Source organism: Puccinia triticina, chromosome 13A, assembly GCF_026914185.1.
Source record: "Puccinia triticina chromosome 13A, complete sequence".
Lineage (NCBI taxonomy): Eukaryota > Fungi > Basidiomycota > Pucciniomycetes > Pucciniales > Pucciniaceae > Puccinia > Puccinia triticina.
In genome coordinates, this window is record NC_070570.1 from 3287425 (window position 1) to 3357618 (window position 70194).

Genomic DNA, 70194 nt, shown 5'->3' on the forward strand with positions numbered 1-70194 from the left:
GTGCGTTGCGTCAAGATGGTAGGCAGGGGTTTGCCTTGGTGGTGGTTTTTGTAATCAACAACAGAGGAATTATGTGGCTGGTGGTTGTGCATGTTGAGAGCTGGAAAGGTAGGATCGTGGGCAGGAAACAGTGGCGGTACCGAGGCGGAGACGGTTGGCAAGGGTACAAGTCAAGCCACGGGGGTAGGAGTGACTGAGGCGGAGTTGCAGAGTAGGTTGGTCGGGTTGATTGCCACAAGGTATAAAGGTGGGGGGGGTTGGGACGTTCTATTGATCCGCAGGGGATTTGGTTTTGTTCCGCCCCCTCCCTGGGAGCCACCTAGCTGCTTGGTTAGGCCCTCCCTGGCTAGTTTACCAACCGGCCCTCTTTTGCTTGTTGCTCCGGCACAGCTGGAGGGTCATCCATAGGGCCTTTGGGTCTTTGGGGATTTTTCAACGTCTGATACCTTGTGTAATAGATTTGATTATTTTTTGACAATTGCATAGGCCAAAACTTACATCTAAATGTCCAGGATTGTGTTGATTTAAGATAGTTGGATGAAACAGAAAAGGATGGATGGCTGAATTGAAAAAATGCTGCTTACTGCTTATTTTATCAATCAAGAGGCTGTGCCCTACATACCTACAAAAAGTCCTGTTTTCCTGTATTGATCCAGCCTTAGGCCCCAATTACAAACACAATTTTGAGATTATTTTGAGATTATTTTAAAAAAAAATTGGAAATCAAAACCAACTTCATTTTGAGTTCTTTTCATTGCAAAATAATCCCAAAACTCTTTAAACACACCCGGGAAGGGTGTTTGAGATTCCAGAATCTCAAAATTTTGAGCAGGCAGTATGCCTGTATGGTTGCCAGGCCACTGGTGCCTCAGACCCCGCCCCCCCCCCCCATTTAATGGCTGTATTGGGTTGGCGGAGTTTGCCGGGCAGGGTTTGGCTGGCACATGAAAAAAACTGCTGCTGCAGTACCAATATACCAGATTGTGTTCCACAATCGCACTCACTGACAAAAATACTGATGGCCTACCCTTACAAACACCTCCAGGAAGCCCGGGAACACCAGGGGCAGTATGATCCTGGCCTTTGCGGCGGGACAACTGGACAAAACGCTTTTGAATATGGCTACAATCTTGCCGCAGATAATTCAAACGTCCATGGAGCCAGCTGTGAAGTACATGTCACCCCATTTTGTCATGCCTATGAGTAAGAAATTGAATACAATGAGATTTTGCAAAGCCAAGGTATACTCACTCTGTTCAATCAGTCAGCCGCCGGCTGCGTGGGTTGGCTGAATGGGCCCTTGGAGGGTTCAGACCACCCCATTGATTCTTGCCCCTTGAATTTACTTGTGAACCGGCAAGCACCACAAAATTGATGCTTGCATAGGTCTTGCAGGCAAGAGTCCGTTGGATGGATTTGCAAACAGCCCCCAAGCTACCAGACACACTCCAATTGCCCCCCCCCCCCCCCTCCCCCGCAGTCTTCTGGCCGGGCCAACACTTCTTGCACGGAAGAAGACCTAGGCATCAGTACCTTGAATGCCTTTGCAAGGGGCTCTTGACTGGTTACGCGGGGGTTTGCCCGTGCTCAGGGGGCACCCAGAAATTGAGCCCAAGGGGGAAGCAAGTTGGTCTCTTTGTCTACTCGCAAGCAGGACCAACCTTGGGCTGAAATAGAGGCAAGCAATGCCCTTGCGGCTGAAAAAAAAAGGGAACGGGCAAGGAAGACAGCTGAAAGGCTTGAAGCTCAACACCTCAAGACCATCCAAAAGGGCCTCGCACGGCAGTTAAGGAAACTAGGTGTCCACTGCTCACTCCTTGGGTGTTATGGACTGAGGATACATTGTTGGAGCTCTTGCCTTGGTACAATGACATCAAAGAAAAGTTTGACGAGATCAAGCGGGTTACTCCAAGATTCACAGTCTGGCTTGCATACTACAACCAAGCGACTCTGTGTCTGCAAGAGTACCTCTTGTTATCAGGCTGAGTAAAGGACAGTTTGACCCAACGTTGTGGAGTTCTGGCGCGTACTCAGGGTCAAGACACTAAAAAAAAAAAAAAAAGCCTCAAGACCATCAAGGCCTTCAATCTCGACAACGCGGCGCACACGACACTCTCAAGACTTTTTTTAGGCTCCTGCTCTCATTTCTCCCCTCTTCCCTTTCTTTTCCTTTCTTTCCCTTTCTCTTCTTTCTTTCTTTTCTTTTGTTTGTTTGGTTTTGTTTTGATTCCCCCATTGATTTTTCTTTTTTATATATGTCTTTTCTTTTCTGTTTCTTCTTGGCGCGCGTTGGAGAGGATGAGACGGAGGAGGGTTGGTTTTTGTTTTTTGATGTTGTTTGCTTGTCTATTTGGTTTTGGTGTGGAGGTTGTTTCTCTTTGGTTGTTCTTTTTGTTTCATCTTCTCATCTTAGTTGTAGAGGCGCGGCGGGCACAAGGGCTTGTTGAGCGGCATGTCGCGGGCCTGACTCCAAGTTCAGCCAAACTTGGAGGAGGGATCCGCATGGTATCCACCTCCAAACCACAAGGAATATCATCAGTTTTGAGTTTTGAAGTTTATTGATCCCGGGTTGTGTCGATCCATTCCCCACATCCTTCAGAGTTTTTGAGTACCCGAGCTTTCTGAGTTCTTTTCTTCTGATCACCGGCCGACATTCCAACGAGAACTCCGGCTTCCCTCTGATTTTTCCACGTTTCCTGAGCTTTTACACCCAACCAAACCGCCAAGGGGTATTCCACCCCCCCTCTTCCCTCTCAAAAAATCCCCCCCCACCGCTATCACTTCTGTTCAACCATTCCCAATACTTTTTGCAGGACCACCAACAAGGGCAGCACTCAAGCACCTTCCCCTCACCCGACTGCCTCAGCTCAGCCCTGACAGGAGTCCATAACGTTACCATGTGATGATGTCTATCTGGAGAGTGGGAATACAATGTCTCCAATATCTATATTTGTCATGGTTGGCTCACTGAAATTCTCTGATTTCCTGTCTGTAGACCGTGTACAATGCAATTTTGCATTTGGGGAGTTGTGGAATCTATGTAGTCTTGACTCTTCACAGCTTTCCTGAGCTAGTAAGCCTTCAAAAGTGTTGAAGTCTTATGAATGTTGACTTATTCTTATGCTGATCATAACTGGTTCCTTCAGTTATGGAATTACATATCAGCAATGCACGGGAACAATGCTGCCACTGTGGCTTATGAGCACGAAAAGATGAACAACAGCATGGAGGCATTGGTTGCTGACATTGGCCCGGAGGCAGGCGGTGAGGCAGGCGGCAACACCCCAATTGCCAACACGGATGACGTGCAGGCGGCTCGGGATTGTCAAGGCACGGTGGGCTTGACTGCTGCTGAAGATGAACTTGATCCTCAAACAGGCCACAAGGACAACTCATCCTGGCATTTTGATGCGGCCAAGCCAAGTACTCAGCCATCCACAGCCCACCCACGCTCACCTATAGGGAATAATGCGGGGAGTCAGCCCACATTGCAACCAGCTACAGTGTCAGCCTTAGAGTCAACACAGCTGACCTAAAGCCTGCCTTTTTCTACTTTTTACATATGAATTACTTCATATCTTTTTCATCTTATAAGATATCCTTGTTTTGACTTCATATTCTGTTTCTTCATGCAATTTTAACCCTAGTTACAACTTACCAATTCTCTGTAACTCTACTCCTTCCCTGAGTTCTTGAGTTGTGGTGCGCATGCGCAGTTGTGACGTGTCAGCGCTACCAGGCGCGCCAAACCACATGTACATATGTAATTACATAAGCAAACTGTGAAAATTTTTGAAGTCAGGATCCCCCTTGCCTGAGGAGGATCTACAGACTTCAGCAGACCAGAACCACACCTCCAGACAACCCAGGATCACCAGAACAAGGCCACTACACTCCCAGTATTACCCACAGGAATATTGACAGTTAGTACCCTTTTCATTGACCCTTGCTTATCTCAGAGGAGTTCCTCTCTGTCTCTTTGACTGCTTTCTCTCCTCTCTTGTTTGCTTCTCTCCTCTTTGATCACATGTACATATACCTCTAGACATCTACTCTTAAGGATCAAACCTCTGCATATCCTTCTTTTTCTGTGGTTTTTGTCAGTAACAAACCACATAGGTTTCCCTTTAAAGAACCTTGACTATCCACAGAGAAGTCTAAAAAATTGTGGCTGATTAGACTTGTCTAATTCAGGTACCTTCCACGTTTCCATTGTGAGAAGAGGCTGTTGCAATCTCAGGCACAGCTTGGCAGCACTCCCTTAAGGAGTAGCATTGCTAGTGGATGTTAGTTCCCACCTACAGGTCAAAAGAACCTTGATTATCATAACTCAGATCATCTCTTTCTTTCTATCTCTCTCTCTCTTACTGTTTGTTATTTCTTTATCCCAAGAAATCCAAGCAGTGCCCGCCCATTTTTCTTGTGTCCTGTTGTCACATAAGAGACACAGGCTCACATACAGCCAGCCCACACCCGCCTCTGCCGCCCGCCCTGCAGCCTCCTAAACCAGTAGAACTACCCACCCACCAACGCGGCCGCACAGTGTGGCAGCCATTGCATCAGTTTTTTTCAGTCATTTCTCAGTTTTGGTCATGGCGGATCCAGGATCAAGACCTCATCAAGACTCCCTCAAGAATCCTCAAGATCAATCAGCGTATCACGTGCGCAAGGCTCAAGGCATTTCACGATCCCTTCCCCCCTTCCCTTCTCATTGTCCTCTTCCTTCTTTTTATTGTTTTGTTTTGTTTGTCTTCTCTCTTTTCTTATATGCGCGCTTTTGGATGGAGATGTATGTGGTGGGTTGGTGTGTTGTTGTGTGTTTTCTTTGGTTGTGTTCTTTTCTCTTTTCCTTCTTGTTGTTGTGCGCGCAGAGGTGCTCAGGTGGATGATGACCTTTCCATACATGTCACAGTTCCCAAAGTCTGAGTTCAGCTCAAACTCAGATGATGGGGTGGCATGAACTTTGTCTGAACCACTTTTTTCTTTTGGCTTTTCAGATCATCCATCCAGAATCTTAATCTTGTTGATCCCTCTCTGAGTCCATGTGTCTTCTGAGTTCAAACTCTCAGCACCTCAAGTCCCATTTCCCCAAATCCCTTCTTTAGATCACATCTTCCGGCCCTCTTTGCCAGACTCCTTTCCTCTTCAAATCCTCAACAACAAACTACTGCCGACGGGAATCTACACCTTGTTGTCTCTCAACAAATCCCCCCTCCATCTTTGGCTATCTTGATTCCCCTACATCTCTTTTCCGGACCACCGCAAAGGCAGCACACAGCGCACTCTCCCTTCCAATAACTGCCAACGGCCCAGCACCATTGGAGTTCCACAATGGAGGTGGCCAAGCCTGATGATAACATGGCCATTGGTGTGCTCACAATGATGGCAAAGGCCCAGGAAACCACCGGCTTTTGGATGATGGAGGAGCGCCAACGTCAGACAGAGGCTCAAGCTTGTGGAAGTCCCTCTTCTGCGAAGGGACGGGCAGCCCTGGTTGTGGAGCGAACCCTCTGAAGGAGGCACTTGAGTCTAAAACCAACTTACAACCACGTCATGGTTGGCCAGTTTTGGTGTAGCCAACTTTTGGACGGCTGAACCTCCTGTACATCCATCTCCCTGGAGGTAAAAAGTTGAGTCAGAGATAGAGGAGGATGGTGCAACCTCCTCATCTACATTTCAAAAGAAAGTATTGAAAATTGGAGCAGCAGGAATTTTTTCAAGATTTTGAAAATCTGAAAATCTGACTCTTCAGGATTGAACTGAAGTTGATTCTTGGCTTCTCAACCAGGATCCCTCCTTCACAAAATTCCTCAAAACAATTCTGTTTACTATCCTGATATGGCCATCTTTTCCTCTATTGGTTTACATAAGGAATGGTTTGGTTTGAAGAAAAAAAAAGGCTTTGTGCACTCCAAATATTTACTACATGCACTCCAAAAAAGGAGTAAAATTGTGTCTACTCCAATAAATGTTGAGGTGAACAAAGGTTTACTCCAAAAGTGTGCTAAATTGGAGTGTTCAAAAGTTCACTCCAATATATATTTGGAGTGAACCTTTTTTCACTCCAAAAGTGTGCCAAATTGGAGTGTTCAGAAGTTCACTTCAATATTTATTGGAGTGAAAACTTGTGCACTCCAAAAAAATGGAGTGTAAAATTAGGCACTCAAAATGTGGAGTGGAGTTCAACCCACTCCATCTTTTTGGAGTGTGGACCACTGGGAACTCCAAAAAAGTGTGGCCAGTGATTCCCATGAAAAAAGAGCAGATAAATAGGCTTTGACTCACTGGAATCTTTGGGCCCTAGTCTTAGGGGAGGAAGGAGAGTGTGGTGGGAGTTTGTCTGCAGGGGGGAGGCAGATTCTCCAAGTGTCAAAGCACAACTTCTTTGATCTGTAGGAGTTGCTTGGAGTGCATGCATGTATTTAAAATATGTATGCACTCCAGTATTTATTGGAGTGTACAGTAGTACACTCCAATCTTGAACCAGACCAAGTTTCAAGATTGGAGTGCACAAGTTTCCCTCCAATAAATATTGGAGTGAACTTCTGAACACTCCAATTTAGCCCACTTGTGGAGTGAACAAAGGTTCACTCCAAATATACATTGGAGTGAACTTCTGAACACTCCAATTTAGCCCACTTTTGGAGTGAACCTTTGTTCACTCCAACATTTATTGGTGTAGACACAAGTTCACTCCTTTTTTGGAGTGCATGTAGTAAATATGTAGTAAATATTTGGAGTGCATAAAGCCTGCCCCAACTAAAATTGGCTTGTAAAAAATCCTACACATACAATTTTTGAAAAATTCAAAATCCTTCTTGATGTGGATGAAGACCTCCATCTTGGGCACACCCTGCCCAAAATTATTATCCACTGGGTGGTTGTGTAAGTTTTACAGGATTTTTACAAAAAAAAAGGACCTCAGAAGCCCAACCGTGACATGCGAGCATGTGCATTTTTGACTCAAGCCTCTCCCGCACTTTGTGTGTTTGACAGAGAGGCTGTACACGCTCAACAGAGGCTCTTTGACAGCAGCAACACAACCGGGATGACAAATGCCAGGCGGCAGCAAAGAAAACAGAGGAGAAAGAGACTGCACGGGCGCTGGCCTTGAAGGAAGCCAAAGCCACTTGGGCCATCCCAAGTTGGAGAAGGAGAGCGCAGAGCGACGGGCGCGGTTGCAAGTTGAAGATTGTTGCGCATGTGAAGCAGAGAGGAAAGTCCAACGTGAAGAAGCAATAACGCAGAAGAGGCCTGGAGATATGACGCCGCTCAGGTGCACCTGGCTGCCGAGCGGGCCACCCCAGAGAAATCACGTCAAATATTCAAGACTACGATGTTCACAATGCTTGCCAACCTCATTAAAAATTCTTAGTTACTGTTTGTCTCTCAGTGCAACAGGTCTTGATTACTATATCCCACATTTAAGTTGACCAGATTCTATAACAGTTCACGTTATCCGTCTCACAGGAGAAAAGCAATCTATTTTTGTCTGACATGAGAAAAGCAATATGTTTTTGTCTGACCTGAGAAAAGCAATCCATTTTGGTGGCAGTTATCAACTGTTCTACTTAATAGTCTGACAAAATAAAAACATTTTATTTTGTTTTTCAGGAGTTATCAATATCTCCCACCAACAAGGAATTAGGATTTCTCTAATCCACTGTGATCACGGGTTCTTATTGAGCCAAAATGAGATGAAGCCTGTCCCAGTGCGAGCATATGCGCCTGGTGTGTGCTGCAAGGTGGAGAAAATGAAGTGTTGAGCTTATGCAGGCTCCATATAACTATTTGCTTAGCTTCACATCTTGCTTACCTTGTACGCACACCCGGCAGCCAAGGGGATCAATACCCCATGGGAATGCAGCAGCTTGTCTGTGGAACTCCGCGGCTTTGCTGTGGGAACGCTTGAGGAAAAATATCCACAGGCATATCTCTGCATAGGTAAACCAAGCGTCAGCAAATCATAAGATGATGGATTAGACCTCATTCTTCATACCTGATACCTTGTGATTGTGAATGTCATTGAGGGCCAAATCATCCATGAATTTGCAGGAGATGGCCCACTTGGATGCCTGGGAAACAGGATGTGCCAACCTCCATAATTACAAGGGTGTAACAGCTGCGCTACGCGCTTTTTTCTGTATCTCCAAAAATAGATGGCAAGATTTCATAAGTACAGAAATATTTTTGGATATTCTGAATTCTCCCACATCCATGAATCAAAAACGCTTTTTTCAATTTTCTTTATTGAAGTGGTACTCCTTTGAAACTATGAAGCAGTGTCATTTGGGCGCTTTTTCAGCGCAGCTGTTTTGAGCTTTCAAATTCACCTGCTTCATGGACTTAAAGCCACATAATCCCAGTTCCAAGAGTACAAAGATGCGCTTTGGATTCCTGGGAGCAGGAGAATTCTGAATATCCAAAATAATCTGTGTACTTCTGAAATCTTGCCATCTATTTTCAGAGATACAGAAAAAAGCGCTTAGCGCAGCTGTTACACCCTTGATAATTATTGAAAAGCCAATTGATGAGCACGGTCATGCTTGAAGGCCCACCTTGATGCCCATTGGAGATCCAGGGGATTCCTTGGATCGGAGGCATTTGTTTGATTTGTGATAGGTGAAGTTGTTGATGATACCTTGGGAGCAATGGGTGGTGCGGATTCTTGTTGGTTGGGGATGGCTATCAGGGAGCTGGGGAACAGGCCAAGCTTGACCCGGGCCAGAAATGTGAGATAAGGCATTCCATAAGACCCCAGCCTGTTTCAGATGGCCACGTGAATTGGGTGGCTGGCTGGCCATCAAGATCCACTTTTTTGCAGCACAAAAATATCCATGCCACCCACATCAACAACGCCGGAGCCGTTATGCAACCATACATTCCACCCAGAAGACAATCCACACCTTGGGAACCGTATAAACAACCCAGCAGATGAACCCAACATCCAGGATGCAAACAAGGAGGAGACTGTTGCCCTTGTTGAGTTTTCGACCGGAGAACCCAAAAAGGGGGCGGAGATGCGGCAAGAATATGCTGGACAGTGAGAGGAGGATTTTCTCACTGGATTGGCTCAAGGGCAAAAAAGAGGGAGAGAACCAATGAGTTTGATTCACATGTAGCTAGTACGGTATAAGTAGACTGAGTACATGTGGTCAAACTGTGGGTGAGATGAAAGAAGGTTATGAATAAAAACAGCACCATAATGAATAAAAACACACGCAGGAAGACAAGTTACACTCTGAGAGTTGATAAGCCGATAATGTCAGGGTTCATGACTACAAGATGCTGGTCAGACATACATAAATGAGATGTAAACATGCTATAATGTTGAGTATCATCAAGAGGGAGAAATTGTTATATGTATGGGATTTTGGAGTGAGTAGGAAACAGAAGACAGAGTTTCAACACCCCCCGCTACTCAGGCCAAAAGAACCAAGAAACTGACATCAAGAAGAGAGATAGATAAGAAGGAAGGGATTGCATATTATAGGATGAATGCGCTGATGATTGATGGCTTGATTGCGCGGAGAGAGAGAGAGTCAAGAACAATCAGAGAGCATCAATCCGAGGGAAAGAAAATGACATGATCAAGGAAGTGAGGTCGGTCAAGGAGCACCGAGCCAGTAAGAACAAGATCATTGATTGATGTTTGTTTGTCTTCAGAGATAGAGTTCTTGAGGACAATCTTCATCAATGGGTCAAAGCTTGCCTGATGAGTGGACGTAGTGAGTGTAATGAGCACCGTGAACGTCAAGAGTCCTCGGGGCCTTGTTGGGGTATTTGACCCAGCAGTTGGTAGGTCGATGACCGGTGTAAGACTCAAAAGTGGTTGTGAAACCCTTTTGCTGAATGGAGAAGCGGATGAAGGAGGTGCAAGCTCTGCCCTTCTATACTACCAGCTACAAGACCCACCTAGGTAAGCTTGGCAAGTTTTAATAAGTGATAGGAGTGGTTAGCTCAAGATAAGTTTCTCGTGACACAGTATAAAAAAGGTTGTTATTCAGTATGTAAGAGTTGTTATATGTAAGTAAGAGGGTTGAGTGGGTACGTAAGTGTTTTGGTTGATGGGTGAGTATAAAACTTGATGAGTAATAAACTAAGCCACTACAAATGGGGGGGGAAGAGAGCTCCTTATATAGACAAATGTGAGGGATTTTGGCTCCAGGGAAGCCCCTGAGTGGGGTATTTTAGCTGGCCTGGACTGTACAACATGAGGGAGTTAAAAGGGAGTGGCTGTGTACAATTTATGCAAGGGGTGCATACATGAGGAGGGGCTGTGCCAGATGATGTCATAATTTATGCAAGGGGTGCATAAGCTGTGCAGGAAATGATCAGGTGATGTAATAGGACCAAAAAAAAGTGGAGTTAGAAGGAACTAGAATGTGGGGAACAATTCAGTTGAAGGGGCACAGCCTGCAGGGGCAGTGCTGCATGATGTCATGTACATAACAAACTAACCCAAACCAAATATATGTAGTGGGGATAGAATGGTGCGGGGAATGTGACTTGAGGCGCCTGACAGGTGGTTGACTGGGTGCTACAGGTTGTCCAAGGGGTCTAACTTCCAGTGTAGTGGGGCTCCAGTGATGCTTCCAGTGAAGACTAGGGGTTAATTTAGCCTTGGAGTCCGTTTATGGTGTCAAATGGATGGTACCTTGAGGCCTTCTGTATGTACACAAGAAAAACTTTTGATTCTTCACATTTTTTTGTACCACACCGGACTTCTTGCAGTGAACACAGACAGGCAAAACCGTAGGAGTTGGCTTGGATGGTTGGTGAGACAGTTGAGCTTTGCTGAGCATGGTTGTTTGAGAGATTGATGGCTTCGACTTGTCAAGCTGATTTTGAGCAGCATGATCCTCAAGCTTTTTGAGAACTTGATCAAATGGAAGGGTCTCATAGTTCATCAATATTTTGTCTTGAAGGATTCAAAGTCTTGAGGGAGTTTGTCAAGCATCAAGATTGTTCTGACTTGATTGTTGAGCTGAAGACAAGAGTATGTTGAGTTAAAACACGGCAACAATATTGAGAAGAGAGTTGTTCTTTTTCAGTCATAAAGAATAGATCAACAACAACGGTTAGCAAGTCTTTCGACTGTTAATCGTGTTGATTTTTTGACCGGAGAACCCAAAAAGGGGGCGGAGATGCGGCAAGAATATGCTGGACAGTGAGAGGAGGATTTTCTCACTGGATTGGCTCAAGGGCGAAAAAGAGGGAGAGAACCAATGAGTTTGATTCACATGTAGCTAGTACAGTATAAGTAGACTGAGTACATGTGGTCAAACTGTGGGTGAGATGAAAGAAGGTTATGAATAAAAAACAGCACCATAATGAATAAAAACACACGCAGGAAGACAAGTTACACTCTGAGAGTTGACAAGCCGATAATGTCAGGGTTCATGACTACAAGATGTTGGTCAGACATACATAACTGAGATGTAAACAGGCTATAATGTCGAGTATCATCAAGAGGGAGAAAGGTTTATATGTATGGGATTTTGGAGTGAGTAGGAAACAGAAGACAGTTTCAACAGCCCTGCATGCCCAAATCCATGCTACCATCCTGAGGGATTCTGAGGATGCCACTGGGCATCCTGGGAATCACGGCACAAATGGGGTAGATCAGGTAGGACCCACCGCTTATATCCCTTGTACCTGCCTTTGGCCAACCCTTGATGTTGTTCTTATGTCCGCTCAAGACAACCTTTGACCATGCCTCAGCTTTGCCCAGGATTCCAAGTGAAGCGGACATCATCAAATCCCAAACCTCTGAGCACACAACTAGAGATGTCACTGGGTACCCGGCACCCGTGGGCGGGTACCCGCCTTCAGTGACGGGTGCCAGGTGCAGGTGCAGGTATCCTGAATCCTGGGCTTTTAAGGCGGGTACCCGGGTACCCGCCCCAAATTTACAGAGGGGACTGCAGCCCAATCACCAATCTGTTGGTCAAGAGGGCTGTCCAGTCCTTGAGGGGACTGCAGCTCAATTACCGGTCGGTCCGGTTATTGAGGGGACACAGCCCTCTCAATGACAGGTCTGTCTGGTCATCAAGGGAACTGCAGCCCTCTTGGTGACCGGTCTGTTCGGTCATCAAGGGGACTGCAGCCCTCTCGGTGACCGGTCTGTCCGGTCATCAAGGGGACTGCAGCCCTCTTGGTGACTGGTCTGTCCGGTAATCAAGGGGACTGCAGCCCTCTTGATGACTGGTCTGTCCGGTCATCAAGGAGACTTCATCCCTCTTGATGACCAGTCTGTCCGGTCATCAAGGGGACAGAGCCCTCTTGATAACCGGTCTGTCCGGTCATCAAGGGGACAAAGCCCTCTTGATGACTGGTCTGTCCGGTCATTGAGAGGGATGGCTGCAGGTACCCGTGGTTACCTGCCTTTTTGCACACAGTTACCCGTCAACGGGTGCAGGGTGCCAGTGCGGGTGTCCAGAATTCTGGAATTTTGAGGCAGGTACCAGGGTACCTGTTGGGGTGCAAAGTGAAATCTCTACGCACAACAGTCAAATACTCCTCCAATACAATGGTTGGCATCCACAAGTACAAATCACTGGGAACCTGGCATTCCTCCTATTTGTTAGAAGTATACATGAGCCCAGCTGAGCTCCAGACCCGCGCTGAGGCATGCCAGGATTGTCTGGCCTGCAATGCCTTAATTGCCACAGAATCCCAGCAAACCCGGCAGCAGCACGTGCAGAGATTTGCTGAGGCATTTAGGGCACGTCTTGACCACAAAGTAGGCATTCTCTGGGAAGCCGCTCAGCAAACCTGCCGTGATACATGATTTTTTACTGTTTAATCAGACGCTGTTGTAGACGGAAAAGTGAAAAATCAAAAGCTTTTTCTCATACATATATTTACTCTCCCTAGGCCTCAAGATACCACAAAATGGACCTCAGCAATGGATTCTAAGGCCAATTTTACCCCTAGTCACCACTGGAAGTGTCACTGGAATCCTGCTGGATTGGAAGTTACACCCTCTTGGACTCTCATGGACACGGCCAGCCCCAGTCATCAACCTGTCACAACCCTCAAGTCACCTTTCCCAGGTATACACATACTCAACCCCAGCCAAACACATACTCTTTTCTATCCCTCTTATCTCCACTGCATATGTAGGGGACCAACCCCATTCCTTCTGTATTTGACATGTTTGTGTCTCATTTATGCACCTCCTGCAGCTGCATGCAGTCTTCTGACCCCATTTCTGCACTCCTTGCATTAGTCTGACACCACTCATGCACCCCTTGCATGAGATACACCTGTATTTGACATTTCCCCGCTTTGTTTATGCACTCCTTGCATTAGTATGACATCATCTCTCATTTCTCACCCCACTTTTTGCCTGTATCTATTATCTTCTGACACCACTTGTACGCAGCCCACCAGCTAAAATCACACATCCAGGGTTCCCCTTGTAGCTAAAATCCATCACATTTGTCTATATAAGGAGCTCTCTCCCCCCAGTTGTTTTTCCCTCAGTTCAGTACCCACCAGTTATACAGATATCACCCATTAGCCATTATCATCATCCTTACACTTTTATAACATACCATATCATCCCTCTTATCTGCAATAACCACTGAGCTCACTCTCATATCTCTTGGTTGACATATCACATACCTGTCACAAGTTACCCGGTTCCTGGTTCAACTTCTAACTGAGACATACACCCTTCTCAGCCTAGGTACTCTTCTCAAATCTATATATGACCCTCTCAACAACCTGTGTTCAATCCCCACCGGAAAAATCAAGTCAACGCTCAATCTTTCCACTCCTCATAAACTCTTTCATTTTTCACATACCTGTCATCAAACAACCTCATCTGGAACTAGACCAGACCTATCACTTGATTAAAACCTGCCAAGCTTAGCTTGGTGAGTCTTGTTATCTGATAGTATAGAAGGGCAGAGTTTTCACCTCCATCATCCCCTTCCCCATTCAGCAAAAGGGTTTCACAACCACTTTTGAGTTTCACAACGCAACACAAGTCTTATATGATTACTCCTGCAAAATGCAATAATCCTATGAGAGAAATTAACTACATAATGTGAGACAAAGTCAATCCCTGATGGAGGCCATGGATTCAAGATTGAGGTGCCCCTTGACACTGCAAAAAAAAATGCCTTCACCCCAGTGATTTTTGCTTTTTTTTTAAAGGTGAAACACAAAATTTCACAGGCAGTACAAGATGGTCTATTTACAAAATCATAAGTCCATTTGAGATGTACAGCAGATCCCAAAAAGCTTGCTTTGACGGGGGGTCGAAATCAACATTTTTATTTTTTTACGCCTCCCTGCGGTGTATTGAACCCAGCATAGCTCCGGCCATCGCGGGATGAAGTTCTAACTTCTGTGATTTTGTGATTGGCTGGGAGCTGGACTATTGGAATCCTCTCCCATTTTAGGGGTTGGGGGCCTCACCAGAACCAGGTACCGCTGAGGCTGGCTCACCAGCGAGCAGGTCGGAGTTGCTCCAGTGGCGCCCCGGCAGCCATTTCGCATCCTGTACAGCCACGTGTACATGAGGATGCAAGGCTGAAGATTCCGGTGGCGTAAAAAAATTAATCTCGCGAATGGGAGCGGTCCCAGAAAGCAAGCTTTTTGGGATCTGCTGCATTTAAATGTATCCGACCTGTTAGTTTCGATTCATGCTCCTGGAGGTAGGATACATGCATCTTGGACTTCGACCGACCGAAAATTATTGACAATAACGGATTCATGTATTTATGTACTCAATTCAAATTCAATGGCAAAGGAGTCAGAGAAACATTTCTACTCGACACATATTTACATACCAAGCCAATCCTTGATGAATTCATTTGCTTGATAAGCTGCATATCAAAGTTCAGAACTTCAGGAGTAAAGTAACTTGCATGTCAATGTGGAAGCTGTCGACTCATGGTTACGGCAGGCGCTGGCGGGCTCTCTCCTTATAACGCTTGATACATTTCGAGTGGGCAGACAGAAACACTCTTGACAATCCTTGCTGTCCTAGACTACGTATGTATGTATTTCCCGCTCTTCCTCAAGTTCAGCAAAATGATTAACCTGCTGACGTTCAGAGTCCAGAAAAGCCGGCACACTTTGCTTCACAACGTGAATTTTCACATCCACTGGTACACAATTTTCTCATTCTTCCACAGACAGAACCAGGCATAGTTGATTAACTGATTCGGGTGCGTCATGCGGCTGTGTCTTCCACCAAGTCCTGTAGAACAGCCACTTTAGTCATCTAATCGGCGGTACATATAAAGTGTAATTGAATACCACCGACGGCAGCCTTCACAGGTGAGTTTCACATCAGTTCCGATCCCATGCTTTATCTAACCTGTGTCCTATTCTTCCACAGAACGCAGAGATAATTGGCTCTTGCTGGTGCGTCCTTTCGCTGTTTGTTTCTGCCACCAAGTCAGGTAGAAGAGCAGCTCCCTTAGACAAGACATCTCAGTGGGGGTAGATAGGAAGATTACTTGAATAATATTCCACCAACGGCAGCTTCCACCGGTGAGTTTCCCACTTTTCATCTTATGCAACATGTTTAAAGGTGGAATCTAGCGGCAGCTGATTGATAATTTGCTTTGGGTTGTAACTTGTATCCGTGGTAGAAGAGCAGCTCCCTCAGACATCTTGGCGGCCACCGGTGAGTTTCTCATTTTTCATCTTATGTACACAGGCGGAATCCAGTGGCGGGTTATTGATAATATGCTTTGGGTTGTATCCGTGGTAGACAAGCAGCTTCCTTAATAGACATCTCATTGGCGGTAGATACATACATAGAAAAATTACTTTGATTGATAATCCACCAACGGCAGCTTCCACCGGTGAGTTTCCCATTTTTCATCTTATGTAACACAGGCGGAACCCATCGGCGGGCGGCTTATTGATAATTTGCTTTGAGTTGCATCCGAGTAATAGAAATTGGAATTGATTCGCGATGCCACCCAAGACAAAAACAGGTGTTGCCCACGCGAAAACGATCACACGTGCGGGGATACAAGGGAGACCGTCGCAAGGGCAGGCTCCAAAACAACAACGGAAGATTCCAGAAGAAGTCGCCATGTCAACTTTGACGACGCCTCCTCCGAGTAAGTCAAATCAACAGACGTCGCCTGAGAATGATGACGAGATGGATCATGAAGGCCAGGGAGATACATCCATTGAGTCGGAGTCGCTCGAAGGCCTGTATACCCTGTGCTCGACTCTACCCGATACGTATCGTTTTCTTTTGGCGCGAGAGATCAATTTTCAGGAGCGACGATGCACTAAGAAGGCCCTCACAACCGTGATTAACCATTTTTATCCGGATTGGAAACCTGCGAATCGGAACTGTTCTAAGCGCTACATGATCAACCAATTTGTCGCCAAAGTGAAGCCAGAAATCGACCGATACTTAGATGAAATTGAAGAAAATGATGAAGCCGAGGCTGAAAAAGATGAAGAGTTGCCTGATGACAATGACGATCACGAAGGCGCGGTGGTTGATCTGTCTGGGATAAATCCGAATAATTCTAGTATTACTGTCGACGTAATCCTTGAGATCATCGCCGAATTCAAGCCCAAGATCAAGCTTCCTGACACCATGTCAAAACATGCTGCCATCGTTGCTTATCACCAACACATAATGCCTCCACCTGTTGGGGGCTTTCCTCCTCCTTTCACTCGCCCACCTCACATAGTGCCTGCGCCCTACCACAAATACCTGACACGCGATGAGCTTCGATACACACTTCAACACTTTTGCCCACAAATCTTTCTACCCGGGGCTCCATCGAAAACCATTCTATTGAGTATCTACGAGCGATATGTGCAGCAACTTGTACCTCAAACAGTAGCGTTTGAAGGAGTCCATTTCTATGTTTGCTTGTCCGAGGATGGAGGGAACGATGAGGTCATGGTCGAGGAGGAAGTAGATGACGGTGCTGAGGAATTTTGAAATGCCTTCTAAATTATTGGTATAAGTATCGGAGGAATGTATCGAAGCCAATTTTGTGGTGGAATAATTGACTTTTAGGGATCTCTCAAGTCTTATCTGTTGTGCTGCTATTTCACCGTTTTTCAAATTATCTTTCCATAGCTGTAGAGCTGATTAGCTGCTAAATTCGGCGCTTGTTTTATAATGGTCACCTCATACTTTGTAAATAGAAACCCAGAGAGCCGGAAATCCATCTTTTTGCCGGAAACACCTCACCTTGCCATGAAGGGGTATGTGGTTACAGAAGCTGCATGGCTATTTTGCCCGCGAGCGCGTGGTGAAGGGTACGCAGACCACAGAACCTCATTGCGACTTGTTACATTGTCAGCACACATCTTCTCAGTCAGCGGATCAATTTGAACCATGCCCAAGGTCGTGAAGGTCAAGCCTCGAACAGTCTGTACCTGTATCAGTAATCTCTGCGGATCGAGAACGTATTTGGATGAGAGAGAAAATGTCTGGCTCAAGGGCCAACTGGTTGATCCTCGCACTGCAAAACGCCACCAACTAGCTGACAAGGAGGCCGGCCATCTACCCGCAACTCCTGCCAATGACCACCTCGATCCTGAAAATGCCGATGTGCCCCTCAATCCTGAAACTGATCCAGCAGAGCCGCCTTCAGGCCCTGTACTCGAAGATTGTACGCCATGCATGACTTTCACTTTTCTTCTTTGGTTTCATCCTGATATGGAAATAATAGCAGTTCTTCTCTTTTGCGGCAGCTGGTCTAATTGCATCCGACGAAACTCGTACTGGAGACTCATGGGCCTCTGTAGTAGAAGCATTGTCAAATTCGTTAGGAGCAACTCGCTTGGCCTCCCTTGCTGAAGATAGCAACAAGGAACGTGCAAAAGTGTATGACGATTGTGAGTCTAATTGCTTCTTTGTGCTTTTCGAGTAAGTATTCCCGCGAAGTATAAATAATTAATCCTCTTGATCCTAGCCCAATGTAGGGTGATATCAAAGTTTCAAGCAACCCCGCCGGTTTTCACCTATGCTATCCTTGTCACAGCTATATTGACTATCATCCATCCATCATCCAATCTCACGAGCGGATGGCTCTTACAACGGCAAGTGGACTTGATAGAACTGACACTCCGCCAAGGTCCAACTGGCAGTTCCACATCGAAAACCTTGGATACAACCGACATTGATGCCTTGGCCAAATTCCCGAAAAGCATTCAAAGTGTTTTTAAATGGCTTTGTATTGATCCGGTTGTGGTCCATTTCAACTGTTGCTCAAGATGCTTTGCGACGTATCCTGCGGAACTAGCGCCGGATCTTTGTCAACATCAACATGAAGTTTTAAATGACTCAAGTGAATCCGACGAGACAAACAGTGATACTGAAATGGCGCCTGAGAACGGTTCGGGCGTTTGCGGAGAGCCTCTTTTCCGCATGCGAAATGGTAGTAAGGCCCCAGTCCGCCATATTGGCTTTCAACTACTCACCGCCTGGCTGGCGCGGTTTTTCTCTCGCAAAGGCATAGAGGACCTACTAGACCTTTCAATACCTGAAAAAAATTCAAGTATTTCGGTGTCCGACATTCACGGATCAAAAATTTGGAAAGAGTTTCAAGGTCCCGATGGAAGTCCATTTACAGCCCGCTCCGGAAACATTGTCTTTGGGCTGTTTATTGATGGGATTAACCCCTATGGTAATAAGGTATCCGGCAAGCATGCCTCAATCACGTTTGTCGTTTTGGTATGCCTCAGCCTTCCGTTCTCCGTCCGATTCTTGCCGCAAAACATCTACCTGGTCGGTATAGCTCCAGGACCAAAAGAACCTAGTCTCACCCAAACGAATTGGATTCTCAACCCTGTTGTTCAGCAGCTCCGGGAGCTTTGGTCACCGGGCATTTATCTTTCTAGTACGGCACGCCACCCCAAAGGACGTCATATATTTGCTGCTCTGATCCCGGTTTTTGCTGATCTGCCCGCATTGCGACGTGCCATAGGATTCGCCGGCCATAGTTCTAACCTCAACATGTGCTCTCTCTGCGAACTAAGCAAAGACAACATTAAGAATCTTGTTGCTTCCACCTGGATCGCTAGATCATCGGAAACTTATCTCATGTGGGCCCACGCCTCCCGCGACGCAGCAACATTCAAAGAACGGAAGGAAATATTTGAGGAGCACGGAATACGGTACTCAGTGCTCACCGAACTCCCTTATTGGAAACCCGTCGAATTCCATTGCGTTGATGCAATGCATAACCTGCTCTTGGGTTTAATTAAATGGCACTGTGTACGTTTTTGGGCCATGAGCTCTAAAATCTCAAATCCGGTGGATCACTACGACCGCCCTATCCCAGCCAACGAGGTGAGCAAAATCACCAAGGAAAAGATCCGGCACGAGAAGATGGAGAAGGAGAAGGCCAAGCGCGGGCAGAAATCTCGCAAGGAAACGGAGTCAGCAGCTGTGCCTGCTACCCAGGAACCGGTGAATCCTGATATTCCCACTGCTGTCAACAGCTTTAATGTGGATCAAAATGAACCTACGAATCCTGCGATTGCAGGTGTACCTTTCAGAGACCTCCCTTACGGCTCGCAAACTTCGCCTGACGACTTCAATTTTGCTGTTCCTGATGACTGGGACGGAATTTGGGAAGAGCCAGCCACCGAATGTATTTTTGATTCACATATGTTAAATCAGATCAACGAAATCCTGCCTCGCCTCAACCTTCCCTCCTGGATCGATGGTGCTGTCCCCGTCCTGGGGAAAGCGTCCTATGGTAAATTGAAAGCCGATGAATGGCGAACCGTCTTTCTTATCCAACTGCCTCTTATATTAGCAAAAATTTGGAACGGTCACGATCGTGTTCACGTCTCCTTATTGCGGAATTTCGGGCATTTGGTCTCCGCGGTGAATACTGCTTTAAAGCGATCCATGACTGAAGAGCGTATTGCATTATACAATCAACACATCACCCAATACCTCAAGAGCGCGCTTATTCTTTTCCCCGATAGTCCTTTGGCCCCCAACCATCATCTATCTATGCATCTAGGCGACTGTTTGGCAAGATTTGGGCCTGTTCGTGCGTGGTGGTCTTTCCCAATGGAAAGATTGATGGGTCAAATTCTCACTTCCACTCATAACAATCATATTGGTAATTAACACATTTACATTGCGATCAGAACTGATTTTTGAAACTCTACTAATTTTTCTTCCTTTTACTGAACAGGCGAATTAGAAATAACGTTCCTGGAACATTTCTGCCGCTTAGGGAACTTGCGTGCACTACTAGAATACCCAGAAGATCTCCCAGAAAGTTTGCGCCCTTTCATTCCCAAGCTTAAACAACTTTATGACCCCCCGGTAGTAGCGCCTCGAAAAACTCAGAATGTTGCCCTTTCAGATTCCCTGACCAACAATGAAGCTGAAAAACTAGTCAACCTGCTTAATGCAAAGGAAGGGCCCGAACGATGGGCGTTGCCAAGTTTATGGGTTCGAATGGGCAGTGCAGAGCAAAGTCGCACGACTCCCTTGCCATCTCGATGCCATAGTCACAAGCATTTCTACCACCAAGGAGTGACTTTTTCAACTTGGATTGCTAACGGAAAGAATAGTGTAGTTTTGTTGAAATCGGAGTTGCCAATTCAACTACGCTTCGCTCGGATCGAATCTATCTTCACACATCAACGACCAATTCCAGATGGCAAGGATATCATCGAGACTTGGCTCATGGTGAAGCCGTTTCCACCTCTCCCACAAGCAGATGACAATCCCTTCAACCGACTCAAAGACTTTGAAATGCAAGCTACGGTCCGATTGCCGGTTGACGTGGACAACGAAGGTCACTTGATCAACATTCAGGATGTAGTTGCTCATTGCGCGTGGGTTGAATACAAAAGTGGAGAGTTAGCTCCCAATTTAAAAACCCCGACTGTTGCAATGGTCTCTGTTGATCGGGAGTAAAGGAAATTTTCATTTCTTCAATGTGTTGTCACAATCCAATCTTCAATCTATAGCGAATTTTTCAGATGAGAATGAAAAAATTTAAAACTTGTGACCGTGTAATTTGGACTGATAGATAATTTTATCCATTCTGAATTTGATGGCGCAAGCAGGTCATGACAGGGTGTAAAATGGAAAAGCTGTAAGAAGCTCAAGTCAACAGCAGATTCATCCCACAGGAGCGTGTTGCTTCCGCACTATTAATATCTAATTACAAAAGGGGGGCACGCACAGATTCGGTGAACACTAATCCATCCAATTCATCTTGATGGGATAGGAATAGCCATGTTCCTCTTGAAGCTTTTCAGTCAGCTGATTTTCCTGAGTGGGCGACAAACCTCGGTAACGGCCGGTGGCTAGAAGAATTTCCATTGCTTCGTCAAGTTCGGCCTCTGTGAACGGTACATCGGGCCCTGCAAACATTGAGTGGAGTCGAAAATCAGTTAATCTAATTAGTTTACATCCAAGATGACTTTTGACGAACCTTGGTATGGGTTGGCCATAACAACGGGGGCCAAGTCATTCTTGAGGGACACGCTAGATGCTTGTTCAATTGATGCAAGTGAGCCAGTGCGGCCTTCGATACGGAAGGGCAGCGGGAATGGGCCATCGACGATGTGGCCTAGAGATGCGCACTTCAGTATCTTTTCATTAAAAACCCAGCCACTTTTCCGAATGGATTCACTTACCGTCCTTGTTGACCATAATAAATTTCTGTGGTTCGTCGCCGTTGATCTGCAAGTCCGCCGAAGTCCCGGTGCCATCCTTCTCTCTCTCTTCCGCGAGTTGGTATAGTTGCTGGATAATTTCAGGGTGGAGATAATGCTTGAGGGTTTCCGTGTTGAGTTCCGCTGCTGGGCCTACTAGCACCAAAGGTAACAGGCCCGATCGTAAATGAGTGGCCTTCTTATCTGGTTGAGCTGCAGGAATGGATTCTCCGTTGTGGACAGGAGCGAGTGGAATGTTTGGAGTAGGCATGGCTGAGTGTTTTTGACAGAATAACTCGATGGTGACGGATGAAATAGGCTCTTAGGGGAAGGGAAGTCTGCACAATTGTGGGTAGAATTGTAAATTTGTCAGAGAAGCAAAGTACAAAATATCGATGAGCTTGCCGGTCATGTATCGCCGGCCGGGACGGGAGTACATATTTGAGGGCGGGCGGCACTTTGTGGCCAATGTGCCACTACGTTCTACTACATGCACGGTGTGTCGAAAAGGTACAATCATATCCCATTCGGTAAATCCACCTTTGCTTGCAACTTGGGAGGCACAAAGGAGGGAGCCATCATTCCATATAAATGTAACTACCCCTCACGAGTTCTTTCCTTGAGGCTGCCAAATAAGATAGCGGGATTAGCTCTCTTCAGGCCATTCTTGCGTTGCCGCTGTGGATCACATCGAACTGTACAAGACACAGTTCCCTCTGGAGAGGCCACTACATAGCTTCTGCCTTCCCTCCACAGAGTATTTGCTTCTTTGCTCGCATTGGGTTAATTATTTTGCTAATCATGGTTCCTTTTTTCTTTGCGCTACACAGACTCACCCGTCGAGATAAGATAGGCATGGACAATCCTTCTGAGCACCCAGAACGACCAAGCTCCACAGAGTATTTGCTTCTTTCCTCGCATTGGGTTAAATATTTTGCTAATGATGGTTCCTTTTTTCTTTGCTCTACAGACTCAACCGCCGAGATAGCATAGACAATCCTTCTGAGCACACAGAACTTGAACCATACTTGAGCAGTGATCTGTCGTCTCTAGGTCCAGAAAACGATCACCAATCTAGCCATGCGCCTAACCCACAGAAACGCGGAGGGAGCAAACAACGCAGTGGCCGAAAACAAACATCTGATGGTACGTCTGTCCCGCGCTCAATCAGATGTGCCCTGGTAATCAACTTATGCACCAGGTTATTGGCCAATAGGATCGGAGGTGCCTTCTCAAAAAATTAAGAGGGCCGGCAAATGTGGCGACAAAGATAAACAACGGAAGGTCAAAAAAAATGTCGAAAAGCCGGCCACCACGGAAGCACTCTGTGGCGTAATTGGAACAGAGATCGGTTCAGAAAAGGATCAAGGACCCACCGAAGCGCCTAGCTCCCAGAAGGTCGCTCCTCGGCGTATTCCTGCCCAGCGTATCCCCTCCCAGCGGATCCCCTCCCAGCGTATCCCCTCCAGGCGCATAGCTGGACGAGACAAACAGCGTGCCATCGAAGAAACTCCTAGCCAGAAGCCTTCTACATCCAAGTCCGGGCACCGGGAACAAACAGAGCCGATTTTGAAGCATACTGAGATAACCGGTACCGTGTCCATACTATCGACACTTGAAGATGGAGACGAGAACACGCAGTTTGCAATCAATGAAACAACCCATACAAAGGTGCCTACCGAACCGATTATTTCATCACAACCACCTGCCTCTTCGGAGCCGCCTCCGTCATCCAAACGCAAACGCCGACAATCAGCTTATGATGGTATGTCGTGGCAGTATGCCCTTTGAGAAATGAGATGATTCCAAACTAAATCCACCTTTGCTGTTTATCAATATATAGAAAAGACGAGCTCTAACAAGCAAGCACAGCACTCTCGAGCTCAAAGGAATGTGGTTACAGGAGGCGGATTGCGAAAAGTCCAAGCGGGGCATCGCGAGCACAAACAAGTTCCAGTGAATTCAGATTACTTGATTTCGCCAACAGGCTTGCTCAGCGCAGATCAGACCCTCTCATTACCCCCGTTAATTTCGTTCGAGCCGGACGATCACTTGATGGAAGTGGACAAAGAAGTGGCCCAAAGCATGCAAAGGTGGCCGCCATTGTTAAAATTTGTCCAACAGTCCCGGGCCCCTTTGACCCGAATCGATAAAAAGAATAACATGCCCCTCGCTTCAGAAAACACTCGGTTGGATCCCTTCATTGAACGAGAGATAAGGACGATCGAAGAATTATTTCTAAAGGAGGGGCGGGACTCGACCATTGATATGTCCGTGATGGAGGTGATGGAATTTCTGCACAGTAGTATTGTTTTGATCAGTGAGTGTGATTTCTCTTCCCTTTTGTTAATTTCAAAGACATCAAGCTCAATCACGAATCACCCGAAACCAAATGAGGCCCAGATAAAATTCATAAAGAGACACAGGACGCTGTGCGCGGTCCCCCATTGGAAGACGTTCCTCAGCCTTTGGAAGAAGCCGCGTTCCTCGAGAAGCTCATCACATCGGGGTTGCTCCGGAGGTCGCGCGCAACTGTGAGCTGTAGTCATAATAAACCCCTGCCTCAATTGGATATTTCCTTGGCCAACAGCGACGACCCTGGCAGTTGCACCAAAAAAATGCTTGGTGAGTCTTTCTCCTCCGCTTTGAGAGCTTCCGCAATGTTAACTTGTCCGATCATCAATCTTGGGTTCCCCAGGATTGCCTAGAAGCCCAGCAATCACGACTCCGGCGCTCAGCTGCAGCCATGACTCTCCGCGGATCCTCCCAGTCAATCAGCTTTCCCCGCCCAAGAGCCACAATGGTGACAAACCATCGACCTTGTGTCCTTCCAAAAGCGACAGTACCAACCCGCATCCCTTAGGGCCTTTTTCACCAGCATTCGCAAGCCGCAAGCGCCGATACTCGCAATCAGCTGTTCCTGTTCAGAATTGTGAAGGATCTCGCAAAAAAGCGAAAATTCAAAACAACAATCGGGCCAAAAGCGAACCACTATTGTGAATTCAACGGTAAACATGTGTCGTCTCCTTCTATGTTTTTTGTATGTATAGGCTGGCAAAGTCATATGTGAATTTGTGAATACTGTTGTATGCTTGTGAATACTCTTGTATGCACACTTGTATGACAGTGTGACCTACAACCATGCTTACAAAGCTCGAGCAGATCAAGCGGAACAATGAATCCAAATGGACCGCGGATGATCAGAATCTGACAGTCGAATTTGGCGGCCAACTGCCTATCTGATTGCAAGCCCCACATATTTATGTACATGCCTCTCTGATATCAGCGGAGATTCACACTCCCCTCAATGACGAGGCACTCAAGATGCCCGCGTGTTTTCTCTCTGGAGGCATTAAATATTAATGAACCATCACAAGAGCCTTACCTCTTTGGGAAGCAGGCCGTGCCAGCCTTCAACTTCGAAGGCTAATGTAGATTCTGGACAAATCATCCACGCGTTTTTTTTTCTCTCGAGGCATTAAAGATCAATGGCCGTGCCAGCTTTCAACCTCGAACGTTGTAGATTCTGGACAAATCGCCACATGGAGTATGTATATTTCAAGGCGCAAATCTCTCTAATTGAATGAAAAAGGCCCAAACCCAAACAGAGTGGGGACGGTTACAGTAGACCTCCTCTGACGATCAACTTATCTTGATAAATGTCTTTACCATTTTTTTTATTCAGCATTTCCGATTTCCAGACCGTCCGACCCCCACCGCACTGTTGAGGACCAATGATCATGGGGAAATCACAGGTGAGTATAAGGCCCGACTTGATCAATCGTGATAGAAGCAGTCCTTGTCTTACTTTTATAGTATTTCCGATTTCCAGACCGCCGCGTCCCTCACCGCACTGTTGAGAACCAATGATCAAGGGGAAATCACATGTGAGTATAAGGCCCGACTTGATCAATCGTGATAGAAGTCTTACTTTGTCTAATCCAGTCTGGGCCGCTTTGAGCTCCCCTCCGCCTCTGCGCCATCATCAACAGCCCGCTTCGGGATGGCCCTCCCTTGATCCCCCCTCAATCCAATAGCGGCGCCCTCAACTTCTTCAATAGCGTCTGATTCCGAAGGCAAGTCTGGTTCAACCTGAAAGAGTGCCGCTTCGCCTTCGCCCGCGTGCTCATTTCTCAACCCGTCCGCCGGAGGCATCACGTCGCTGGCCGGGTTCTCCCCTTGTGCATCAAGGTTCAAGATGGCAAGTCGTCGGAGTTCGCATACCCGCCGCCACCACAGGCCATTACTCTGCGCACCTAATCTGTGAGTCCTCGCTAGCTGCCCCAAAAACTCCGATTTAAATTCATCTTCTTGTTCCCAGGCCCCCCGCTCTAAAGCAGCTAGAGTTCGACTGACTACCGTTCCGAGTTGGAGCTCGTAAGACTCTAGCATTCCCCCGATCGCATCCGGAGCCGGGGGGGGAATTCCCGCAGCAAGATAAAGACGAGCCTCGTCCTCTTCTGATATCCCTTCGAACAGCTCACACTTCTCGACCATTGAGTGTACAGCCGCACGGGTCACATTGGCGGCGACGTCCTTCACTAAATTGGTCAACGCGACCATGCCGTGGCCATGTGTGGTCTCAGAGACCATCCCGCTGTCGTAAGTTGTTTCGGAGACCATCCCGCTGTCATGAGTGGTATCGGTGGTATCGGACTCAGTGATTGCCACATCGTTTGGTTGTGGGGCATCCACCCCATTCGCGTCCGCATGAGCCGTTCCGGCCATGTTAGGATCATTTGAAGAGAGCCTCTCCACGGCCGCCGCGAGTTCCTCCACTTTTCTCTCGAGGCGTTCCATCAAAGCAGTGACTTGTCTGCTTTCCGCACGACAGTAGACTGGAGACCAACAATACAAACAGAAAAATTAAACCAAGCCGAATCAGCTGACATTGCTGGTTTTCCCAATCGCAGGAGGGACGAAATCACTTACAGATAACCCTGTCCACGACGGCGCTCAATCCTCTGACAGTACTACGATTAGTTATCCGATCCTGTGGGTCGGGTGAATCGTCAGAAAAGTCTGTAAAACGCAGGTCGGACATTTTCTTTGGTTGCAGTAATTGAGATCACGCTGGTGATGGAGAGATGATCCTAGTGATGGAGAGATGATCTATGGTCAGTCGAAGTTTTTGAACTTTGACCCGATGGGAACGTGGTCGTATTAAGAAGACTTCAGCACTACAATATAATGCCCAAGACAAGTTACTAACTAAGTGTGGGGGCACGCAGTTGAAACTGCAATAACTGTCGCTTGGATTCTGATAGACTAACAATTAATAAAAAAGAGGCAGACGTTCGGCAAAAATACGCAATCCTTGGGGAGCGAGAAGCAACACTGAGCTGTTCGCCTCGAGTCCATCGTGAACGACTTGAGTGGGGCCACTTGTCATACTTCATCAGGTTTCCACAATCTTCCATTGCGTTATGAAAAGGAAGGCCCTGCCCCTAGTGCAATCATCTTAGATCAGTGGGTTTCTTTCCTTAGGCACACCGGCAGCTTCGTTCAGGTGGTACCATGGCTCGTTGTTTTGGGGGCAAAGGGCACACACCATTTTTAACTAAAAGAATATTTTTTCTTTACAATTTAAGCAGCAGGAAAATCTTCCGATTCATGTCACGGTATGACGTCCTATCTTGAGCACTGCCCGGAGTTAAGTTATGTATCTCGATAGCCCATGATCTACAGGGTTGACCAGTGAGTGCGTTCCTTTTGCCACTGTTTGAAAGTACATATCCAAAGCCACACATAAGTAGACGAAGCAAAAATCATGATGGGTACATTTCGAAGACCCGCCAGCTCAATCAAAGGAGCCCATGATTTCGGCAGTCTGGTGGGGAGGAGAAAGCCGCCTTGATGGCATGCAACTTGCAAGTGAATACATGCAAAGTCGCACAATTTCTTTGGAGCGGCGGAGGCTGCCAGGCCAATCAAGGGAGCCCACGATTTTGGCAGTTGGGTGGGGAAAGCCAACAGCCTGGATTGCATGCAACTTGCAAGTTGATATGTACATGCAAAGTCGGACAATTTCTTTGGAGTGGCGGAGGACGCCTTATAAATACACATCCTCATTTATGTACGGTTTTTTTTACTTATTGCCCGCCTGTTTGAACTTCCTCACTAGTTCTCGCCCCAGCTCCCAAAACTGTCACAAGTCTTCTATCCTGCCCGCCTTCCCTCAGCTTGAAAAGTCTTAAGGAATTCTTTAGCTGCTCTGCTTTCGCCGACAAAATGAGTAAGTTGTCTGAATCCCACCCGAGAACCCAGATATCGAATTCCCACAATCCTGAGCCCGTAATATCCGACTTCGTCGGTGATGGTTTGTTGTGATCTTTTGACTATTTACGTGAAAATTAAAATTTTGTGTGTACGTGTGTATTGATCTTCTTTTTACTTTGCATCCCAGATCTGGATCTGCGCAACTGGATTCTGCGCTTGCATGAATTGGAGGAACGTGTAGAAGGTTTGGCCAAAGAAACGTTGCCGGTCCTTGGTGACCGAGTCATGAGCTTAGAAGGGCAACATGAAAAACTTGGTCAGTATAGCCGTTTTTGATTGAAGTATACCAAAAAAACTGATCATGGTTTACTGCTTTGGTTAGCGTCTCGCATTGGAGCACATCCGCGTAGAACCGATGAGGATATCCTCCAATTGGAACTCGAATTTCGTGGTGAGTCGTGTTCTTGAATTCCTCTCCTCCGTGGAAATTCGGTGGATGTTGATTAAAGTTTACCCATCTTAAATGCCCTGAGCGCTGTTCAGACCAATTCGACAAATTGCTTGAAAGAATTGCGGCTCTTGAAGCCCAAGCTGTCGGATTGGATGATTCTACGGGACCACCTCCGACTCCGAGAAACACTAGCAAGAAACTGTCCCCCGAGTTAGACGAGACAGAGACATGCAATGATTTGGAGCAGATTGTTAAACGTTTGCACAATCAAGTTGGCTTTGCCCTTGCGGCTGTGAGATCCGCCAATTTTACCAACCAGGAAAAAACCTCAGTTGTCGCCACCTATCAGGCAAGACTTTTTAAACTTCGTTCCAATCAACTCGCATTAGTCCAAGAAGCTATGTCGGCCTTGGGAGGAAAGATATTCTTGGAAGACGGCCGCTTGCACTCCGAAGTAGTACAATCGTTGAGTCAAAATCGGAACTTAAGGCAGATCGACGACGAGATTGTTCACATTCAAAGTATGGCGTTGCTAATCAACAAGATGGGAATCATGACTGAAGAAGGGGGGGACGTTGGCGAGCTCCCAGGCTCACCACAAAGTGAGCAACTTCATCAGATTCCCCCATACGTGTGATCCGTTGACTGACCAATCCAATCCATTAAATTGATACGGGCCTAGCTCCTGCCCCTGTGCCCGGACCGACGGCTTCTGCCTCCCATTTCTCGTTTCAAGGCAACGAATCTTCAACCTCGTTCACGACACCCTCTAACCTTTTCGCGAATCGAAGCAATGGTCACCTGACAGACTCGCTAAGGTTGTACTTCCGTACCTTGAATAAGAAGCGCGCCGGTTCAGAAGCACTTGAACACGCGTCGGAGCAAACCAACAGTGGTCCGGGGGGCCGGAAGCGTACAACTGTGACTCAGGCAAGCACCGAGCACAACTACAAACAATCCAAACATAAATAAACTTTGGATCTTGTCGTACACTTCAAAAACGTTGTAGATTTCAACCACATTGTAGTTCGCGTGCTTTTAATCTCTCCTTGCTACTTGATACTGCTTCCTCGATAGTAAAATGCTGCGCTTTTGGTAAACTACAATAACCAAATGCAAACAATAACAATGTTGGATTGAAGTTTGTATGAGCTCATCACCCAATACAAGACTAATTTGTCGCGTTTTCCTCAACCAACTTATGGTTTATTTTGCCCAACCACCCAACGCCTTGGTCTTTACATCAAATGGGGATTACCTGTTCTAGTCTTAGCAAATGTCTGGGGCTTTGAGCTCCGAAAACTTGCCTCCCTCATCAGAGGGATTTCTTGTTGGTTCCATTCTAACCATAATTGCTGCTTGCTGCTCATCTGAGCCCTTAACATTCGATCTTTGTCACAACTCTGCGCGCCCGCTTGGCCAAGCTTTATCCTGCGCATATTGATATATTTTAGCCATTGATACAACATGTTAGTCTGGAAGTTCGCCTCTGTCCATCGTGGGTGTAGGCGTAGCCTGCAAGATAGCCTGTAGCCTTGGAGTTAGCCAGAAAGCTACCCCCGAGCGTAGCCGCAAAGGTAGGCTGGAAGCACTACCAAAGTAAGGCTAACAGTTCGCCACTTCCCTTTCATTCATCCTGAGCTACTCAAACACTTAGTCCCGTTAGCCAGAAAGCTACCCCCGAGCGTAGCCGCAAAGGTAGGCTGGAAGCACTACCAAAGTAAGGCTAACAGTTCGCCACTTCCCTTTCTTTCATCCTGAGCTACTCAAACACTTAGTCCCTGCTTGTCCGTCAGGCCGTTGGGACTTCCCTTTTATCGAAAATTGAATTCGCCAGTTTTTGAATTGCATTCACTCGGGTTGCATGTCCCTTTGATCATCTTATCTATGACCGGGATAAATGATGGGCTCGCATCCTTCTCAATCCCTTGCAAATTCAACTAAGTGCCCTCCAAACCCAACCAACCACTCATTGACCCCTACCTAGCGGGCTATGGCTCCACCTCCGAGGCGCAGCGGTAGACTAAGAACTCTTCCAATCACAAAACAACTCGACAAACCAAAAGAACCTCCCACCAAGAGGAAACGTAAATCCAATCTGATCAGCGACAGTGACAGTGATGGTTCGACATCCCCAGAGCCGACCCCCGGAAAGAAGCGTAAGAAACATCATGAAATTCCAAGCGATGCAGAAGAGCAGTCTAGCGACGGCAGCGAGTACCGCGGCGAAACCGACGACTTGTCAGAAGCATCCAGTGAACTAGACGACATTGTTAGCGAGACGGAAAGCGAGATACAGGCTATTCTGGCGAACGGTAGCGATGGCGATTGTGAAGATGATAGTGGAGGGAGAGCTGAGGGATCCAAGAAGAAGAAAACGACGAAGGACGGCAAGGGCAAAGAAAAACGGAAGGCATCAAAGGACGGAAAGGGCAAGGGAAAAAATGTCGGAAAGGGCAAGGAAAAAAATGTCGGAAAGGGCAAGAAGAAATCCAAGCTATCTCGGGAAGAAAAAGGAAAAGGGAAAGCGACGGCATCAGAGACGACCAATGCGGGCCACGGCAACGCCGGGGGAACTGGTGGGAGAGTTACAAACCATGATGTGACCTCAAGTAGCAACACCGCATCAGCTTTCGCGAACGTCTCGCTTGAACAGATGAAGGATACCCTGGAGCTGGTCGGGATCAGGAGCACTATTGGTAAAACGCATGCTGAATTGGCAAGATTATGCATGGCATTTGCGCCATTAAGTAAGCAGATTTTGCTTTTTTATTACCCGTGACGTTGCGTGAGTTGTGTGTGCCGCTGTACTCAACTGAACTAACCGCCCCTCATACTATCCTCAGTTCAAAAAAGCGGATCTTCTACCCTGTTTGCGGGGATTTCAAACTCCGACAATAGACCTCCGACTTCAGAGCAGATCCCTCTCTCTAGAATTCCCGAAAGTTTGCGCGATGAAGCCTTGAGCCCTCAACGGATCCGTGAGTGAATTTGTGACATTTTTGTTTGTATTCGTATGCACTGACGTTGGGGCATGTTTTCTGCTGCTTGTGTGATCCAAACAGCCTCTCCCCTTCCGGGGCCTTCCCACGTAGTCGATAGAGCTCAAGAGCAGGTTCATTCCCAGGATGTCGGCAGTTTGCACGAGGAACGATCTAGCAGCTCAGGCGAAAGCAGCTCAACCGTGAAGAATGCTACAGCTCCATTGCGTGATACTGATCACATCGCCGAGGAAGTCGCAGACCTTATTTCTTTGGGTACCCCGGACAAGATGCCTGCAGCTGATGTGAATTGGGGCACCATGTGAGTTGTATATCATTTCACTGGTGTGGAGTTAAGCATTGTTGCTGGCTAGCACCAACGTCAATTTTTTTCCGTCTGACAGTCATCAAGGTCCGCCTCCCCACCGCCCTGGATCAGAAGGCGAAGCGGTGCACTGTTCTCATGGTACCTCAGAAAATCCTGATAGCCATGAGCTCCAGTAAGTTTTCGCTTCTCACAGGACAGTAGTTGTGTGATTTGAAAGCTGACCAATTGCAAACTCAAGCCGCGATATCGAAATGGCCGCAGCGGAGGGCCCTCACAGCCCGAATCATGCTCGCGCAGACCCCTTCGCTACTTTAATCCGGTCCGTCAATGACATTGCCAAAAGGACGGCAGACCTCCAGGAGGATATAAACACCGTTCTCAGTAACCAGCGCGATATGACAGAAACCCTCCAAGCCATCTCAGAAAAAGTACAGGAAAGCTACGACAAGGATACACTCGCGGGAACTGCAGCTCGTAGGAATAAACCCCAAAAAAGGAGATCTGACACGTCGGACTCTTCATTGCCTCCGCGTCAGCGAAAGTTTGGAGTATGTTGTTCGAGCTTTCTCTATCAAGATACCTCGCGCATTCCATAATCTGACATTTTTTAACCTGTACCAACAAAACTCAGGAACTGATCCGACAACATATGGAGGCTCTTCTTGCTTGGACGCCTGGCCGCCACGGTATATGCCCCCCCTCCCCACCATCTTCCCCAGAAAGAAACCGCTGGTTCGGTGAAACTTCAAACTCCAATTCAGATGACGAAACTATGTCGGACGATGAAGGGGGGCCTGCGCACACGCACGCTACAGAGCAGCAGCTGGTGATCATGAAAAATATGTTGGCCTCAAAGCGAATGAAGCGGTTCCGTCCGGATTTGCGCCAGCCAATTTCAGATCCAGTCAACGAATTCTGTTGGCAAATTGCAACCGATATTTTTATTGAGCTGGTCAAGTGTAAGGAATACAACGGCCTTCAGCCTGAGGAAGAGACCCCGGAAGCGGTTATGAAGGCAATCAAGGGTTATGCCAAAGACAGATTATACCGATTGTACGTATAATCGGCTTGATTTATTTGTTTCCAACGTGTACTTACTAATTTACCTACTGTTCTCTGCTGGCAAGATGGCGTGAGAATAAAACGTGGAGCCCAGAACATCGAGACGAGCAGAATAAAAAACAACTTCGCAATGTCCGAAGACACAATGTATGTACACAGCTTACAACAGATCCCAAAAATCAACACTAATGACTCTGATCATCCCTAAGCTTAAGCAATCTCGCTTGGAAGCGGCCGCAGAGATTGGTGGTCTCAATAATATGGTACCCATAATTCGCGGAAGTTGTAGCGATGATGAAACTGACGAAGAAGCTATACCCACACCGATCCTCTCGAAGTATCGCCAGAAGTATTGTAAAACGAAGAGATTGCCCTGGCGAAGTAACGAGTTGGAAAACATCCTTATCTTGCTAGACAGGTATCGAGAGCTCAAAGAAAGTAGCGAAGTCCTTGGACGTAGAGGATCACCTTCTCGAGTCCGCCGTCGTCCTCGCGAGGGCCAGACTATCAGTTTAATCAAACCAGCAAAGGAAGTCCCAAAGGAATGCTATGACCCCGTCTGGCTACAGCAGCAAAGTCGCCAAACCAAGGCCGCTTTAAAACTCTCTGATAGTTTACCAGAAGTTCTCTCATCCGCTTTGAAGCGCATTCAAGAGGCAGCACCCGCCTTATTTAAGTAGTGTTTTTGACTCGGTACCAAATATAAATAATTCACTGTAAACCAAGTTTCCGCCGTAATACAGAAATGAAATATAATTTGAAAAACACAGGTCATATGTCACTCGTTCCAAGCTGCCATAACAAACTAGCACCCCGATCAGTCTGCCTTGTTTCTCACAAATTTGTAGGGCGACACAAATCCATACCTCCGCCAAGAATCGGATGAAAACAATAGGCAAATGGAATTTAACGCATGGGCGGTATACAGTCCAACTCGAGAGACGAAGAGAACTTGAATGGAAGAAGAGGAACATGAGAAGTACAACTGATAACGAGGTAGGCGTATCCGCGGTTGAGATAGAAGAACGGAAGCAAGCAGAGTCTCAAAGAGACCGGCAAAGTGGCAGCAAGAGCGTTGCACACACGGTGAATTAAGAAATTGGAAGACTAGAAACCGGATGACGCCGCCAAAAAATCCGCCAACCAATTTTGGAATTTTCGACCTAAATTTGATCACCGTGAGCCACAAGTCAGCAAGAAAACCACATGGAAGCTGGCAAAATCGCATATATCTTACTCAGGTCACTAAAATCTAGCTCGCTTTGAACTGCCCTGCTCCTGCCCGCCGGAATAACCTCGCCTATAAGTTCTTCTGGCGTCGACCTGGCTCCGTACGTCCTGGTGTTTGTACCCCGCCCTTGCCGCAAGACCTAAGCGCGCTTTGTTGAAATCTGCCCCTCGGAAAGAGTCGTCATTTCTCTCTGACTGATGCAACCCGGCTGCCTGGTCCCCAAACCTCCTGTTTGCATTCACTGATCGCCTAAGCCCGCTCAACGTCTCGGCCGCTTGCCAATGGTCCGTCCAGCCAGTTTCCTCCTTGTCTGGTTCTCTCGCCGTGACCAGGGCATTCCTGACTTCAGCAATTGTCCTATTCGCCTTTTCAATTGTTTCCTCGGCGCTTCGAAGGGTTCGATTGATTTGTATCATGAAGCACTCGCGCTCCGCTCTCCTTTCCTCTCTCGCCGCTGTTATATTAAGAAGGGTGGGCGGTTCCGGTGCGTCTAGGATCAAATCCTCATGAATCCCCGCGGCGTCGTTTCTTTTCTGGTTGTCAGCTTTGAGGTCCTCATTAGTTATTCGCTTGGCCTCTCCCATGCCATCGTTGACCTTGTTTTGGGGTTCTTCCGCTCCGACTTTGGCAGCCCCTGCCGCCACGCTGGTGCCAGTGGCAACGGAGTTGGAGTTGCGATCGCAGCCCTGAGAAACGATTCGCGTCAAATCCGCAAGTTGTTGCTCGATGCCTTCAAGCATTCGCGTTTGCACACCACAAAAGTCTAACCCTTGCCGCAAAGGAGCAACGATTGAGATGAGAGGGAGATCGTAACGGGGGAGGTTGATGAATTTTCCAGCGTCAGAATGGTATAACTTACGAGAAATTTCGAGTACTGTGCCGCCCAGAGCTCTCATAAGAACATGTAATTCATGACTCTCTTGCGCGGGTAGAGGGTTCATACTCAAGTAACCTGTGGCACGTCTTTCCTTTTTCTGATGATTCAAGTAGATGTCAAAATAATTCGGAGCTTTCTATTATGTGCGGTGTAGGGGAGATTTTCCAGGGTTAACGTTTTGGTTGATTTTAGCTAGCAGCAGGCGAAATTGTCAAGAGAGGAAAGGGTTGGACTTGCAAAATGTGGCATCAATCAAAATTTGCTTTTCATGGCACAGATGGCAAAACAATGTGTAACTTCGTCCCTCGCCTCCTGTTGGGACCCACTCGCTATGTTATGTATCTCCACTCAATAAAGATGAGAAGATTTGCCATCCAATCTGAATGATTGTTTTGTTCGTACCACACATCCGCGGCCAGATCCATGACAGTCCATTTTCATTTGGTGTCAGTGGAGATTAAGATCTTACAACGTTCTTCCATCAGCTATCGTCAATTTTTCTCCTTCCAAAACAACAGGCCATAGAAATCAAACATCGTCTGAATTTGTACGCGAAGTGCCTTACAACATGAACAACGGCCCACGAGGAATTTTGCACCCACTTACCCGGATGTCTAGCAATAGCCTAATGTGGGCAATTTACTACTACTGCCCGAGGATTCTCATACCGCCTCGACTTCGAAGGAGACGCACCCTCCTGAGACTTTTCGAGGCAATTTTGTTGGCGCTCAATGAACATCGCAACTTCGTCGAGTTCGAAGGTGTTCGGTACAATGTCTACCGACCCGAACAAGAAGCTGAGATCAATGAAGAAGATGAGGCCGATGAAGTGGATGAGACCGATGACGAAGGCGAGGTCGCGTGGGGGCAGATTTATGGCTAGACACATATTGGTGAGTTTCCTCGTCCTCTCTGCCCAGTGGTGATCTTGCATCTATTCTGCGGAGTATTGCTGACTTCCGCGAAGTCTTTGCCAAACTAGGATCGGAGAGGACAGCTAGCTAGCAACACGACCTCCAGGAAACGGTCAATGGTTCTCAACCGGCTACATTTACTACATTCAAAGCCTGCATCGCCCCCACCGATACCTCCTTGATTGTCCCCTCCATTCTCCCCTAAATTTATGCCCCTACAAACTTCCTGGCTTGCTAGACGCGGTTATTTGTTGAATTGATGATCATAGCTGAGTGTGGAGCGCGTGAAAAATTATAAATTCAAGTGTATTGCATATGAGATTACGACTGCCATTTGAACATATGTTTTTCACAACCAGTTTTAACAGAGCTTAATGTATAAGTACTGTGCTTTCTTTGGGCTGCCAAAATTTCCATAAGATTTGATTCCTGTTTATCTAAATATATTTAATGATGAAATTGTTGAAAAACAAAAAATAAAATTTATACACAACAAAGGAACTTAAGTTTCTCTTTTCTACTCTGAAAAAGAATGGCCTTCTGAAAATCTGTTTTTCTTGATAACCCCAAAGTGGATACTCTTGATTCTATACATCTCACCAATAAACAGTCACCATTCTGCATGCGCAAATGGACTTATTTTTTTGCAAGTCAACCATCTTGTACTGCCTGTGAAATTTTGTGTTTCACCTTTAAAAAAAAAAGCAAAAATCACTGGGGTGAAGGCATTTTTTTTTGCAGTGTGACTGCTCCATCCACGGCATTGGCAGCTCCTACCTCTCCAAATGCAGCCTTGTGACTGCTTTGTTTGTCCCAGACTTGCAGATAAAGAGCGCCCCGTTTGTTCAGGAGGTTGTTCAAGATCATACACGCAAAGTGTTGTTCCTTGCTTGGACCGGCTTTGACTTCTGTGCGGTGAGGAGGATACAGAATCCTGCCCAAAAGACCTCTTGACTACCATCCTTGTTGAAGAGTGGATGAATTTGAAGTCCACATTTTTGGGACGCAATACTGATGGATAGGGAACCAGTATCCTGACATTTCCAGGATATTCTGCATCACCAATAAGGTACAATCCCTGGGGGATCATTGGTGGCGCCGGGGCTGCAGGTGAAAGACTATGGCCAAGCTGAGATCGCCAAAACAGTCTGCTGTTGTGCATGGAACCCGGGGCACCACCGCTGACCTGCTTCCAAATACAAGAGAGAGTGAGTGAGCCAAACTCAAGGATGCATAAATGAGCAAGTATGAATATGTACATTACGGAATTTGCCTTCTCCGTCAACAACACATTGGAAGACAATTGATGCCCAACTATTCTAGTTGACAAAACCTTTCCAAAAATCCTTGGCCGGCATAGCCAATGGGATGTGGGCCCCATCAATTGCCCCAATAATACCAGGGATAACATGTTTAATTTCAGATGACTCCTTGATTTCTTCCCATTGTGGAGTATTTTCTAGTTGAGGGAAGATGATGTACCCAATGTCAGAGTACATTACATATGCACATGAGATGATTTGGATATAACTAACCTGACAGTATCAATCCGGAAGAGCTCAAGCAAAGCAAGAACAAACCTCTCCAATGCTTTGCCCGCTGTTTCTTTCCCAATGTTGAAGACATGGACAATCGTAACGTAGCAAGAGCTGTGGCCAAGCTTATAAAGACCAACTGCTGCCTGAGCCTCCACGGGTAAAGGTTCTCTGTGCTGTAAAAAATTGAGCTGAAGGATGTCTTGCAGGCTGTCTGCAAGCCAAAGGAAATTGGCCAGCAACATGCAGAAGTATTTGATAAATCAAATGTGAGGAATGTTGGGGTCATTCCTGTAAAATTTGTGACAACTAAGATTGATTTCAGATTAGAAAACTTGTATCCAGAATTATATACAATGAAAATGCAATGGTCTTAGAGTCTTGACTGATTTAAGAATTGAAAGGACTATTCACCTAAGAGCAGGCAAGATTGCCGCGCTTCTGAGTTATTAAGATGAAAGAAGAAAATTAGACTGAAAAGTTGGACACAAAGTCTTTGCAAGGGAGAATGGAGAAGGGATTGGCTAGGAACAATGAGAATGGATGACTGCAATGGCGTATGCATTGCGTTAGCTTAATGCCTTGACATGTTTTATTGCTGCAAGAGGATAAGTACCTCTTGTGTTCTGCACGCTTGCTTTAACGGTGTTGAACGTCTTGGGGATACGTCAAGTTGGTCCTGTTACGGCTGTTATAAGACAACATCTCTTTATCAGAGATTTGCTTTACTGCTATTTGGATTAACACTGCTATGCTTACTTGTTAGTCAAGGGACTTATTCGAGATGCTAGGTCTGTGGGGCTGGTGGATATTCTGTGCAACAGTGATCTGTGAGATCAAGCGAGTGTTAGTCTGATGCTTTGTCTCAAGCCTGGGAGCTGCCTCTTAACTACTCATGAGATCAAAGATTCAGAACTCGGAGCTGCCCTGATGTTGCTACGTTGTCTGAATATGCCTTGCGCCCTTGGGGAGTTGCTACTCATTTCATCTGTCGTAGGGATGACGATACAGCAGGGTTAGCTTGTGTGGCTTAAGTCTGAAGGGATGAAACTCGCGGCTTACAATGCGTTGCATCAGAGTTTGTTTTTCCCCTGTGCCTTTTGGCGTCTAGAGCATCAGCCTCTGTATTCTGACAATTCCAAGGCTCCCATCTGGGGGCACACTTATATGCTTGACGTGTAGCACGGATGTATAATTTTGATAGTGTGTTATTCTGCTTGTTCCAAAGCCAGGTGGCAAGGAGCTGATTTGTTGAGTCAATCATTGGGAGGGGGATCATTGTGTGCGTGTTGGCCTGGCAAGGTGTGCGGATTCATTTTTGGTCCAGACAGGCAAGCTAAATTCTATCCAGCTTGCCTGTGTCACAGACATATTGCCCCTGCCTGCCCACTCCGGCAGGCTACTTGCTCAGGGATGCACAATTGTTTATATGTGCACCCTGTTGTTTGAAGTTTTTCCAAGAGGATTTTGAAATCAAAAATCTTTCATTTTGATCTCATTTCCGTTTCCAAATTCTCTTTGAATACTTTCAAAATGAAACTTGAAATTTTGTGAGAATGTAGAAATTTAGCGTCTTTTTTTTTTCTTTTTTGGCATCCATTCATACAAAGCCAGAGCTTTGATCACGCTTGTCAGTGAATGAACATAAATATGTAGGACAAGGAGGCCAATCTACAAAAATCCCTTCAAATTGGGAGGGTATGATTGTTTGTTTCATTGTTCATCATCACAATTTCTCTTGGATATTGTACTTTATTGACCGGATTGCCTTTGCCCTTTGGATTTGCCCTTATTAAGTAATAGAAATAACCTCCATTTAATGACCTGTTCGCCGGGAGGCTCACTCCTGGCAATCAGGATCTTGAATTGTTAGGTTTTCCTCCTGGCCAGCAGGATCTTTTTACCTGTTTGCCAGGGCAGGAGGGTTTCCTCCTGCAAGAAACGTATTTACCTGTTTCCAGGGTTTCCTCCTGGCAATCACAATCATGAAATGTTTGCTGGGAGGGTTTCCTCTTGGCAAGCAGGGTCTTGGAATGTTTTCTGAGAGGTATTCCTCCTGGTGACACTCTTGAACCCTTTATTGAGAGGAATTGCTCCAGCTGGGAAAAATACAAGATTCATTCCAAAGCAGGTTTACTTTTTTCATACAACCACCAATTATGGTGTTCAAAGTTGAGATTTATGCATGCACTAGAGGCCAAGGCAGCTTTGCCGCTGCACTTTTTGGGGTACAGTGGAAATCTTATATCTGGCAAAGTGGTTAGTACCAATCATTCAGAGATTGTATAGAAATATTGATGTCTGTTACTGGTTCTTGAAGGTAGTTTAACTATTTCAAATGGTGGGCACCAGTCATTGAAGCAAGTACATATTACTCTTTTGAATTCTGGGTACCATTCATTGAAGAGCTTAACTCTTTTGAATTCTGGGTTCAAATTCCATTCATTGAAGAGAGTGTAACTCTCTTGAATGCCTGGCAGCTCTCATTGAAGGGAGTCTTACTCTATCAAATGGCAGGTACCCGCCATCAAGAGATTATGTAACACTCTCAATGACTGGTAATGGCAATTGAGAGAATTTTTAGCTCTCTTGATGTCGGGTACCAGCCATTGGGAGAGGGTCATCAGGGCAGGCCCTTCGGCCCCTGTGTTAAGCTTGGCTGCAGTTTTCCGGCCTAACACTGAGATTCCGGAACCGGGTGGTTCCCACTCCTCTCTATCCCCGGGTCTCCTGACGGGGGGCGGCCCGCGGGGCCAAAGCGCAAACTTAGCTAAGTCCCTCAATTGGAGGCGCGCAAGCGCTGTCGCAAAGCAACCCTCCAAAGGAGGGACTTACGCCCTACCTTGCAAAACAGTAGGCAACAGAAATCCCATTTGGCTGGGGAAAATTTTCAAAATCTTCAACTCTTGATATCTCCACTCAAGTAAAGGCCATTGAAAATCTGAGAAGACAGATTTGTCCGCCTACATCTGCCCTTTCACTTTCCACCTTCCTGAGATCGGATCCCTTCAAAAACACTCTTGAATCCTAAATGAAACAAAAAGAGTTCATGGGTTTTGGGAGGGAATTGTTCAAACAGGCCTCGTTCAAAGCCATACTTTTGACACCTGTCAAAACCTGGCAGCTCCTATTTATTTTTTTAAAAATCAAGCTCATGTGTTACAGGTAAAAGAAAGATACCAGCAGAGAGCCATGCTTCTTGGTTATCTCTTCAAGCATCTGACTTGGCCCCAGCTGTCCTTGCGTAGCCTCAACGGAGGGACAAGCAAAAAAGGCTGAAAACAGACATCTGCTGCCTACTCTTTTGCAAGGTAGGGCATAAGTCCCTCCTTCAGAGGGTCGCTTCGCAACAGCGCTTGCGCGCCTCCAATTGAGGGACTTAGCTAAGTTCGGCCAAAGCGGAAGTTTTGAGAAAAGCGGGCGCCCATGCTCAGGCGGCCTCTCTTGTCATCCTGGTTTGCAGCCATCAAAACCATGATGAAGAGTGCATAGAACTCTTTGATGGCCGCTGCCATTGAGAGAGTGCATTGCTCCTTCTATGACCGGCACCGGCCATTGAGGGAGGGTGTGTCACTCTTGATGACCGGTAACGGCTATCAAGAGAGTGCATAGCTCTCTCCGATGACCGGTAACGGCCATCAAGAGAGTGCATGTTTCTCTCCGATGAAGAGTGCATAGCTCTCTCCGATGACCGGTAACGGCCATCAAGAGTGTGCATAGCTCTCTCCAATGACCGGTACCGGCCGTTGAGAGAGTGTGCAGCGCTCTTGATGACCAGTACCACGGCCATCAACAGAGTTCCCTCAACAACTGGTACCGCTCATTCAAGATAGCTATACATGTACTCTCTTGACGGCATGTACCGGTCATCCAAGAGAGCCATGTCACATGTGACTCTTCCTTGGGAGACCGGGGCCATTGAGAGAGTGGAGCACTTTTGATGACCGGTACAAAGGGCTTCAAGAGAGCTTGAGTATGTAGCTTGATGACCGGTACCGGCCATCAAGGAATAGCTCTCTTTGTTGACCGGTGGCAGCCGTCAAGAGAAATTACGACCTATGCGTATTGATGGCCGGCCATCTCTACCTCTCAATCAGTGGTTTAAGACCGGTCATCAGGAGGTTTCTTCCTCTCATCAACAGGGCTGATTTCTCATTCAGATTCATTCCTCTCAATGACCCGTCTGACAGGTCATCGAGGGGTTTTGCAGGTCATCAAGGGGATTACACATCCCGATGACCCTGACTCGTCAGCCCCAGGTCGTCAAGTGTAATCAAACTCTGAAGCTTGCCTGTACACAAGTGTGTACAGGCCAGTATTGTATGCCCTGTAGGGCCCTGGCAAAGGAGGTGGGGTGTGAGGGCTTAGGGGGGCATGGCAAGGTTGGATACTTAAAGAGCATGGAGGAAGCTGTTTGTCCCCCCAGGGGATCCGGTTTCGTCCCACCCCCTCCCTGAAGGCCCTAGTACTCACTTGAGTAGGCGCCTTCTTGATTTCACAAAAAAACAATTTTACCTCAATTAACAAAAATTGAACAAACCAAAAAATTTAAACTCAAACATAATAAAACAAATTAAACTAGTTAAACTGAAACAAAACAAAACAAAAACTTTGAACTCAAACAAAACAAAACATTTACTCAAACAACAAAATAGACTTTGAAACAAACAAACAAGTTGAGAAACACAAATTTTAAACTTTTTATTCTTTTGCCTGCAATTTCAATGAAATGCAGCATGAGACCATGAAGTCAGTTTCTGTGAAACTGTGGTTTTAATAAACTTGGATGAATGCGTAAATCATAAATTCATAAAACTTTGTTTGCAGAGGATTGCTTTTGTAATCTTTGGCTTCCCAGACAACAAAGTTTCATGAATTTATGATTTACACATTTTTTATGGTGTTCAATATTGCATACGCTATTTTTTACATAAAAGTATAAGCCAAATTTATTCTGGGAACATGTTAACATGCATAAACTTATGATGACATCTCCCAGCCTAATTATCAGTTTATGCTGTTATGTAAAAAAGACTTATGCAATTTTGAATACCATACATGCATGCATAAATCTAAACTTTGAGCACCATAAATAAAGAATCACAGCTTTGCAATGATTGGAACACCAACACAGCTATGTTGGTCTTTCCAAAGCTGATGTTCTTTTTTAGTATATTCTATCAAGAAAAAATATCAGTTTTGGAATGAAACAGAAAGATTTCAATGACCACTAGTCATTTTACAACTAACCAGGCTACAGGATAATTAAGAGAAATAAAACATGTAATTGCTGTTTTCATTTAGGGAGTTGAAAAATTGACTCCCAAGAATGAATAAATCGACTTCCAAAAGTTGATTAAATTGCGCAGATTGTCTCAGGACGTCCCCAAAAGCATTTTGGGATTCAATTAATTAATTCCCCTCTCAAGGATGAGAGTCAATACATTAATTTAACAAAAAATGACGGGATATAAAAACTTGTCACTGTTGTACCCAAACACCCTAAAACTTTTACAGCAATCTAAATACACTTTTTTGAGAGCATTGTGAGCTTCACCGCATTAGTACCCCTCAGGGAGACTCTGCGTAGCTGCGGGGCGGATTTGGCCGATTTCCTACTAAGGCAAACCCCCAAACACCCTAAAACTTTTACAGCAATCTGAATACACTTTTTTGAGAGCATTGTGAGCTTAACCGCATTAGTACCCCTCAGGGAGACTCTGCGTAGCTGCGGGGCGGATTTGGCCGATTTCCTACTAAGGCAAACCCCCAAAACCCTATCTACGGTGCTCCAAACGGCCCCAATTTTTTTTTCTATAAGAATAAACTATTTAAAAAATATCTTAAGCTTCACGGCATTAGCACTCCTCAGGGAGACCCTGCGTAGTTGGGGGGCGGATTTGGCGGATTTCCTACTAAGGCAAACCCCCAAAACCTTATCTATGGTGCTCCAAACAGCCACAAATTTTTTCTACCATAAGAATAAGTTCTCTAGAAAATATTTTAAGCTCCAAGGAGATATTACACATCAGGAACACCTTCTATTTACCATGGTGTAGCGTAGCTCAGCGCAAATGTGTTATTTTTTTAGCGTGGCGTTAGCGCAATCGCGCACATCTGCGCTAAGTCTACGCGCACAGGGTGAAACGCTATTTTAGGTTTAGCGTAGCTTTAGCACAGATACGTGCAATTGCACTAACACTACACTAAAAAATAGCACTTTTTTGCTGCGCTACCTACAACACGGTCAATAGAAGGTGTTCCTGATTTGGAATACCTCCTTGGAGCTTAAAATATTTTCTAGAGAGTGTAGTCTTATGGTAGATTGGGGCTGTTTCAAGCACCATAGATTAGGTTTTGGGGTTTTGCCTTAGTAGGAAATCCGCCAAATCTGCCCTCCAGCTACACAGGGTCAGTGCTAATTCCGCAAAGCTTAAAATATGTTTTAAAGAGTGTATTCTTATAGAAAAAAAAATTGGGGCCGTTTGGAGCACCATAGATAAGGTTTCAGGGGTTTGCCTTAGAAGGAAATGGGGCCGGCTTTATGCACTCCAAATATTTACTACATGCACTCCAAAAAAGGAGTGAACTTGTGTCTACTCCAATAAATGTTGGAGTGAACAAAGGTTCACTCCAAAAGTGGGTTAAATTGGAGTGTTCAGTAGCTCACTCCAATATATATTTGGAGTGAACCTTTGTTCACTCCAATATATATTTGGAGTGAACCTTTGTTCACTCCAATACATATTTGCAGTGAACCTTTGTTCTGTCCAAAAGTGGGCTAAATTGGAGTGTTCAAAAGTTCACTCCAATATTTATTGGAGTGAAAACTTGTGCGCTCCAATCTTGAAACTTGGTATGTTTCAAGATTGGAGTGTACTACTGGTACACACTCCAACAAATACTGGAGTGTACTACTGTGCACACCAACAAATAATGGAGTTTACACCTATTTTAAATACATCCATGCACTCCAAGCAACTGCTCCAGATAAACCAAGTCATGCTTTGACCCTTGGAGACCCTGCCTCCCCACTACAGACAAACTGACCAGGAAAAAAAAATAGTCACTTGATGACAAGTGACATCATGCCAGCTCCAGCGGACTACCCACCATCTACCCACCATCTACCCATCATCTACCCACCATCTACCCACCATCTAACCAGTTTAAGAATTTCCACAGGAGATCCTCAGTTTTTGCTGGGCACCACTGATCCCCATTTCTGGTCAGCTGATACTCAGCTTTAGCTCCCAGCTCATGCTCAGCTTTGGAGCCCAGCTAATGCTCAGCTTTGTTGCCCAGATCAGAACCAGTCCTGGCCCAGCTTATTTTCAGCTTTATTTCAGTCATGGCTCAGCTTAGACTCAGATTAGGACTATCATTGGCCCAGCCAATGCTCAGCTTTGGACCAGTATTGGCTCAGCTGATTTTCAGCTTTGGATAAATCTTGGCCCAGCCAATGCTCAGATTCTGAGTCTGACCACTCCTGTAACAGCTTATGCTCATCTGTGGACCAGCCTTGGCTCAGCTGATGCTCAGCTGTGGACCAACCTTGGCTAAGACAATGCTCAGCTGTGGACCAGCCTTGGCTCAGCTGATGCTCAGCTGATGCTCAGCTGTGGAACAGACTTGGCTCAGGTGATATTAATCTTTTGAATAGTCTCAAAACATCTGATACTCAGCTTTAGAACAGCCTTGGCTCAGCCAATGCTCAGCTTTGTACCAGCATTGGCTCAGCTGATGCTCAGCTTTTGAAAAGTTTTGGCCCAGCTGGTGTTAATCTTTGGAAAAGTATTGTCCCAGCTGATCCTAAGCTCTGCACAAGCCTTTTCCAAGATGATGCTCAGCTTTAGACCATTGTTGGCTAAGCTGATGCTCAGATTTGGAATATTCTTGGTCCAGCTGACACTTGGATTTGTTTCAGGCTTGGAATATCCAATGCTCAGCTGTGGCCCAGGCTCAGCCAATGCTCAGCTTTGGCCCAGGCTCAGCCAATGCTCAGCTTTGGCCCAGGCTCAGCCAATGCTCAGCTTTGGCCCAGGCTCAGTCAATGCCTACTGCTCAGCTGTTCCTGGGAAAAAATTAGGATCAGCTGACTGTGCCACATTGAGTGCTCTGTTGCAGTCCTGCAAGCTCTACAAGTGCTGGTGGAGCAGACTTGGAGCAGCGCTGGAGTAGCTCTGGAGCAGAAAACAAAGCTGCATCATGTCACTTGCCATCAAGTGACTATTTTTTTCCTGGTGACTTCCACCACACTCACATTCCTCCCCTTAAGACTAGGCCCCAAAGATTCGGGTGAGTCTGAGCCTATTTATATGCTCTTTTTCAAGGGGAATCTCTGGTCCCACTTACTTGGAGTGCCCAGTGGTCCACACTCCAAATAAAAACATGGAGTGGGTTGAGCTCCACTCCACAGTTTGAGTGCCTCATTTTACACTCCATTTTTTTGGAGTGCACAAGGTTTCACTCCAATAAATATTGGAGTGAACTTCTGAACACTCCAATTTAGCCCACTTTTGGAGTGAACAAAGGTTCTCTCCAAATATATATTGCAGTAAATTTCTGAACACTCCAATTCAGCCCACTTTTGCAGTGAACCTTTGCTCACTCCAACCTTTATTGGGGTAAACACAAGTTCACTTCTTTTTTGGAGTGCATGTAGTAAATATTTGGAGTGCATAAAGCCATCCCCATAGGAAATCCAACAAATCTGCCCCCCGGCTACACAGAGTCTCCCTGAGGATTACTAATGCCGTGAAGCTTAAAATATGTTTGAAAGAGTGTATTCCTATAGCAGAAAAAATTTTGGGCGGTTTGGAGCACTGTAGATGGGTTTTTGGGGGTTTGCCTTGGTAGGAAATCTGCCAAATCCGCCCCCTGGCTGCACAGGGTCTCCCTGAGGAGTACTAATGCTGTGAAGCTTGCAATACTCTCTAAAGAGTGTATTTAGATTGATGTAAAAGGTTTAGGGTGTTTGAGTACAACAGTGACAAGATATAATTTTTTTTGTATATTCCGTCATTTTTTGTTAAATTAATGTATTGACTCCCATCCTTGACAGGAGAATTAATTAATTGACTCCCAAAATGCTTTTGCGGCCGCGCAAGGTCCCAAGGACCCAGGGGGGATGTCCCGAGACGGTCTGTGGGACGTAAACAACTTTTGGGGGTTGATTTATCAATTGTTGGGAGTTGATTTTTCAACTCCCTTCATTTATTTAACACTAAATAATTGAAGAGAATTGAAAAATCAACTCCAAGAAATTAAATTTGCAACTCCCAAAAGTCGCAGATGTTGCAAAGACTGCTTTTTGACGTCTGCCTTGGGTTCTCAGGACCTAATTTTGGTCTGGAAAAAATTTGAGTGTTGGAATACAAATTCCGCTATCCAGAATGGGAGCCGGGAAATTTAATTCAACAAATATTGCCAGAAATAAAGAAACAATCATATCTCCTCATTGGGACACTCAAGGCTCCCCAAAATTTTACAGCGGGGAGAATACCCTCTGAAGAGCACATGAAGAGCTTCATGGCATTAGTGCACCGCTGTAAAGGCGTGTACTGCAGTGGCTCCAATTTGGCTGATTTCATGGTAAGGAAATCTATCAGAACCTTAGCCACGGTGCCCCAAAGTGCACCAAAATTTTATGGCGGGAAGAATAGACTCTCAAGAGATGATGGTAAAGTGCATGGCATTAGCTCAACCCAGGAAAAGGGTGCGCTACTGAGGGCCTCTGGTACAGTTGATAGTGTCTCCAGCACAGTTAATAATGTCTCCGGCACAGTTGATAGTTCCTCCAGCACTGTTTAATGTGCCTCCAGAACTGTTAAAAGTGCCTCTGGCACAGTTAATAGTGCATCTGGAACTGTTGAAAGTGCCTCTGGAACTGTTAAAAGTGCCTCTGGCACAGTTAATAGTGCATCTGGAACTGTTGAAAGTGCCTCTGGAACTGTTAACAGTGCCTCTGGCACAGTTAATAGTGCCTCCAGCACTTTTGAAAGTGCCTTGGGAACTGTTAACAGTGGCGGAGACACTGTTAACTGTGGCAGAAACACTGTTAACTGTGGCAGAGAATCTGTTAAGTGTGGCGGAGACACTGTTAACTGTGGCAGAGACACTGTTAACTGTGGCAGAGACACTGTTAACTGTGGCAGAGACACTGTTAACTGTGGCAGAGACACTGTTAACTGTGGCAGAGACATTGTTAACTGTGGCAGAGACACTGTTAATTGTGGCAGAGACACTGTTAACTGTGGTAGAGACACTGTTAACTGTGGCAGAGACACTGTTAACTGTGGCGGAGACACCACTGTTAACTGTGCCAGAGGCACTATTAACTGTGCCGGAGACACTATTAACTGTGCCAGTGACACTGTTAAAAGTGCCCGAGGCACTATCAACTATTCTGCCCACTGAAATTTTGGTGCACTTTGGAAAACCATGGATAAGGTTCTGGTAGATTTCCTTAACATGAAATCAGCCAAATTGGAGCCACTGAAGTACACACCTTTACAGGGGTGCACTAATGCCATGAAGCTATCCATGTGTGCATTATAGAGCATTCTACCCACTGTAAAAATTTGAAGGGCTTTGGGTGGCCCAGTGGGGGGATATAATTTTTTCTTTATTTCTGGCAATATTTGTCAAATTAAATTTTGGCCCGCCATTCTGGATAGCGGAATTTGTATTCCAACTCCCAAATTTTTTCTGGACCAAAATTAGGTCCTGAGGACCCGGGGTGGACATCAAAACAGCGGTCTTTGCAACGTCCCCAACTTTTGGGAGTTGGAAATTTAATTTCTGGGAGTTGATTTTTCAAGTCCCTAATTGAAAATAGGGAACAACAGATCAATATCAAAGCCTTCAAGTGACAAAAAAATGATTGAAAACAATAATAAATTGGGTGTCAAATCCCAACTGCAATACCAACAAGAGCAACGGTGGGCCGTTGCAATACGCTACGATATTTGGAAGATATTGCCCAACTTATTGACTCGTATTTTTGAGCACCACTCTGCTAATCTTAACGAGGTCAGGATGTTGATTAACTACCACTTATTGTATTTTTTGACATTTTTTTTTGAGTCCCTGTTAATTTTATTCTGCGGGAATTTGCCGTTACCATAACATTCAACGTATCTAGGCTTTTGATAACCGCTTTTTTCAGATCAACCAACGTTACAAAATCTATCTGGTGTTGCGTTACAATGCATCCAAAAATTCGGCACATTGCCGCGAAACATATTGTATTCACCTGGGCCACAGGCGCATCGAACTCACTGTGCCCGCAGCTGCGGCCCGCAGAAGCTCAGCATGCGTTAACAAGCGGACCACATCCCCAGTTTGATTAATTTGCAATGTACTGAAGGGGACTATTTTCTTATCGACCACTCGTTTCCGAAATCATACCTACTGCTCCACCCTTGATCTTGGCGCCCGCAAGTCCACCCAACGGACCAGTACAACTTCGCCCAAGAACAGTATCCAATCCCACGTACCCACTAACCAATAGGAATCATATCACACCTAGATCATATACCTGTACGTCTTGCTTTTGTTTGAGTTTAAACCTTCACTGGCGGTGGGCTGGTCACCAGTGTATCTCCAGAATGAGTTTCACTCGCCCCAGGCAATGCATGATTTCTTGGTTCAGTCAATCAACTATTCAAGGTGGTCTATTGGTTCTCCCCCAAGGGTATGTTGCTTTGGCTCTGTGAATTGATCTGAGTTCTCAATGCTGATTGCCTGTTCCTCATTCATTCCTCTCCAGCTTCTCTAACGTTGGCAGCAATGGCCAGATACAGTGTCCATCAGTCAGCCACCGCTCCAGGATTACCAAGGCCCGCCTCTCCTCGCATTTCTTAACCCAGCAGATTGCCTGATACATCGATGCCGACTGGCCATTGGCGTTGAAATAGGCCACAGCCTGCTGGGAGGCCTCGATTGCTAGGTTTTTGTTCTTGTTTGCTGCCTGGGTCTCACCCAGCATTGGTGAGTAAACCAGCGCAACTTGCCAGCCTCTCTTGTTGCTGTGTAATAATCCCGCCGTCGCTGAGGCTTTTACTGACAAGGTCAACCATGAGGAGCTGTGTCAGTACAGGGATCACTCTGCAACTGACATCATTGCTTTCTCTCTTCTCATACAGACTCATCTGCCAAAAGTATATACACGCATCTTTATCCATCTCTGTCTCTCCACACGCCTTCTCTCTTACTGGTCAGATTTGCTGACGTTTTTCTTTGCATTTGAATCTTCGACATTCAGTCCAGCTTGTATGGTTTCAGAGTTCATCTTCTTGGCTGGGTTGTAGTAAGGGTTGTTTGGGGGATTGGCTTGGTCTTTGGAGAAAAGTCAAAGGCCTGAGGTGGAAAACATGCTCACACGACGGTTGGTGGTGAGCAGCCTCAGCGCTCCCAGCGCTTGTACTGTCGGATTACGCGTAATCTGAAAGTACGAGCGCTGAGGCGCACTTGGCCTGCGCGCACAAGGCGGTTGGTGGTGAGCAGCCTCAGCGCTCCTAGCGCTTGTACTGTTGGATTACGTGTAATCCAACAGTACAAGCGCTGAGGCGCACAAGGCGGTTGGTGGTGAGCAACCTCAGCGCCTCAGCGCTCGTACTGTTGGATTATATTGTCGGATTACACGTAATCCAACAGTACAAGCGCACACACAATGGCGACTGAAAATGGCAGGTACCATGGACAAGGCCCGGCTACCTGATGATATCTCTACTAGAGATGGGTCCTGGTACCCGGTACCTGCTGGCAGGGTGCGTGTAAGTGGGTAATACTTACCGCTGTGGGTGTCCAAATTTTTTGGGGAAAAAAGGTGGGCACCCAGGTACCCGCCATATATTTAAATACCTGCCCACAGGCCGCAACACTGGGATGTGATGTACATTACATAATGGGACAAAATTGGTACCCTCACTGTATTTCCTTACTTTGCCAGCCGTTACTGTACTCAGTAATGACTCAGTCTGGGTGTTAGCTGTAATGTAACCTGTGTACTTGATGTTTTTTCCCAAGCCTACATCATTGTAAACTTAACGCCCAGTAACGTGCTGTAACGGCCAACACTGCAGGTACCTGGGTGCAAAGGGCCAACCTTATTGTATCAGCCTCTGACTGAAACATCCAAAAGTCAAATGTCCAAGCAAGCCCACAGCTTGTGTAAATGAAATTTGAGCTCATGTAGGTTTTGACAGAGTCTAAAGATCTAAGAATTTCATTGTTGTTGTGAAATAGTCTCAACTATTCAAATATTTCATGTTTGTTTCTGGAGATACCCAAGAATTTCATAATGGAAGTGAATGAATGAGCCTGGCCTATTCTAAGTTATCATTTCTGATTTGATAATTCATGATTGAAAGTGAACCTTTGATTGAAATGTGAGATGGTGATGTGGCAAGCTTTGTTCAAAGTTTGTTGGCATATTTTTACTCTAGGCATTCCTATATCATAAAAATATAGAGCCTTGTAAGTTGTTTGCAGTGAATTTCAGCAATCAGATTTTGTAAGATGAAGATTCCCCAGCAATTGAAACTTTAGACTTTTATGATTGATGCATACATAAAATGTAACTGCCCACCAAGTTATTTTATGAATCTCATATCCTTATTGTAGAGTTCTCTGCTCAGCCCTTAGATTTTAACCATGAATAAACTTGTGTGTGACTTGGATGAGCAGAATCACTTGGAAGCTTTGAGTTCAAAGGAACAAAATCACATTTCATCAGCCTTCTGAAATCAATCACTGAATTGTAGGAAATCATATATTCCAGTGAAAATTGTGACTTCATGTTGGATGATACAGAAATTAATAAATTCATGCCCTTTTTGCATATCCCAAAAAGTTTCACCTTGATCAAAAATATAATACAATCCAAGTTTATTAAAACCACAGTTTCACAGAAACTGACTTCATGGGTTAATTCTGCATTTCATTGAAATTGCAGGCCAAAAAATAAAAAGTTTGGTATTTGTGTTTTTTAAGTTTAAAAAGTTCAAGTTTGTTTTTTTGTTTGAGTTTAGAGTTGTTTTTTTAAGTGTAAATCTTTTGTTTTGTTTGAGTTTATTTTATTTTTTTGTGTGTTTTGATTGTGGTCATATTTTTTGTTTTGTGTGAGTTTGAAGTTTAAATTTTTGTTCAAGATTAGAATTTTTGTTTTTTCAAATCAAGAAGGGGCCTACTCAAGTGAAATAGGGGGCCTTCAGGGAGGGGGTGGGACAAAACAAGATCCCCTGGGGGGACAAACAGCTTCACCCCAGCCCTTTAAGTATCTCCCAGCTAGCATATGACACCAGGTGAAAAAAAACCTGGTCGCTGAAATCCTTTGCAACCACCTGAACACCACAACGTGTTGCAAGGGCCCTCCACCTGGGCAGACAGAACGCTGGCCTGTACACACTCGTCCGAGTGTTTACAGGTCAGCTTGAGAGGTTTTTTTCCTCAGGGTGAATCAGATCTCCTCCCGCTGCCCAGTCTGTGCCGGTCATCGAGGGGACGCACTCCTCTCGATGACTGGCCATTGAGGGAACTCACATCTCTCAATGGCCGGTTGACCGGTCTGACCGGCCATTGAGGGGATTTGGATATCCTCCCGATGACCAGTCTGTGCCGGTCATTGAGGGGACTCACTCCTCTTGATGACCAGTCTAACTGGCCATCAAGGGAACTCACACCCCTTGATGGCCGGTTGACCGGTCTGACCGGCCATGGAGGGGATTCGGATATCCTCCCGATGACCGGTCTGCACCGGTCATTGAGGGGACTCACTCCTTCCAATTACCGGTCTGCACCGGTCATTGAGGGATCTCACTCCTCTCAATGACCGGTCTGACTGGCCATTGAGGGAACCAGTCTGACCGGCCATCAAGGGGATTCGGATATCCTCCCAATGACCGGTCTGTGCCGGTTATTGAGGGGACTCACTCCTCTCAATGACCGGTCTGACTGGCCATTGAGGGAACTCACACCCCTCAATGGCCGGTTGACCGGTCTGACCAGCCATTGGGGGGATTTGGATATCCTGCCAAACACCGGTCTGCACCGGTCATTGATGGGACTGAGATCTCCACCCGATGACTGGTCTGCACCGGTCATCGAGGGGAGTCACACCTTTTGATGACCGGTCTGTACCGGTCATCGAGGGGACTCAGATCAGCTTAGATATCCTCTTGGTGAACGGTCTGTGCCGGTAATCAAGGGGAGTTGCAACTCTCAATGACCAGTCAGACCGGCCATTGAGGGGACTCATTCTCCTCTCAATGACTGGTCTTTACCGGTCACCAAGTGGACTCATATCTCCTCGCCATCTGGTCATCGAGGGGAGTTAAACCTCTCCTCAATTTACCGGTACAGACCACCAGTCATTGAGACCTCCTCTCATCTGTGCCAGTCATCAAGAGGGGCTCAACTTCTCTACAAATGTGGTACAACACCCATCCATCTCAGATTGCAAAGTTGCTAATTTCTCTGTAAATTCCTCCAATATCTGACCAACAAATCTAAACATCAGATCAACAAACATCTCAACACAATCTTCATCTTTCAAGATTTTTGACAAGGTTGGACACTCACTTGATTTCAATCATGGTGAACTTACACTCTAGCAGTCTTATTGGTCTGCGCAAACAGTGATTCATTCTAGAGATGGACCAGGATTTGAACTGATGCCAACAGATTCTTACCATTTGCAATCAAGTGATATCCATGCACAACCTCAAATTCCCAATATTGAGCCTTGAATGCTAGCTGTCTCTGTAATTGTTTACATTTTTCCCAAATTTCATCAAACTTAACCCTCAGGATATTTCCAACCTCTCAGACAAGCAAAGTTGTCAGAAAATTAAATTGAATTGCAAGGCTTGGTTTGCACATAGAAATGGAGGAAAAGCCAAAAATGTGGAGTGCACATAGTAAAATTTTGGAGTACATTCAGGCTGGAACTAATTTTAATTCAGGGAATATTAATTTGACATCAATTAAAATGTACTGCGGCCTAAAGACCAACCTGAGAGAACTATGGGATCTCAATCTTAGAAGTATATTCTACCCCCTTGATGATTTAATAGAACTTTTAAAACATCAATCTGGTCAGATCAATGTCTATGATTAACTAATATCTTCCTGAAGTATGGTGTTGTAAGCCAGTTTGGGCACATGCCAAAATTCAGCCAAAAAGCGGCCAAGCGTGTGTGGCCAATCCCATAGCCTGCTTGGCCAATCCCAAAGCCTGCTTAGCCAATCCCAAAGCCCGCCTGACACACTCCCAACACCTGCTTGGCACATGGAAAAGCTTGCTGGGTTTGGGACAAAGCCCTGCTGGGCCAATTTCAAGTGAGGGTGCCACACCACCAAAAGCTGTGCCTGCCATCAAGGAGAAACATTTCCCCTCCTCAAGGGTATGTTTTTGCTGCCTTTCAAGGCAGAGGCAAGGGCCAGAGTCTGATCACTGGCATGTGCAGTGTGCATTCCAAGTCACATATTCCATTGGCTCAGAGATTGATCCTGACCAAGCAGGACTTGGCTGTGTGCAAAGTGCTGCCTCTCATCAATCCTGCCTGATCAAGCCCCCTGGGCACATACCAAACCCCCAGTGTTGCTTGGCCAAGGAGTTGGGCATGTGCCCAGACACGCTTGCAAGACCATATGTATGTATATCCTCAGGAAGAGGCTTTCCATCAGCAGACTTAGGCTAGAATGAAATCATAAACCTTCAAGCCAAAAAAAAGATGTATCACCCAAACACTTAAAGGAGTGTGTTAATTCTCAAACAGTACATAAAAAAGCAGCACTCAAAAGCTTTGTGAATTTATGATTTTATGCTTACAAATTTATGATTTCAAATTTGAACACCATTATTGAATAGTAAATCCAGAGATCACTTCATGAGGATCACAATTATTCCATGCAGCTTAGATGCTGAGACCTGGGAGTGCAGCGGCGAAGCCGCCTTATCCTCTAGTAAACTCAAAATCTTACTTCTCCTCAATGGCAAACCAAACATCAGATCCTTTGACCCCTCCTGCTCAAAAGTCAGACAATGCACAACTTCCACCGTCTTCCCTCCGTCGGTCCTCAAGAAATCCGACTCCTGTAAAGCGACCAGAGATGATTGCCCCTTCCAGTCATTCTAGAAGATCAGTTGCTGCTCCATCCCCCATGAGAAAAACCCCTTCATCATCTAATGCTCACCCTAACTCTAGTAGCCAGCAAAATTTTAATAGCAGTAGTGATTCAACCACCCAGCAAAGCACCAACTCAAAAAAGCGGAAAATTGGTACAGACCCAGATGAAATTACGACCCCTATTCAAAACAGAAGCGCGGCAAATAAAAAGGAGAAAAAATTTTGAGTCTCCAAACCCGGCACCTCAACTCAAACTGGTGAGGCCATTCAGGTTGTTGATCTGGCTCAAGACTCCGATGACGGGAATGCAAGGATCAAGAAGCGTAAACGTAACAAGTATGTTGAGGAAGGATTTGATGTGATAACTGCCTACTTTGGAAAGCCTTATCACCTTCCAAAAGATGTAAGATAGTCCTTACTTTCTAATTATTGCTCAATTTTTATAGATGTGATGAGCGTGATCTTCTCAATTTCTTTATAATTTTTCAGGATAAAGACGACCCACCAATCACTTTCAAATGTCTGCACTGTCATGCAGCCATACAATCTGCTGTTTTGACCAATGCAAACCTTTACTCGCATTGAGATGGTCACCGGCAAAAAGGTAGGACTACCAATGGATGCCCTAAACGAGCTGAAGCTATCAAAGCTGGCGCAAAACTCCCACCTACAGTCTCGCAGCTTGCCAAAAAGGATCAAGCTTCATCCAGCTCAAAGATTGAATCATTCTTTTGCTCGACTGAACGGTTTGACAACCTGGTGCTTAACCGGATGCTCTTCCTATGGCTGATCCAAAATGCTTTGGCTTGGACTTGTGTGGAAGACAAATCGTTGCAGGCTGCCTTCCATTACGCTCAACCATCTGCAAAGATATTCATGAGGAAATGGCAGGCAAAGTCAGCTCAATCGTTATACTTAGACTTACAGAATTCCATGATTAGCGCGCTTTTAGTGAGTACCTTCCTACATTTATACTCAAAAAAGGTTCAACTTCATGATTTTTCTGATTTTGATGAAATTATATTCATTACAGGAAAATGACAGTCAATTTACGCTTATACACGACGTCTGGACTACCAAAGGCAATCATTACGGGTTTATAGGAGCCTCAGTTACGTATATCAACAACAATTGGGAGTATATTGTGCACCACTTGACTATTAAGCTGGTGGCTTGGTACCACAAAGAAGCTTGGTTGGCGGAGCCGATCGTTAACGTCTTGAGGAAACATAAACTTCATGAGAAGATAAGTTTTAGCATTATTTCTGGATAAAATCCCCAAAATATTCCATAAACTCATCAACTTTCTGATTGTATATACATGTTAGCTCAGACAACTGATTCCGGATCAAACAACATAACGATGGCCCGAGAAATGTCTGATCAACTAACGATTCTTCCAGATTCCTATACCTTGTGGGACCCCAAAAGAATGCATATCAAATGCTTCTGTCATAAGCTAGCGTTGGTTGTAGGCGCCGGATTGAAAGAGTTAGGCATCAAGGCTCCTCCTCCGCCGAAAGTGAAACAGTCAGTCTTGGGGCGCTTCCCTGTGGCGAAGACAATGGCACCTATTGCTGAAGAGGAGGAGTATGGCGAGGAGACTGTTGAGGTGGGTGCAGAAGATAAAGATTCCGGAACAGATGGAGAGGAAGATGATGAGGACAGCAAGGACAATGATGAGGACAATAATGTTGATCAAGATGATACAAACCAATCCAAAGTGGAAATCAATTCTTCAGTTGGTTTGAAGCGGGGCTCTCAGAGAGCAAGTAATCAAAACAATTCAAATGAATTGAGTGAGCTAACCACAATGGTACAAGATTCTATTAGATAAAAAGAATTTCACTTGATTTTGTCAGTGAATTTTGCATATATCTTCTGCTTCCAGCTTGATTTTGTCATCCAAAAAATCACCGGTTCAGCACCTTGTCGGCAAAAGTTCAAGACAATCACCCTTGCTAAAGGTTTGGATGTGCTTGACTTAATTGCTGGATAGGGAATCAGGTGGAATATAAAGTATGAAAGTTGGAAAAGAGCATATGATGCACGCGCTGTAAGGTGTTTTTTTTTCAATTTCCAAGAAGTCTAACAATTTCTCTGATTTTGGTATGAAACATAACAGTTTATTGATCAGATTTTGAAGGAGGAGTTTGATAAGCATGTTGCTAAAAAATCAAGAGCACGACAAACCGAAAAGAGTCGGTCAGGTCACTTCAAGGAGATAGTTTTTGATGCAAACAACTGGAGTGCAATCAAAGAACTTAATGACGAGCTTGAGGTGAGCCCAAATTCTTGCTATGTTCTACACACATACATTGTAAACTAAAGATATTTCGTCTGTTTGAAGATATTTGCGGTTATGACCAAGGAAATGGAAGGTGATGGATCAACCGGTGCTTTGGTATTGCCAAAGTATCACATTTAAAAAGATAGTTTAAAACAGAAGGCTCACAAATCCAGCCGTACCGATCCTTTGTACCCAATGTTTTACAAAATGCTTGATAAGGTGGATACTTATCTGGGAGAGGCCCTTTCCTGCAAGACATTGGTCACGGCAACCTTGCTCCATCCAGCGTTCCGATTAGCAGCATTCAAGGCATACTTTCCAGCAAAAAAGAAGAACGCTGAAGAAACTCTGATTTGATTATTTCAAGAACGTAAAAGAAGAATTGATTCAGAAAAAAACAAAACAACTCAACCAACAAGTAAAGCTCCAGAAATTCCTCCCAACCAAGCTCGACCAAAATTGTCCAACCTTTTTCATTCATCAAGTGCTCAAGCAACAAACGATGAACTGGCTGTCTACTTCAAGGGTGGTGATGTATTTTCATTGGATGTTGAGGATACTAGTGCTCCATTGATTTGGTGGAAAGTGAGCAGATTCTTGAATACATACTATTTTCTCCAAATTTTTAATTCTGATTTCTATCTACTCCTTCCAGGAACGTCGTTCAAAATATCCAGTTCTTTCCTGCCTGGCTCGCAATTATCTTGCTTGCTCAGCATCATTGTGTGCGGCAAAAAGGACGTTCTCTGCCGCAGCAGATGTTTGTTCAAGCAACCGTGGCAAACTTCTTCCCAGGACAATTGAAATGTGTGTCAGCAGTCGTATGTGGCTAAAGAACAATGTACCAGTCTTAGGGGATTTTGCTACTTTGAACAATCTTGTGCAGAAGTACTCTGCGTTCAAAGAATCCAAAACACCAAAAATTTTAGGTCATCTTCCTACTGGTTCAAAACCGTCTTAATTTTTCAACAAAGTATTAATTTCTCTTTCAAAAACTCTTTGAGAAAGAAAGTAAGAACCGGCTTGTTTCCTTTCTTAATTAAATCAATACACGTACTTATGGTAACTAAAAATCATTCACATGAAAAGTGCAATAAACTGTGTGGTAACTATATACGTGCATGCTAGAAAAACCTGTATCGTAACTGTTAAAACCAATGCGATACAGGTTATTGTAACTGTTAAAAACGATGCAATAAAGGATATTGTAACTATTCATGTTGATAACTTTGATAATAAACAAACTCCTGGAACCTTTGTTATTGTTAATTTTTGTCACATGCAATTTCGATAAAGTTAAGATACAATTATTTTTGAAGAGAAGCCCAACCTGCTATGGTTTATCTTGGGAAAAAAATCGATACAGTTATTTTTTGGTATTTTAACGAAAAAAAAAGATATTTTACCATACGTTACAGATACAGGTAACGGTAATGGCCCACCGTTGACAAGAGTGTTAGATTTAAAAATCTGTTGTTGGATTGAGAAGAGGATAGAGAAGAAATTTTGAAAGAGGAGCTCTTGGGACTTTATTATCTTGATGAATCTTGAGGTGGTCAACAAGAAATAATGCTCTGACTTGATGGATTTATTACTATGATGTCAGAGTACTACTTAAACTAGAATGACCTGTCACGCTTGTGACAGCTACAATACAACTTCAGAAAAGAACTGCACGTCTCAACACTTGAGAAGCTACATGTCTCAAACAGTAAATAAATTTTACTAGATCTACATGTCTAGACATCAAGAGCCACAAGTCTTAATATAATAAACTATAATAATTTTTATGATAATAAAATTTATAACTAGTTAATAAAATACTTTCAGGCTGAGGGTGACTAGAAATCTAACAAAAAGCACATTAAGGTTTGTAACACAACAAAGACCAACAGACAGCCACACATGAACCAACAATGGAGACTTGAGCATGACTACTACATTATCAAAGTTTGCCCTTGGCTTTTATTAATTGTGTAACTTGGGATTGCCTTCATGATGCAAGATGATCAAACCTGATTAACCCATAATAAATTTGCACATTCCAAAAATGTATACATATTAACAACAATCTCTTGGAGCAAAGGCAATGGTAGGCCGCTACGCTATTTCAGCCACTGCCAGAATGATTGGCTGGGCTGAGGTTATTGTAAGGGTTGGGAGACCCTTGACTGTTTGGAGGCGGAGGGACAAGGCAGTGAAGCCTTGGAGCGGTTCTAGAAACAATCTTGGGGGCTTTATTTCCTAGAGCTAGCTCAGTGAGAGAGGTATCAGTCCGGGGTCTCTCCTACATACAAGATGAATCATAGAAGAAGGAGAAGAAAGGGAGTGAGAAGCTTACCTAGCTCAGTTAGAGAGGGATCAGTCCGGGGTCTCTACTGAGCTGGGTGGGAAGTGGGGAAGTGAAGACTATGTAGCTGAGAGTCAAATACAAGCTGTTGTAATCAGGGATAGTCGTGTGTAACATTGTTAAACCCAAGGGGAGCGCAGGCTTCACAGTTATCACAGTTAATCTGGGATGCACTCAAACAATCTTGGAATTCAATCAAACAATGTAAACTTGGATGATCTCAACTGATAAACTATAAATCCAAGGGACCCCCCTTGGGTTTATATTTCATTAGCTGAGATCAACCCATTTTAAATTGGTTGATTACATCCCAGTCAAACTGGGGTGACTGTAGCGGCACACCATTGGCACATAGCTACGCATTAGCATAGTGGCAAAAAGCGCCCACCAATTCAGAATAGCGTTAGTGCCGGTATGCTGCACTAGTTTTCAGTGGCGCTAACAGTGCACCAATTCTTTTTTAGAAGTAACCTGCTGCTACAGTTGCTATGCTGCACTACAGTGCTTTTAGCGGAAAATAGGGCTTTGTTGATGCTAAAAATTCTGTAGCACAGCGTAGCACCCTCTTTTGCACCCTGTGTGTGTAGCGTTAGCGCAATTCTGCTCTCCTCCAGAGAGGCTTGGTTAAGCTTGAGGTTGCCCAAACTTAACACAAGTCCCTCCCGTGCTTGCGGAGTGCAAGCACCCTCCCGCCAGGGAGGGACTTGCCTGTAATGTTGAGGTTCTTGCGTGACAAAGACCAGCCAAATGGCTGGAAAGACCATAAAACCCTACGGATGACCTCCAAACCCTCTGAAATTTGAGAAGCCAATGGCACCATTGGAATCCTCAGAACTTCCTACATGTTCTGAACTGTTGAACTCTTTAAAAAAAGCTGCTGTTGTGTTTGAAACCATTTGTAAGACTGGCCAAAAGCCAATAATCTATCACAGTAATTACAGATTGGTTTCCGGGGCAAAACACTATCACACCCCTTTCACACCCCTCAGAGCTTAAAATGGCTTTCTTGAAACACATGTAGAAACCTCAACAATGTCACTTTTGACATACTTTTTTTTTGGAAATCATAGGCAGGAAGGTAGGCTCCACTTCCCTCATTTTGATTCTTTGTTGGGGTGCTCAGTTGTAGGTGCTACAGGATTTTGAAACCAAAATAAACCAAAATATCAAAAAAAAACCAATCTTGTCAGGCCATGCCTGCAAATTTACCAGTAAACCTCTCCTTTGGAGACGCTTCACGCCTCCTCAGAGAGGCTTAGTTAAGCTTTCCATTGGGGGTTGCCAGGATTTGGGGATTCAAGGAATTCCAGAGATTCTAAATCCCCCCCAAATAACCCCCTGTGCCCTCAAAGTATGTCACATTAAAATTTTCCACAATGGGACATCCAGCTCTTGCAGGGCAGGAAACCTGATGGATATGTACCAAGTTTTTCACAACCAAACATCCGCCGGATGTTTCCAAGCATCTGCTGGATTTAAACCAAACATCCACTGGATATCTCAAACCATCCTCAGATGGCCAAAAGATTTGTCCAGCTGCGCTGGCCAGGGCCATCCTATGCAAGGACTGGGCGCGGCATGGGGTGCACTACCAAGCTGAGGGACCAGGTGGCAGAGGCAGTCCGGTCGGGTGGGCGGAGGGGGGCCAGCGCTGGGTGTTGCAATGGGTTAGAGATGGCACTTGGGTACCCGGCACACGCAAGCAGGTACCTGGTATACCTGCCCAGAACACGCTGGGGGGTGCCGGGTGCCGGTGCGGGTGTCCAGTTTCTGGGCAAAAAAAAGTGGATACCCGCCCAACCTGGTGGGTCATTTTGGCTGTGGATATGGCTTGGAACACATATGCATTTAAATCAACTATATACATGCATATGCATGGTTAATATTGGACATGTTCTGCCAAGCTCACTGCTGGTATTCAACTCGGGCCATTGACCATCACAACTCAGCATGGCCACAACCAGCAGGAAGAGTTGCAAGCCTCCAAGATCACCAGCGCAATTGGATAGCCCTGGAATGTCTTCCCGATCTCAAAAGTATCCAACCCAGAAACAACAATCAAGCAAAACTGTAAGTGTAGATGATTCAGACAAAAAAAAAATTGGCACCAATTGTTCCAAGTCTCAGGGATTGACTGATGAACAAGAGCTTGGTATGCCTTTTTCAAACTAAAAATTCATTATTGTTCATTAAACAAAATCACTCAATCTTTTGTCTTCTTTACAGCACAGGCACTGAAAGTGCATAACAACCAACTCAGCTTGTGTTACGCATTATATAATCCACCAATACTGTCCAATCAACTTGAAAAAAACAATTGCAAGATGATCTCATACTCCTGTAAAATGTGAGTAGTTTTTTTTTCCTGGCTACGTAATATATGTGCTATTATTATATTTACTGGTCTCAAGTTGAAGGTGCAGGAGTAACATCCACCGTCCGATCCACAATACTTCACCCTCAAATCTCTTGAAGCATGTTGCAAGTTGCCTCAAGAAACAACAACAAAGCAAGGGCAACAAAAAACTGGCCCATATGGGAGTCTCTGGCACCGGCAATATTGATCCACAGGAGGTGATCATTCAGGATCATTTTCTCCATTTTCAAATGCTCAAGACTGATATCTAATATCCCCCAGGTTCCGCAGCTCTGCGCAATCTGGTGTGCTGAGGCCGCTTGATCATTTTTGGCTCTCACTCAAATGTTGCATCAAGCTATCTTACACTTGGAAGTTGTCAAAAATCTACTGACTAGGAAAGCCGTCTCTTGTGAAATTGGCAGGTTATATACTGCAGTTCAGGAGTCATTCATCAAGCAGCTTGAGGTCAGTTTTTATGTTGTTGCAATTTCCCTTTCTCTTCCGCAGCTAATTTAATCAACCATTTTTTTTGGACAGATGCACAAAGGTGCACTCTATTTAGGCCTGGACACTTGGCAGTTGCTTAACACGTTTGATATCTTAGGAACTGTTATTTACCGCTTGATTGAGGATGACACAGGCGGTTACAAATCCAAGGCAATGCCGCTTGATTTTGTGTTGCTAAAAGAAAGTCACACTGGTTTCTATTTAGCTGACTCTGTCTGGATCATCATGGAGAAATTTGGGTTGCAGAACAAGGCAACATTGACTCATGAATGTAAATCTATACTTACTGCTTGTTGATTTGTCTATTTTTATCTCACAGATATGTGGTATTGTCACGGACAATGCTTCAAATAACCAGAAGATGATTGAGGAGATTGGAAAACTCAAATGGCCGCAAATCAAGGGCAAGGCGCAGTGGATTCAATGCTTTGCTCACATCTTGAACTTAATTGTTCAGGTGATATTGCGTCCTTTTGGCAGCTACAAAAAAGAAAAAAAAATAACATGGATTTATCTAATAATGACGAGTCCAACAAAGACAACGAGCAGGAGGCAGATGAGCAGATGAAAAAGTATTCTCTTCAGTCTTCTACTTCTATACTAATTTTTCCGGTAATTTCTTGCTATGCTATTGTTCACAGGTTTAGCGTGAACAAATGGGATGATCACAATGAATATGAACCAGAAAATGAAGGCCTGAACCCACCCAACAATTTGATGTTAGCAGGCAAGCTGATCAATGATGAAGAGATTGAGTTAGAGACATGTGATGTCAAAGAATTGAGCAATGAAGATGATGATGATGTCTACACGTCTCAATCATGTAGAAAAACACTTGCTAAGGTAAGCTTTCACTCACTGTATTTGTCTGGCTCATGGCCGGGAACTCACAAATAAATCTACTGAAAAAGTTCCAAACCATTGCTTGGAAGCTCAAGAAATCACCAAATTCAAAGGCAGTCTTTCTAGATTTCTGCAAGGAAAAGGACTGCTTGAAGCCTCACAACATCAAACGAGACGTGAGGACCCGGTGAAATTTGACTCTGACGCAGCTCAATGGCATTTTGCAATGTTCTGAAGCAATGTGAGTCCATTCTTTGGTTGTCTCTTCACAAAATGAGTGACAATTGCTAATATTGTCTACATAGCATGGAGTGGCAGAAAGACAAGTGCTATGGAACCCCTTGAGAAAATCAGGTCTGTCAGAGCGATCTCATATTAGCTAAAAACCTAGTTGAAGTCCTTCAACCATTCCACAACATTACTCTTCAAGTATCAAGTCGGGGAGCAGCTTGGATATCCCAAGTGGTTGTCTTTATCAACCAGATTACCTCTCATATATCCACCGCAATTGCCAACAAGTCAGACAGGTGCCCTCCGGCCTTGCAAAATGCCTGCTGTGCAGGAATCAAATTTACCAACAAGTATTATACTCTTACAGATTGCTTGCTGCTTTATCAAGTGGCTATGGGTGGGCATTTTTTGTTCACTGGCTACTATGGCAGAGCCACTGTGACAATATACAAATAAAAATATGAAAAGTAGTTTTACATATGAAAAAGACATTATTACTCTTACATATGTAAAAATACGCAAAAACATTAAATACATATACAAATAATTAACTACTCAGCTTTATGTAATTAATAAAGTAAAATATTATAGAAGATTCTTATCCTACGGGTAAAATAACCTATGGTACCTCACTTACAAGTATCCTTAATTATTATCCCTTCCTTGTGTAAACTAACTTCAAAGTTTACGCAAGTGCATCACGCCCCGCGTGGATGCACTTGTATGCACATATATATATAAGTACATATATTTAGACCCATTTTCAGTGACTTAACTGAGGTGTTGTGTACAGTTTAAAAGATGGCTTTATTTGTTGCATGGCGGACCCAAGCCCGTGTGCTCTGTTGCCTAGAGCTCAAGCCCGCTCTCATAGTGTACATGTATGCATAATGCATAAACTAGCCCACAACCAAAGCGCTCAGGCTACCAATAAGTAAGAATGGGCCAGAATATGCCCCAATAGCAATATTACATGTGTTATATGGCTTGCACACATTTAATTAATCACCAAACAAGATGTAATTACCACGTCATTCTAGATTGAAAAGAACTCTTGCAGCGTGCACAGGAGACACTAGAAAGCACCCCAGCTTCTCCCAAGCCTCACTACAGGTAGATTACAACTGTAGTAAATATGTAGAAGGGGTCAAATGAACTGGAGCACTTAATGAGCGCCTCCAGAACATGTATGAAGCACTGCTTGCATGTGTACAAGTGCACAGAAGCCAGTTCTAGTACCTTCTGTGGCACATTTCCACGGAAATGAGCGTCACAGAACCCCCAAACCAGCCCCCATGACGTGTAAGGCATGTGCGAAATCACGCAGAACCTCTGTAAATGGTCCTTGGCAACCCTTTTATCCAATCCCCAAGGTTCCACGACCCACAGTGCCTTCTAGCGCAACCAAATTGCCTCAGAATGCGCCCACAAGTGTCCCCATGTCCCCTGGGCGCCCCTGGAGGCCTGCCTAGGCTATAAAAAGGGCCCTTTCTCCGCTCAAAAGGAGATTCCACAGCTTGACATTACATATTAGAATTTTACCCGCCTTCAACAGCCTCAATAGCCTGTGATTTACCAGGTAAAATACCTACTTTCGTGATTTTTAGCCCCAATTTCCGCCCTGAAGCTGTCCAGTAACCACCCTGCCCTCAAGATTACCTCCTCTGAGCGCCTCCGACTGCCCAGCCTCACGCCTGAAGAACTTCAAGTGACTCTAGGGTCTTATACTAGTAAGTTTAAGCCCCTTCTCTTGAGATTCTCCGCCATTTCTTTCTGGGACTTGAAACACCCCTGTTTACAGGCCCCATTTCTTCATTCTAGAGGGATTAAACACCCCTGATTTATCATGCCCCTCTTAAAATTAATTATATCAATTTTATTACGTCTAATTGGCTCAAATTGCCCTATTTTTATGCCATAATTCCCAACATTTACTCGGAATTAGCCCTTATACCTTTGTATTAGAGTTTTACAACTCTAATTTCTTGCTTTGCACCACGTGTAGCTAGAAGGATAATATCCTTGGCATCACGCAGGCTGACATTTTGTTACTCCAATTTTCATTTATCACACGCTGATGGGTTTTTTTTTGGAAGTACTCCATCTGTCTTTCAAAGACAAGTATTTCAAGCTTGTCCAGTGGGAGCCGGATTGGATCAAGGAATCAATCAGACTGACCAGGGAGATGTGTGAAACCTACTACAAGCCTCCACCACAGCCAATCTTGAGCCAAGAATTGTTAGATTATGAATAACCCCGCGCCGTCATTATGAATACGCAGTGACAAAGTTTCAATTCTCACCAGCATCCAAAGAAGTATTGCTCAAAACCCTAACCTCCTTTTTGAGCATCATCAAAAGCAAATGTTGCGCGGCTAACCTTACTAGTCTTTTCCTCACGCATTTACATCATAATAACTGTGAGGAAGAGACTAGTAAGCACATCAACCCATCTGACATCATCAAAACTCCAAATCACCCAAACTAACACAAACCTTCCTCATCCTTCTTCCTTTTCTCCGTTCCTTTCTTCAATCCATGTATAGACATTAAAATCTCTTGCGCACGTCCCTTGCATTCATCACAATCAAATCAAATCAAACTTAACTAATCCCTGCGTTACCGCAGGTATGCTCTTTTTCCTACATTCATCTGTTATACAATTATTCCTGATCTAATCATTGTTTTTCCTTATCCATTGTTTCTTCATTGTTTTCTCTGTTTTAGGTGTGTTGCTGGGAGTTAAAGCTTGTCTTGTCGTTGTCGTCACGTTTACTAAGGTTACAAATATTTCTGCATCAGGTCCGCTGCTTTTCTCATATCATACTTGTCATTGTCTCCATCCTTTTCTCTATGAAAATGAAAATACACGTGTTTACATCATAATAACTGTGAGCAAGAGACTAAAATTAAAATCTCTTGTGCACGTCCCTTGCATTCATCACAATCAACCCAAATCAAACTTAAATAATCCCTGCGTTACCGCAGGTGTATTGCTGGGATTTAATGTCAGGCTCGGTGATGCCAGGAGTATGAATACTCCTCTAGCTACGCCGGCAACAGAGCATGGTGCGGTAGCGCGTGCAGCAAATGCGCGGTAGAAGTGCGAAGTAGCTCAGAAAAAACTACTTCTATTGAACCCAAAAAAGGGGTTAACGGAGGGGCCAGGGGAGCCTGGGGTGGTTTAGTGCCCTCTGCAGTTCTTGCAGGGCCTGCGCACAATATGCGCAGGGTTATTTGTAGCCTGTGACGTCTGGGGCCCTTATCAAGGGGGTATTTGCGCAATGGAACGCTTCCAGGAGATTTAAGGGGATAAAAATCCCAATAGAAAGGAAAAAAACGCAGACTTACTTGTAAAAAGAAGTCTGCAACAAAAAAAATGATTGATCCAATAAAAACCAAAGTTGAGGCGATGTCAGGCTGGCGAACTGGTCAGTGAGACGAGTGGCAAGACTGGCAAGGCGTCGAACTGGTTATAAAAGAAATCTGAGGGGCCTTCCTTCGCCCAAAGGCCCTCAATTATGTATTCAAGCTACAACCGGTAGGGTTGTAGCTCTCATTGCAAATACTTCCTCGGTTACTCGGCCAGAGGAAGGTGTGCTTCTGACAAGAGTGAAGGGAGTGAAGGGGAACTCTACTAGTCTCTTTGCTCCCGTTCATCTTTATTTGTCATGTGATCTTTTTGCTATTCCTTGGCTCAAGGAATAGCGTGGTTTTGTGTTTAATCATTGGCCGGGGGAGGAGGAGTAGTATTGTTCTGTTTCTCTCCTTCCCAGCCAAATTATTTCTATTTCTCATGGAGACTACTCTTGGTTTAGTAGTCTCTTGAGATTGTATGGCAACCCGTTCTCTTGGCTTGAGAACAGGTTTTGAACTATTGTTCTTTCTCCTGCCAATTCTGCAGCCAAAGCTATTATCCCTACTCGTCTAAGGGATCTTGTTATTATGTAAATAATTATTTTTTGTTTTTATTCTGTGCGTGGCGCGGACCGCGCCGCAGCTAAGTCTTTCCCAAGAAAGAAGTTTTACTTGTACGTGGCGCTCTGCGCCGCTATTAGTACATACAATTTTTGTAATGTTACAATAGTTAGCCGGGCTCTAACTTATTATAGTAGCCTTGCTGACATTCCCTCTCACCAAGATAAGTTACTTGTAACTTAGCTGAGCTATTTACGCTTAGAAACTCTGTAGTTGCGCAGGTGAATTGCTCCATCCGGGATATTATTCTTGGGTAGCCATTCATCTTTATCTGCTGACTGGTTTCTGTATCTTACTAGGTATAACCTCGTATCTTTACCTAAAACTCTCTTTTTTTTATCTTTGAGGATCTTATGTACTTTAAGTTGCTCCTTTGTGGGTGGCTCCTCTATTGGTACGGGCAAAGGTTTAGGGACTGGTTCATTTTCTCTGTGAACATATCTTTTTATTAGGCTCACCAAAAATACGGGATGTTTCCTGCTGAATTCCTCTGTAAGAATCAATTCCACTGCATTTTTACCGTGTAAGTTTTTGATTATAAATGGTCCTACAAAGGCGGGTTTGAGTTTTCTACAACTGCCCAAATTGTTAAAATTTACTAAAGAAAGAAGTACTTTTTCTCCTATACGGAATTCTGGTTCTTTATAACTCTTGTCCCAACGCATCTTACTGTACTCAGCCGCTTCTTGAACGCATTTAGCAGCATGTTTATTTGCTGCTTCTAGCATCTGTTTAAAGTTTAAAGCTGTAGGATGTGCTAGTGGAAATTTATCATTAAGAGTGTCTTTAGGTAGTCTGGGAATTCAACCCCTTTCTAAGATATATGGCGCTTCCTTAGTAGTAGAGTGCTTACTAATATTATAGGCCATTCCTAGGGCAGGGAGTAGATTAACCCAGTCATGTGTATACCCGTCACTATTTTTAAATTCCAGACCAAAGGCGCAAAATCTTTGTAGAAGATCTTACAGTGTCTGGATCATTCTTTCTGCTAGGCCATCCATTTGTGGATGATACGCAGTTGAGAAGGCCAATTTGGTACCCAGCATATTGTGAAGATTTCTCCAAAATTCTGAGGTAAATTTTGGATCTCTGTCACTGATAATAATTTTCGGGATACCCACGTCAGCCATGATTTTGTTCCAGAATAACATAGCTACCTCCATAGCGGTATCATCTTTGTGATGTGGTATAAACCTAGCTCTCTTGGAAAATCTATCTACCACCACTAGGATGGAGTTATAAGAGAAGGCTCCTCCTGGTGGTAGTCCTGTCACAAAGTCCATGTTAATGATTTCCCACCTAGTTTTGGGTTCTGCTATGGTCTGCAATAGTCGAAATCTTTTTCCAGTCTGTTTATTGGCTTTTTGGCATGTTTCACAGGATTTAACATATTCTTTAGTTTGAATTTTCCAATCAACCCACCAGGCTGTCTGTTTGAAACTTTGCAAGGTTCTATCCTCAGAGAAGTGACCTGCGCCAGCATTGTCATGGCATTCATACAACATATTTTTAATGTGATTTTCTTTGCTCAGGACTATCACACTGGAATGTCTATGTCTAAAGTATATTATGCCATCTAACAGGGTAAACTGTCCTGCTTTGTATGGGGTCAATAGGTATTCTGGTAAGCTAGCAATCAATTCTAGAGCACTGTTTTCATTATCCAGGATATTGATCAACTTGAGAAGTTCCAAATCTTCACTATAGCTGATTCTGACTTCTTTGAAAAATGCATTGTCAATGTCACATACATGGATGCCCAAAATGGGGAATACATTTTCATCCTCCGGATCATAGGCAGGATTATCTGGCGTATTAGGTAAAGCCCACCTACTCAGTCCATTGGCATTAGTATTCTTAGCGCCAGCCCTATGGATAATGGTCATATGTCCTCTGTACTGTTGTATTGCAATTTGCCACCTTATAAGCATGTGAGGGTTAGGCGTCTTCATGTTCATTAAAGTCCGCACTGCTATACAATCTGTAATTAGGATGATTTTACAACCTTCCAGGTAATAGTGTAGTTTCTCCAAGGCCCATACAAGACATAAAAATTCCATTTGGCTGGCTCCATATCTCATTTCTGTTTTCCGGACTTGTCTATAAATAAACAGAACAGGTTTTTCTACTGGAATTCCATCAATTATGAATTCCTGATGTAAAGCCGCTCCTATACCTTCAAAGCAAGCATCTATGTACAGTATAAATGGCAAAGAGTAGTCTGGTTGCGCGAGTACGGGAGCTGGAGTAATGAGCCTCTTTAGTTGCTCATATTGCTCTACTCTCCCGTACGTCATCTCAAAGAAGACATCTTTGCTACATAGCTTGTATAGACTTTTTGAGATGTTTGCAAATTTAGGGATATGCTGTCTGTAGTAACTACAAAATCCCAGAAATGACTGCATTTCTGTCATTGTCTGAGGCATAGGTTTAAGCAGAACTGTGGCTACTTTGTTCTGATCTATGGCTAGAGATAATCCAGAGACTATAAGACCTAAAGCTTTGAGTTCTTGAAAACCAAAATTACATTTCTTGATTGACATTTTCAAGCCTGCTGTAATAGCTGTACGGAGGACCAGACTTATTTTTTCTAAATGATCCTCCCAGTTGGTAGAATATATGATTATGTCATCTATGTATATCATCATCCAACTTTGCCTAATAAAGGATCCAAATATTGTGTCCATCATACGCTGGAAGTGTGAAGGAGCATTTTTAATACCAAATGGCATTCTCAAATATTCATAAACTCCTAGGTGACAGATTATACGCATAAATTGTCTGCTTTCTTCCTTAATGGGTATTTGATGGAATCCTTTTATAAGCACATCCATTGTGGTAATGTATTTAGCTTTTGCCAAATTATGTAGTGAATGATCTATCCTTGGGATAGGATAATTGTCTGCCTTGGTGTAATTATTGAGGGCTCGGAAGTCTCCTATCATACGGGACTTTTTGTTATGCCATGCTATAATCACTGGCGTAGTTATTTCCACTTGTTCATTGTGGCCTACTTTCCTCAAAAACTTAAGCTCTAATAGTTCTTTGATGTGAATTTCTAGAGCTTTGCAAGACTTGGGGCTCAAAGGATATGCTGCTCTCCTTAACGCAGGAGGGTGAGGGGGTTAACACGTAAGTTCTATCTCAATATTGTGTCCTGAGATATTCCCAATGGGTTTTTCTTTTGTATAGAAAGCTTCTTCATGCTCAAAGTAGACTTTTAACACAGCTGATTGTCGCTCCGCGGTCAAGTTGC

General features: G+C 44.9%; 12 protein-coding genes across 12 annotated transcripts in view; 8 read left to right on the forward strand and 4 right to left on the reverse strand.

The window, feature by feature from the left end:
* Window positions 1–92, reverse strand: part of PtA15_13A303 (uncharacterized protein) — a gene marked incomplete at both ends in the record, with an annotated part of 1125 nt that extends 1033 nt beyond the window's left edge. The window contains one exon of the mRNA XM_053162488.1: window positions 1–92. This exon is cut by the window's left edge and continues 393 nt beyond it. Coding sequence (XP_053026458.1) covers window positions 1–92 — 92 coding nt within the window.
* A 15854-nt stretch (window positions 93–15946) lies between these two features.
* Window positions 15947–16945, forward strand: PtA15_13A304 (uncharacterized protein; the record flags this gene model as incomplete). Its single annotated transcript, XM_053162489.1, has 1 exon — window positions 15947–16945. The coding sequence occupies one exon, from the start codon at window positions 15947–15949 to the stop codon at window positions 16943–16945; it is 999 nt and encodes a 332-aa protein (XP_053026459.1).
* Window positions 16946–17347: 402 nt separating this feature from the next.
* Window positions 17348–20902, forward strand: PtA15_13A305 (uncharacterized protein; the record flags this gene model as incomplete). The annotated part of the gene is made up of 4 exons (XM_053162490.1): window positions 17348–17624; window positions 17707–17850; window positions 19299–19718; window positions 20343–20902. The coding sequence occupies 4 exons, from the start codon at window positions 17348–17350 to the stop codon at window positions 20900–20902; spliced, it is 1401 nt and encodes a 466-aa protein (XP_053026460.1).
* Window positions 20903–21187: 285 nt separating this feature from the next.
* PtA15_13A306 (uncharacterized protein) lies at window positions 21188–21919 on the reverse strand (the record flags this gene model as incomplete). Its single annotated transcript, XM_053162491.1, has 3 exons — window positions 21188–21354; window positions 21426–21563; window positions 21631–21919. 3 exons carry the CDS (start codon window positions 21917–21919, stop codon window positions 21188–21190), a joined length of 594 nt encoding a protein of 197 aa, XP_053026461.1.
* Window positions 21920–22503: 584 nt separating this feature from the next.
* On the forward strand, window positions 22504–24648 carry PtA15_13A307 (uncharacterized protein; the record flags this gene model as incomplete). Its single annotated transcript, XM_053162492.1, has 6 exons — window positions 22504–22547; window positions 22619–22794; window positions 22865–23413; window positions 23492–23968; window positions 24052–24273; window positions 24347–24648. 6 exons carry the CDS (start codon window positions 22504–22506, stop codon window positions 24646–24648), a joined length of 1770 nt encoding a protein of 589 aa, XP_053026462.1.
* Window positions 24649–25584: 936 nt separating this feature from the next.
* On the reverse strand, window positions 25585–26692 carry PtA15_13A308 (uncharacterized protein; the record flags this gene model as incomplete). Its single annotated transcript, XM_053162493.1, has 2 exons — window positions 25585–26486; window positions 26581–26692. The coding sequence occupies 2 exons, from the start codon at window positions 26690–26692 to the stop codon at window positions 25585–25587; spliced, it is 1014 nt and encodes a 337-aa protein (XP_053026463.1).
* A 1187-nt stretch (window positions 26693–27879) lies between these two features.
* PtA15_13A309 (uncharacterized protein) lies at window positions 27880–29290 on the forward strand (the record flags this gene model as incomplete). The annotated part of the gene is made up of 5 exons (XM_053162494.1): window positions 27880–27967; window positions 28055–28183; window positions 28250–28318; window positions 28411–28920; window positions 29001–29290. 5 exons carry the CDS (start codon window positions 27880–27882, stop codon window positions 29288–29290), a joined length of 1086 nt encoding a protein of 361 aa, XP_053026464.1.
* Window positions 29291–30311: 1021 nt separating this feature from the next.
* On the forward strand, window positions 30312–33369 carry PtA15_13A310 (uncharacterized protein; the record flags this gene model as incomplete). The annotated part of the gene is made up of 8 exons (XM_053162496.1): window positions 30312–31068; window positions 31165–31299; window positions 31384–31621; window positions 31704–31799; window positions 31866–32175; window positions 32259–32680; window positions 32755–32836; window positions 32899–33369. The coding sequence occupies 8 exons, from the start codon at window positions 30312–30314 to the stop codon at window positions 33367–33369; spliced, it is 2511 nt and encodes an 836-aa protein (XP_053026465.1).
* A 565-nt stretch (window positions 33370–33934) lies between these two features.
* Window positions 33935–34861, reverse strand: PtA15_13A311 (uncharacterized protein; the record flags this gene model as incomplete). Its single annotated transcript, XM_053162497.1, has 1 exon — window positions 33935–34861. The coding sequence occupies one exon, from the start codon at window positions 34859–34861 to the stop codon at window positions 33935–33937; it is 927 nt and encodes a 308-aa protein (XP_053026466.1).
* Window positions 34862–35407: 546 nt separating this feature from the next.
* On the forward strand, window positions 35408–35893 carry PtA15_13A312 (uncharacterized protein; the record flags this gene model as incomplete). The annotated part of the gene is made up of 2 exons (XM_053162498.1): window positions 35408–35653; window positions 35780–35893. 2 exons carry the CDS (start codon window positions 35408–35410, stop codon window positions 35891–35893), a joined length of 360 nt encoding a protein of 119 aa, XP_053026467.1.
* Window positions 35894–48858: 12965 nt separating this feature from the next.
* PtA15_13A313 (uncharacterized protein) lies at window positions 48859–49131 on the forward strand (the record flags this gene model as incomplete). Its single annotated transcript, XM_053162499.1, has 2 exons — window positions 48859–48944; window positions 49020–49131. The coding sequence occupies 2 exons, from the start codon at window positions 48859–48861 to the stop codon at window positions 49129–49131; spliced, it is 198 nt and encodes a 65-aa protein (XP_053026468.1).
* Window positions 49132–55945: 6814 nt separating this feature from the next.
* On the forward strand, window positions 55946–56809 carry PtA15_13A314 (uncharacterized protein; the record flags this gene model as incomplete). Its single annotated transcript, XM_053162500.1, has 3 exons — window positions 55946–56122; window positions 56507–56662; window positions 56732–56809. The coding sequence occupies 3 exons, from the start codon at window positions 55946–55948 to the stop codon at window positions 56807–56809; spliced, it is 411 nt and encodes a 136-aa protein (XP_053026469.1).
* Between the last annotated feature and the right edge of the window lie 13385 nt (window positions 56810–70194).